At 44.6% G+C, this 71460-nt stretch overlaps 3 protein-coding genes and 1 long non-coding RNA gene across 12 annotated transcripts in view; 2 read left to right on the top strand and 2 right to left on the bottom strand.

The window, feature by feature from the left end:
* The first annotated feature begins 18340 nt into the window (after positions 1–18340).
* KCNE2 (potassium voltage-gated channel subfamily E regulatory subunit 2) lies at positions 18341–20923 on the top strand. The gene is made up of 2 exons (XM_007063606.3): positions 18341–18505; positions 20125–20923. The coding sequence occupies exon 2, from the start codon at positions 20137–20139 to the stop codon at positions 20512–20514; it is 378 nt and encodes a 125-aa protein (XP_007063668.2). The 5' UTR covers positions 18341–18505; positions 20125–20136; the 3' UTR covers positions 20515–20923.
* A 5237-nt stretch (positions 20924–26160) lies between these two features.
* SMIM11 (small integral membrane protein 11) lies at positions 26161–41292 on the top strand. Of its 8 annotated transcripts, none has more exons than XM_027834863.3 (6): positions 26190–26229; positions 27342–27404; positions 27860–27958; positions 31414–31525; positions 36915–37095; positions 41105–41292. In XM_027834863.3, exons 4-5 carry the CDS (start codon positions 31505–31507, stop codon positions 37080–37082), a joined length of 189 nt encoding a protein of 62 aa, XP_027690664.1. In that variant the 5' UTR covers positions 26190–26229; positions 27342–27404; positions 27860–27958; positions 31414–31504; the 3' UTR covers positions 37083–37095; positions 41105–41292. The 8 variants fall into 8 exon arrangements, with proteins under 8 accessions (XP_027690665.1, XP_007054674.1, XP_027690664.1 ...); XM_027834865.3 differs by having other exon boundaries at positions 27860–27982; XM_043538262.1 differs by lacking the exon at positions 27860–27958 and adding an exon at positions 30784–30876 and having other exon boundaries at positions 26210–26229.
* Positions 41293–48116: 6824 nt separating this feature from the next.
* C1H21orf140 (chromosome 1 C21orf140 homolog) lies at positions 48117–48863 on the bottom strand. The gene has a single exon (XM_007054624.4). The coding sequence runs from the start codon at positions 48861–48863 to the stop codon at positions 48117–48119; it is 747 nt and encodes a 248-aa protein (XP_007054686.1).
* Positions 48864–70202: 21339 nt separating this feature from the next.
* LOC114022636 overlaps positions 70203–71460 on the bottom strand; it is a 20500-nt gene continuing 19242 nt past the window's right edge. For both annotated transcript variants that reach the window (XR_003566660.3, XR_006287955.1), the window contains one exon: positions 70203–71460. This exon is cut by the window's right edge and continues 115 nt beyond it. This is a non-coding gene — a long non-coding RNA (uncharacterized LOC114022636).

Genomic DNA, 71460 nt, shown 5'->3' with positions numbered 1-71460 from the left:
CTAAGGCAAATGAAATATTTTTAAGCACGACCACTGTATTGGCACAGTTTATGCACTACGTCTGCACGTCAAACTCCAATTTGTACCAGATGCAAAGAGAGAGAGATTTACCATAAATGCCCCAAACTGTGCAAATTCCTATGTCTTTGTGTTTCCTTAACCTCAACCTCCATTCCACACAACCTCACCTCAACTATGTTTCTTGGAACAACATTGCATTTTGGTCAGTTTGTTCTTGGCTTTGTTTGACTTTGGGGCAGTGTGTATTATAATGCTGGAGAAAGAATCCAGTATGGTAATACAAGTATGCGCATATACAGCAGGAACAGTTTCCATTACAGCCCCTTGCTTTTACACGCTCCTAACTTTCCAAAACATTCACCTTTGGAGATGAAGTTTTCCATGCCTGGTTTCTGCCTGAAGGTTAATTTGCAAGTGTGTGTGTGTGTGTGTAAGCTTTAGCAAAAGCCTGTTAGTCACTTTCTCATTGTGGGAGAGTGGAAAAACCCCCACACCCAACAACCCCTGCCCCCCTTAAAAAAATAAATTCCAATCACACTTTTCTGAACAGGACTACAGTAGAGCTGCTGATGTATAGCACTGACAGGCACAATAGGAGTAGCCCCAGAGGATAGGCGTTAGGGCTTCTATCCGGTAACCAATTCTGTGAGGCTCCCTGTACCTACACAGACCCAGGTGGGGCTCTGTTTGTGCGGAACAGCATGCAGGTTTGGGGCTTAGATGTCCAATGTCCTGACCGCTGGCCATTAGACAGCCAACTTCTGTCATTTGGGCCTACACTGAATGGTTCAGCCTCAGGGATTCGCTTCAAACATGCTGGCTTGTCACAGCCTGCTGAAGGCTGCTATGCTGGCTGGGCATTGCAGGAGTGCAGTATGCACGGAATATGCTTCCAATACAGCCCTGTGCTGGTGCTGGGGAAGGAGAGATGAAATAGAGCTCTGTGCCGGCTAAAGGTTCTCCCACACCAGAGGAATCCTCATAGCCTGGTTAGGGCAACTTTAAGTCCCTTTTACTGCTGTAGCAGCATAAAGTGGACCTAGCAAGGGCCAGGATATTGCCTTGAACTTGTCATTATAACCGATGCCGAACCCCTATAGGAATATGTCACAAAGTGGGCATTCCTGGTTGATTCACATATCTGAGCTCTTCCTACTTTCCGAAGGAGGCAATGGAAAGTGCCACTATCAGGAAGAACACGGTAGAGGATCAGCCTTTGAGGGTCAGGTAAGAATTCTACTCATCATCTAATCCTGAAAAACTCCAAAATAAGAAAGCGGAATAAGAAGTGCTGTGCTATTCTACTGTGTCCATGGCTCCTCCTCTCTATGCCTTTACATCCACTCACTGCTATACTGCAGTGAGACTTCTCCAAAGTTCCCAGCGTTTATGAGACTTCAAGAAGAGTGATACGCAATAATTCTCTCCCAGCTACTAGGCAGACAGGCAGCAACCTGTGGAGTTGTACAGAAATTTGTAATCCATATAAAACCAATCACTTTATAGCTTTTACTTTATTTATTTAGCTGTACTTCATCAAAACCCTGGCTCCAAACACCCCCAAATGTGGAATCAGAATCCAGATTAAAATTTTGCAGCTGGCTGCTATCAGTATAATGGAGAATTCAATACCCCAGATCTGAGCATCTCCCCACTGGGAAGTATCTGACATTTGGAAACAGATCTGAATGGTGTAGTTTGGGGCCCTCGTTGGTTACAGGTTAAGATGCTGAATGCCATCTCTTGGTAACTCAGATGGGGAGTACCTTCCTACCTGGAAGCTGTAAGGGTTTTGGTGGGAAATGGTGCATTTTATAAGGACATTTTAAAGAAGCGGGGGGCAGCAATTGAGTAACAACAGGCAGATGTAAACAGCTTATATGGGTGAGTTGTAGTACAGCATGCTTTAAAAATGTGTTGCATTCCCTTCTAGTAGCTGGTCTCCACAGAGGATAAGAGCCTACTACTGCTACCAGCTAATGGTGTTACTTTCTCAGTTTAGTGATAGAGTTCTGCTCTATGATGTTGGCTTCAAGCCCTGCTAATGACAGCTGGTGCAGGTTATTACCCTTCAGCAGCAAACTGGATTGCTCATGGGGCTGCTCATGAGAGAGAGCACACACCTTTTATCTCGATTTCACCTGGTCAAAACTAGCCCCCAGTCACATATAATCCAAGGCTGTTACCATCTGATGGCTTTGCTGTGGCTTACGGGACAGGATGTTAAAATGTGCTTGCTGGTCTAAGCTTCATTCCACATGGTGAAGGACGGGGAGCTGATCTGTAATAATTTACGGATACTGCATGTGAACTGGTGACTGGGATAGTCGCTGTATGGCTATACTGGGTTACTGGAATGTTTACTGTATGTAGATGTTGGTTTAGTTTAATAGCAGGGCTGCTAGGAAAATAGCAGAAAGGCAGCACAATGACTCCAGGTTAGCAACCTTTCAGTTCGTGTGTGTGTGTGTGTGTGTAGGGGAGGAGGATCATTAAGGGACAGTGCCAGAGCTGTTAGCTGGGAAGATGCTACTTCCAAGCTCCAGCCAAGTTACAAGAGTTGGTATGCCAGTGCATGGAGCCAACAGAGTCAAAGACCATTATACAGTTAAAAAGGTACACTCTGTCCCCAGGTCTCATAGTCGTAGGGCGCTGTTCATGGGGAACAGACTGACACAGACACCCGGTAGGGTAGGGTTTGACGAAGTCAAGTCTCCCTAAGCTTCCAGAGGGATGTTGAGCTGTGGTGAGACAGATGTGCATGTAGCTGTTTTATTGCTTTAAAATCTATTTTCTCTTATTTCAGGTTTCAGAGTAGCAGCTGTGTTAGTCTGTATCCGCAAAAAGAAAAGGAGTACTTGTGGCACCTTAGAGACTAACCAATTTATTAGAGCATAAGCTTTCGTGGGCTACAGCCCACTTCATCGGATGCATAGAATGGAACATATAGTAAGAAGATACAGATATACACATACAGAGAAGTTGGAAGTTACCATACAAACTGTGAGAGGCTAATTAGTTAAGATGAGCTATTATCAGCAGGAAAAAAAAACTTTTGTAGTGATAATCAAGATGGCCCATTTAGACAGTTGACAAGAAGGTCTGAGGATACTTAACTTAGGGAAATAGATTCAATATGTGTAATGACCCAGCCACTCCCAGTCTCTATTCAATCCCAAGTTAATGGTATCTAGTTTGCATATTAATTCAAGCTCAGCAGTTTCTCGTTGGAGTCTGTTTTAGCTCATCTTAACTAATTAGCCTCTCACAGTTTGTATGGCAACTTCCAATTTATCTGTATGTATATATATATCTTCTTACTATATGTTCCATTCTATGCATCCGATGAAGTGGGCTGTAGCCCACGAAAGCTTATGCTCTAATAAATTTGTTGGTCTCTAAGGTGCCAGAAGTACTCCTGTTCTGTTTTCTCTTATGTTTTGCTTTGTCCCTGCTGTTAAGATTAGACAGGGCTTTGGTCTCCGACTCCCAAGATGTGCAGATGCCAAACCCTGTCAGGCCTGCTGAGTAATCACGGTTGGTGCACAGGGGGCTGTAGGCCAGGGCCTGGTCTAAGAGTGAGAGAATTGTGGGATTCCACCCTAGGAAAGGTAAGAGCACCAGGTCTGATACCTGTAGAGGTGCACTCAGAGAAACCTGGAAAGGGGCCAGAGGTGCAGCTCCCCCGTGGAACCAGGGCATTTAAGCCAGTCTGGATGGCATCTGAGATTAAGAAAATGGCATAAAGAAAGGAAGAACAAATAAGACTGTGGGACACAGAGCGATTGAATTGATTCACACCACTGTCCCAGGCAGGTAGAGTTTACATTTAAAGGTGCAAGGACACAGCAAACACAATCATAACATCACCTGACTTTGAAACGAGCAGTCTGAGCCAGTGGATAGAACACTGGACTGATGCTAAAGACTGGACTAGTACTCTAGTCTGAGCTCTGCTGCTGGCCTGTTGGGCAACCGTTGGCAAATTGCTCTGTGCCTCAGTTTCCCCCTTTTGTAAAATGGAGATAATGATACATACCGTCCGTGTGAAGTGCTTTGAGAGCCAGGCATGAAAAGCAGTCTTATTTCATAGTGATATATACCATACTTTCAACCCCCAGGCCTGAATTTTCACCTGTGCTTCGTTTTACCCTAAGTGCAAGTGCTCCGACTCTAACCATCGGTATTCTCACTACAATGCCTGACCCTTTGTTTGGTTTGGTTGCAGACTGAGGTCATGACTATTTTCCTGGTAGCTCTAAACATAACTACGGGTCAAATCAATGCTGTGCAAAGGTTTATACGTGTGTGTATTGAGATGTGTTACCAATGAGAATCACCGTCATTGGTAGATTTAAGTAATGCAGTACAGCACTGTGGGGACACCATGTGGTCATTCTGAAAATGGCAACTGACATATATTACTGTTGCCTGTTTTATCCCTCATTTGCTATATATAGATTCAGGGTAAACACTGCAGCTGAATCATGTTTATGTAGCTATGACCTGATAAAATGATGCACCAACATGAGGGGCAGTCTAGTTATCTGTTCAATCCACTTTCTAAAGCATTACGGTCAGTCACATTTTTGATACAGATCAGCTCACAGAGAAGAAAAATATTTACCTATTTCTCTGCACTTTGATTCCTGATAAATATGAGCTAGATACGCCAGGCCAAATTCAGTGGTGAATCTAAGCGAATGTAATTTTTAACTTTTTCTGGCTCCCTGATCATGTAAATTACACCAACTTAGGGTCAGGCAGATACTCTTTGACTTTCTCTAGGATCTCCTGGACTCTCTCCCACATACCAATATGTAATTTACACATCACTTCTCAGTTTGGAACACGGAGTCTAACTAAACAGTTAGACACATGGGGCCAGACTCACTACTGCCCTGCATCTTGTGTAGTCAGTTACTCCAGTGCACAACGGGTGTAATACTATACCAAGGAGGGGGTAAACCTTGATTAACTCAGTCGGTGTAAACCCTGGCTTGCCTTTGTCTGCTGTTGAAGTCAGCACTGGTGCAACTACACTGATTGCTGACTCAAGGCTATTCCCGAGTGTGTACAAGGTCTCTGAATCATTTAAACTTGTCCCTTTGTGTCCACTGTTCTGCGATTCTCTATGTATCTCCGTCAGCCTTTGGTGGCGTTTAGTGGTACATGTTTGAAAATGCCCTGCTCTCTAGAACAGGGGTACAAGCAGTATATTTTATATTTCCTTGACATCCTAAATCTGGACTGAATTCATCATGACCCTGAACATGATGCTAATCTTCAGACACAATTGTGCATGGTTATTTAAAACCACTTTGTGGTCTTACAGTCACTTGAGTAGAGCTGAAGACTCCTTGAAATCCACTAGGGCCTTGGCTCTGGCAATCTAATTAACCTGGAAGGAGCTCAGATGCTGTGCTGATGGGCACCAGTCAAAACTGTACAATGGAGATGGAAGTGAGCTGCAAAGTTTTGTGTTGGTTGAAAGTTTCCTCAGGTTAATGGGACATTTAGTTCAGCCTACTGTAGGATAGTTCCAGCCACAAAATTTGGCTTACAGTCAGGTCTTCACTTCCACAAAGTTTGGGGGTGTTCAGGTGTGGGGCTTCTGCACTTTGTTTGCGGTTCAGCTACATATTATGTGATATTAGTGATCAATTAAAAAACCCTCAGCAGGTAACTGTCCTTTATTCAGGGCAAGGCCTAGGTTTTATGGAGCCCCCTGCAAAGTCAGGTGGGGAATCTCAGAAAAACTTTCTTAACCCACATAGCACATTAGGGAGAGGAGGGTTTGTCAGCTCAAGAGTGAGGGATTTATATGGGTCTTCACATGGAAGGGTGAGGTTCCAAATCAGTATTTCAAGGTGACAGTGAGAGGGTATGTGGGGTCAGTAGAGGAGGTATAAGTACTTGTCTGGGGCTTGGGAGACCCAGGTTCAATGCCCTGCTTTGTAGACTCCCTGTGTGACTTGGGTCAAGTCAGGTAGGCCTGGTTTACAGGGCAAGTTATTCTGGGGTAGCTATTCCCGATTAACACCTTGTGTGGATGCTCTTCATCCACTTTGGAAGTTAATTCAGAATAAGAGCATCCATACATAGAGTTAATCAGGAATAGTTAATCAGTTTTAACTTCACTCCATACCTTATTCCAGATTAACTTTCACAAGTAGACAAGGCTTTAATCTCTTTTTGTCTCAGTTCCCCATCTATCAAATGGGGATTACAGCACTTTCCTACCTCACGGGGTGGCGTGGGGATGAATACATTGAAGATATGTCAATAGGGGCCATATAAGTACCGTAGATTGCAGGAGATAGTGTAGACAGAGCACAGCCACAAAATATATGGGGCCTGCTGTGATCACATGATTTGAGCCAGCCCTGCTCTCTTAATCAGGGGAGGTTCTCTATCACTATGAAGGAATGCATCAGTGTCCTTCAGAAGCAATGTGATTACCCTTCCCACGAGTGCTATCATCTCTGGGATGCTGCACGGTACAGGGCATGTTGTTCTAACGTTGCTAGATAAAATTCCTTACGAAGTTCCAAGTTACTCAAAAACCTCACACCAAATGAAACGTGTGTGGAAGACTCCAGCTTCTTTAGAGCTATATGAACAAAACTGTATCTTTATTTACTTTCAGCAAACATCTACTTAAAAGATAGAGCTTTTAACATCCATTACATTTGCCAAATGGTTCAGTTAAAAAGGGTGTAAAACAAGAATAGTTAGGTAATTAAAATACCAAACTCCCTTAAACTCCCTTAAAAACCCCAGCCATAAATCTGTCATTGCAGCAAGAATAAGGAAAACGAACTACCCCGTATAAAGTCAACCCATTGCTTCTTTCTCCATAGCCCTTTTTTCAGCTCTTTCCTCCTTAGGTCTCAAGATTGATCAGCATTTTAACTGGGAACAAAATGGATGACTCCTTTCCCTCTTTCAAACAGCCATTTGGGGACACCACGAAGCTCTCTAAGCCTGACTTGGGCTGCTGGACGGATGTCTGGGGATGGGAGAGAGGGAAGAAAATTAACCGCTTTCAATAAAACCTATTCTCCTGACGTCCTTGTAAAGCTATAGTCTCAGTCAGGTCCTTCAAGTATGAAATGGTAATTAGAATAGTGTTGCCAGATGGGTTTTGTGGGCCCTGCATCATCTATGGTGTTCAAAACACTCATATAAAGTCCTTCCAGAAATCAGTTTTCAGGCTGTGAGAAACAAATGTTTCTCTAAAAGAGATTAAATCAGTTTCCTCTTCACTGGCAGCACTCCAAGGACCTAGTGATTTTTATATCTCATCAGGCTCTTAAGTGTCTTCATCATTTATCATTATGTTTAGCTAGTGTTCCTAGGAAAGTAGTCTGCTTTGTGACACGTGTGCCCATCTGCAAAGCCAAATTCTCCTGTATTCGTCTATGCCAAACGCAGATAATATCAATCACATGAATTTTACATTGACATAAATGGGAAGTGTGAGTGCTCGGCAGCTCTACAGCTTTGGCCCGGCTGCTCAGAAGATTGCAACATGATCTGTTTTTCCTCTGCTTGACCAAGATGGAAACTTTTCTGCACTGGAGATGAGACTCCTGAAGGCTAGAGATGGGCTAAGGAGACCACGTTTTCGATTTGGTTTGCAAAGGCTTCTCATTCAAGTTTTCGTTTGGCAAATCCAAAACCAAAGCTAGGGCTGCTTCCAATCCAAGCCTTTTTAAAATTCAAGCTGCAAATGTTTTCAAATTTGGATTTAGCAGTTTGGGTTTTTGGACCACCAGTAGTAAGCTGCATGGAAACACTACCCATTATAACTCCTTGCATGGATCAGAGATGGATTCAAGCTACAATCATTAGATCTAGATCACAATTATACAGATCCCAATATTCAGGAGTATTGGAGCTGGGGATTTGGTTCAGCTTGTTATATAGATACATATATGGCCCAGATCTGGATTCAGATTCCAACGATTACCTGAGTTCAGGGGAGTTTGGCTCAGAAGCTTAGATCAGGCTCATGACTAGCAAGGATATTAAATTACATCACTAGAACAAACTCTTAACGAAGGGTCATTGCCCTGTAGGGCTGAGGACTTATCCACCATAGCAACTGCTGAGGGCTGATTAACCCTTTCCAGGATGTCCAAGGTAAGATCTATTATTTTAAAAATGTCTTCAGATTCAAAAACATGGAAATATCTTATTGTTCAACATTTACAATGGATTATATTCAGCACTGTGTGAGGGGCAGCTCATAGTGTATGTACTATTCAGTCCCACTGAAACCCTATTTTGAGGGCTTAAGTAGTGCATTAGTCTGATACACCAGCTGTGCACAGGGGTGAATGTCACAGAGTAAACAGAGACCTGGACAGATAAACGAAACATACAAAGTCTTTGTGGACCAGTGTTAAAAAGCAATTCCATCTCCCACTGAGGAAACAGACTTGGTACTGAGGAGTCAATGAGAGCTTGGAGAGAACAGGTTTGAGTCCTGGTCCTTTTCAAAATGTAAGAAATCTTTAACTTTTTAATGAAAGCAAACATCTACTGGGAGACTTTCTCAGCCAGGGGATAGTATAAAAATATGCCATAAATAAGGGAATTGATGGAACAAGTGCGTGAGTATCAAATTTAGAATGTGGAGTTAGCTCTCAACATTGCCTTTTAAACACCAGTTTGCTGATGCTTCTGGTGGTTACTTAAGACATGTTTCACTGCCTATGTGCTTAGCATGAAAGGATAACATCTAAAAGCCGATGGATAAAGGTTCTCCAGCAGGTGGCGCATCCACTTGAGAAGTTGTTCTGACGAGTGTTTGCAGATGCAGCGACTGGTATCACTCCTGGAAATGATATTTTACAGTAGCTTGGGGAATAGGAGCAAACATTCACCGGTTGCATTAGGTTTACAGTTTATCTTGGCCAAGCTGTATTTGAATTGGTTTATAGGCTTGCCTCTCTCACCACCCCGAAAACAAATACAAAATCCCAACATCTAACAGGCTTATTTAAATGGGTTTATGAGCCCACTTACAAAAAGGCACTTTAAAAACATACTAAATGGGGACATTTTGTGGAGTAAATCTGATGGGATGCAGAACTTAAATAGCATGAAAAGCAAAGCTCATTGAAGTGTTTTATTTGGAATTTTTTTCAGTCTCATTTCAAGAGAGAGATTTAATTTTTTAAAAAAAATCTATCACTCTTATATTGCACTGCTTCCTGCTTTAAAGAACCCCAGGTGAAGCCACGCTAAATTACTTTGTTCTCAAGGCATCTACGGAAGAAGAGGAGGAGGAAGAGAGACAGAATAGTCAGATTCCACCCTAACCTTTCTAATGTGTGTGGGACACAACGGCCAAATTTTAGCTAAAGATTGGTAATGTTGTCTGTTACAACTGTTCTGAGATATGAACCTGGTGCAGGGCCGGATTAACCTTTTGTGGGGCCCCCATTGAGGCAATGGAGCATGGCGCGGGGAGGTCAGTCCCCAGACCGAGGGGCCAGCTAGGGGCATGGCATGGCAGGGGTGGCCCTGCTCTACCCAGCCCAGGGCGAGGGCACTATTTACAAACCGGCAGTTGCCAGACGCACAATGGCCCTGTGAAGCCAGCATGCCCCTTCCCCTCGGGGGGCGAGCCCATGCCACGCCACAGAGCCCCCTGCCCAACACCACCCCGACTCCCTATGACTAGAGCCCCCCCTGGACCCACTATGCACAGTGCCCCCCCCACCAGAAGTGCACAGCGCCCCGCACAACACCACCCCTGCCCAGCACTCCCCTGCCCACAGCCCCATCACAACTTCCCAGCACCCCCCACAGAACCCCCACTCCCTATTGCCTCAACACACACAGATCTTCCCCACCCCCTCACAGCCCAGAACCTCCCCCTCAGACTCCCCAGAGACCCACTCCCCCATGCCCTGCCTCCCGGCTGCACTCGCTGGCCCTGCCGGGAGGTGATTGTATCTGCTGGACTGAGCCGGCAGCACAGCCAGGGCTGGTCCCGAGGCCGGGAATTGCTCTGTCCCTTCCAAAGTGGTGCGATCAGCCAGGCCAAGGCCTGCCCCAGCCAGGCTCCCTCAAGATGCACTTGCCGGGAGGGGCCCAGTCAGGCCCCCCACACTGTTCACCTCCGCAGGCTGAGAAAAGGAGAAGATTGCCTCCTTCCTTTGGTCCAAGTTTACAGAAGAGCTAGGATTTGGGTCTGGTATACAGACTAGTCCATGTACCACGTCCTTTGCTGAATGCATCTGATGAAGTGAGCTGTAGCTCACGAAAGCTTATGCTCAAATAAATTGGTTAGTCTCTAAGGTGCCACAAGTACTCCTTTTCTTTTTTCGAATACAGTCTAACACGGCTGCTACTCTGAAACCTGTCCTTTGGGATGTGGTTTGAAGGTTAGGGACAATATCTAGGCCTGCAGCCAGCTCGTGCTGTGAGCAGATTGTGCTAGCTGGCAGAAGCAGAGGCCGGCAAACTGCTCCTTCTCAGAGGAGCTGCGAAAGCACCCAGCAGGGTATAGCAGGTAGTGGCCTGCCCTCAGCTATGTTAATAAGCCATTCTTGGGCCACACACATAGCCTGCTCTGCCACTCTCCCTCCCCTCTGTATGGCTATGTTGGGGAGGACAGTATTTTGCACTAAAACTTTGACATGTAGTGCAACTATTCATGGGTGAAGCTCATTAGCTTCAGCTTGGATACATATCTCAACAGTCTGACCAGTATGCAAACCTTTTTGATCTGGAAATCTCACCCAGTCAGGCTCTTGCATGAGATTTCCAGGTTCAAATGAGATTGGAAGTGCCATCAGAGTAGCCTTTCTGATGATGGGTAGGCAGGAAGTAAGTTGTGATTACTGTTACCCGTTGGACATATATTGTGCATACAGCTAGCCTGGGCTAAAACGTTGTGAGAGTTACCCCTCCAACACAAAACACAATATGGCTCTTTCTGATTCAGGGGTGAAGGGTCAGCTCGGTTCTTAGCAGCTAGAGGCCAGATTCTGCCTGGCCCTTGTGTGGATGCCTAGTGAGATGAGGATGGAGGTTGTAAGGAGCCTTGTGACCTCCCCAGCACAGATTATAAATGGGCCAGGGAGAATTGCTATCCCTGTACTTTGGGAAGTGAAGTCAACCCCCCTCTGCAAGCCTGAGAACCACTTAAAGCCAACTCAGTTCTCAAAATAGGGCTCAAGCGGTGCCCAGACCTCATGCTGGGCTAGCCCTTTGCACAGGCTGAGTATTGCCTGGCATGTCAAAGTATTTCCGAGTTCATTTTTTAAATTCAAATGTAAACACTCATTTTTGTGTAGCGAAAGCTAGAGTGGTACGTTTTTAGGAATGACCTGAACAAGTTGTGGGCACAGTCCAGGAGTATGGGGCTGGATGGAAGAAGGCACAACTTTACTCCCAAGACTGTCATTTCCCCTCCCTCCCCCTAATAATCTTGCTTTGCTTGGATTGGTTTCATTCATACTGGAAGGTAAAAGTCATTGGTTCTGTAGAGAGACCTGTGTTTTCCAACAACACTCCATGAAGACACTGGGAAAACAAGCACACCATGTGTACAGTGTGTGCTAACTGGGGCAACAGTTTTGTTCTTCATCGGACCCTAATGAATCTACGCTACTGAATCTGTCTGTTTCACTGCCCCAGCTGTGTTACTGAAACTGTTACTTAGTAATGGCAGGTTGACTGTGGGAAATCATGGTTATACTGTGGGCAGGGCCAAATTCAAACGGTTCGAGTGTGCACAAGCATGTGTATGCACATTTCCAATTGCCTACTGCTCCCCTAGAGATAACTGAAGTGTAGCTTCCAATTCGAAAAGCAGGTCCGTCCTAAGCTATCACAAGTAAAGAGCCTGCTTCCATTATTTACAAACATCATTTAATTTCATTCCAACATACTTAAACAAGGCACCGGCTTCAGGCCCCAGTGAATACACCACAGTTTCAATGCAACAGACACACTTTAATGACTTTGAAGCCCAGGTGAAAATGCATTTTCACCTGGATCAGAGAACGTTTGTTGGCCCTCACATTGTTCTGTTCTGCGGGGAATGTATCTACTTTCTCTTCCGTGTCCCTGTTTCCCGCTGAGAGAGCTTTCTCTACAGCCATGATGCTGTGACTAAATCAGGCCCTGATCAAGCAATCGGCTCTTCATTGCAGGACCCTCGAGTCCACTTGGCATGCCATTGAAGGCAATAGAATTCCCCAGTGGGCAGGGGCTTACCTGTGTGAATATAGTTGTGGGATTGGGGCCTTCATAGACATATTCATTTAGATCCAAATTCTCCAAGGTATGTAGGTGCCTAACATTGTTTTCACTTGAAGTTAGGTACCTAAATGTCTTGAAGGCTCTGGGTGATCAACCTCACTTTTGTTGTGATGTCTGACTTGTGAATCAGCAGGGTCCTGCTCCTACAAGTTCTGCAATTCTTGTGTGGTTTCTTGTCAGCCTTAGCCCTAGCTGACTTTAGTGCAGATTGGAGTCATTCAGCACCTTGCAGGATAGAGTCCTAAATGCTGACAAGGCAAATTATTTGCCTCCTTGTCTGCGTGTTTAAACACACAGTTGAGGGAGAGCTTGGAACAGCAAGGTCATTTGATTTTAAAAAAGAATGTACAGAAAAGTTTAACATTTGTGCAAGGGTCCCCCCAGGACTGAACATTTCCCAGCATGGTGATTAAACCTATAAAGCCTTTCATTAAATGAATGCACTTGGACAAAAGCTACTAATGCAAAACCCCCAAATGATTTAAAGATTTTTTTTTTTTTAATTTCGAAGCATAGTTTAGGGGAAAGCTCAGAAGTCAGAGCTACTCTTCTGCTAAAAGTAAAATAAAGAGCAAGACCCATGGAGAGAAAGATGTTATGCTCTGTACGCATGAAAACCACTGTTCTCAGCAGCTTTTGCTAGGAATGGCTGTGGGTTGTTGCTCTGGCACAGCTGTTGCTGTTGTGTCTTGGACTGCCCTTCAGTGGTTCCAATCACTCCTGGAAGATAGAAGCTAGTCAGGGTTTCTACATCTCCAGCGAGGCATGTGACATATGGTGTGCCTAGAAGGATCTGTTCTATCTCCCCTGTTGTTCAACTCGACAAGATCATTTTGAACTACAGCGCAGGTTATCAGTGTGCTGAGGACGCGCCTCTGGGTTTGTTTTGATCTGGGAACTCAGCAAGCTCGGCGGGTGCCATGGAGAATGTTTGGACAATGTTTCCAGCAGGGCTATCCCATTCTCAGTCCTGAGGAGACAGAAGAATTGCAGGTGATCAGTAGGAGGCTGTGACACGTTCTCAGGGCATCCAGAACTGTAGGTCACCCTCCTACCCTTCTGCCTTAGCAGTAGAAGGCTTTGTTGGTGCTAAATTGTGTGACCTGCCACCCTTAGCCAGCCAAGCAAACACCCGAGAACTCTATAAGTCCTAACTTTGCCTTGGTGTACTTCGGTTCCTGAACTCTCCAGAAGCCTCTCCCTGCAGCATCCAGCGCCTGTCATGCGACGCTCACAGAAATGACCAAGCTTGCTGTCTGCAAAGAGACGGAACACACCCCAGCCTGTTGGCTCAGCTGGGGACACCTTCCTCCCTCTCATATAACAGCCCGGTGATGAATTTCTCATAAAAACAAGAATGAGTTTATTACTAAAGAACAGAGATGGAAGTGATACGAAGCAGCGATGATAGCAACAGAAAATGGTTACAAACAAAACAAAAGTATAATCATGTTCTTAGTGACTAAAACTTAGCTCTACAGGCTTATCCTTGACTAAGATGAGCAACCTTTCAGTGTCACTCACCCGACATGGCTGGGGATCCACCCTCCACCACAGAACACAAAGGGTGCTGACCTCTTTGTCCCCTCAGCGATGGATAAGGCTATGTTTATGTCACGGAGGTCATGGAAGTCACGGAAGATAGTGTCCTTTGTGTTGGTTACACAATACTTGATTCACAACAGACACCAAGGCAGACCAGTAACATTCCTTTGTCTGGGGAAGACTTGTTTATCCGCCCTGCTTGGTTATATGGTTGTAAACACTTTTTTAGTCTACACATACAACTTTTTAATTAATTGCCATACAGACATCATGCAACACCAGTGATGACCTGTGTGACATAAGTTTTCATTTGATAGCTTACGAGACTTCTTTACAGATAAATATCATGAGAGTAATGTGTTAGGTGTAGTGAGTTTGTCAGGCCTGATGGGAGTTGCTGTTACATGGCAATGAACCCTTTGCCAGTGGGCACTGAGGGGCTCATGGGGTCACAGAGGTCTTTGTCTTTGTGTCACTGCTTATCAAAGGGTGGGTAGTCAGTGACGTTAACTCCAGTCTCTCAAGGTTACTTGAAGGCATGTGCTGGACCAAATAAAATGGGTTGCGTTTGCTTTTTCATGTGAATACTTTGTGCAGGCTACACCCTTATTTATCCCAGATAGCCAGCACAGCAACAAAACATACTGCCATGGCAACAGTGCGCAGTTACTGTAATTACTTCCATGCCATCCTGTGCAGCTTGAGTTGAAAAGAACAGCACATCCATTCACTGGACAGAGCAAGATTGCACCACAGCCACCTTGCATTCTCTATGTCAGCTGCATACAAAGCACCAGACTGAGATCAATGTTGCCCCTGCTGGTTTTTAAACACTTTAGGATATAGGATCTGTTTGTATTCTAGACTGTCCCCTTCAGACTTGCCCTGGTGGGTATTTGCACTCTCACCCCAGCTACCTTTAGGGATTCTCCATGCACCATGGCTTAGACTGGGAGATGATTGAGCTGCAAGTGTGTGTGTGCATGTGTAGAACTCACTGCCCTTCTCAGTCCATCCCGCCACACTTTTAAGTAATCACTGAAAATATCTCTGTGTCCAAGGTGTTTTATTATGATCACTGATGGCCCTGTTAGGTAGAACTTTCCCATTTCCTCTCTTCCTAGAAGTCCTCCCTCCATTTGTTTATGTGACTTTTATTGTTTTAGAACAGGTAGTAAATATTGTACAGAATCCTGAGCACCTCACGGGTGGGGCACTTTATACATACAACTATTAAGATATTTAGAGACAGGCCTTCCCCAGCACTCCAAATCCAAACACTCCTGACCTTTGGGGGCATTCAAAGCCCAGACACAGACCTAGATCAAAAGGACCTCTCTCTAAAGTGGGCTGTATTAGAAAGCCAGATCCAAATTGTATGGCTCAGGCCATCTCTAATAATGTTGTTATTCAGCTCCATGTTATCTATCTAGCTAATCACAGAAAAAAGAATGACTGGCTAGCTCAGGATTTGGCAGTGTTTCACGGTGACTTTCCTCTCAACTACAAGTTGTTGGGCTTGGATGCAGGAGCCGCGGACAGAGCTGGATGGAGGCAGAGACACCACACGTCCTTCTGTAGGCCACCCACCACTTGGAGTCATGTGATTTCCTCTGTATCTCAGCTTTGATTATTTTTTTTAGTAAGTTTCTAGTCCTCATGGTTGTGAAGAAGACATTGAAAATGTGACCTAAGCATAACCGATATAGTGACATCTGCTTGAGTCTGCCAACAGCCTGAACCAGTAGCTCTGAGAAGGGTGAACTTCCCTGTGCTTCTCACTAGAGTGGGAACTCCAACACCCAGCACGCTGGCATGGCTCCACAACAGCCACCCCAGCAGATACACCTTGGCTGCAGAGTAAATAAAGGGACCCACTTGCTGCCATCCCTGCCCATCCGCTGGGGAAAAGGGACCCCTGTTGTTGTCCCTGCTGCACCCAAGGGAAGAAGAGCCCCTTGCTGACGTCCTTGGTGGAAGAAGAGGGATCATGCTGCTGTTCTTGCCTCTCTTAAAAAGAGAAGGGGGGTAGGAGGTTCCCTTGCCACTGCTACTCCAGTTGGGGACTCCACAGGGGCCCCTCTGTCATGGTATCCCTATGGCCCTGGATTGCCCTAATTCAGCCCTGGTCCCAGGGTGAAAGGCTACAGCCTGTGTTATGCAGGAGGTCAGATTAGATGTCCATGGTTGTCCCTGTGGTGCACAACAGAGAGAATCCTGTTGCCATCTACCTACTACTTGTGAGCTCTAAGGCAATGCACACAGGAAGCAGCAAAATGGAAGCAGTAGCCGTAAAGGCTGCTGGGAGCCCACCAGCACTAGGACGTGTTCATGCAAGGAGAGTCATCCATCAGAAGCAATGGCAATAGCCATGGCAATGTCGGCAGCCTGGCACTAACTTCAGTGGAGCTTCGCCAGGGGCCAATGCTTTTTTTAATACCAACAGCATTCATTTGCATGCTCTGAGCAGGCTGATCATATGGTACTAGACTACTTGTGCTTCTGTCTAGCTCCTCACAGGTTGGTGTGTTGGAAAACCTATTTTCTCTGGGAATCGCTTAGGGGCAAAACGCCTTGTAAAATGGCAATGCTCTTTTGGGGAGGAACTGTCCCTTACTAGGTATTTGCACGTGCCTAGTCCAATGTTCTGAGCTGGGGCCAATGCATCTTTCTCCTGGCCACAGACCATTACAAACCTTCACAACAAAGAGGTCTCGGCCCCATTGGAGTAAATCGCTGCTATGTCTAAGGTGTGACGTAAGGGCTTTTCAGCTCGGTTTCTGCACGGTGCTTGTTCAGAAGCAAAGTTAATGTGCAATTCACTTTTTAAAAAATGAGTTTCATCCTCTCGCCTCTACCAGTGGTCTCCCTCCAGGTCAGGGTCGAGGCCATGTTAAAGAGACCAGCATGGAGAGGCTTGCCCAACTTCTGCCTTTGAATTTCAACCAGTAATTCCTTGACATCTTTCATGAGCTTTCCTTTGGAATATAAATCATTGCAAACAGGAAGTGTAAGGAGGGGTAGAGGACTTCAGGAGGAGCTATCTGGTAGACATCAGAGTAGGAAGCTGATGAGAGGTGAAGGTGTCTGCACTTGAAAAAAACAAAAATCCCCCAAAATTAAATTAAAATGAGGGTGGCTGTAGGCCGTGGTCAGATAGGTGCTGCCATGGGCTCAACATGCCAAACGGGTGCTGTGGCTCTGGGAGGAGATCCACTGCAAGAAAACTGGATGTGGCCAGAAGACCTTCATGCTTGAGGAGCCCATCTCCTGCAGTGTGAGCTCCAAAAGGAGGCTGGATGGCCAATAAAAGGAAGGTGCACCATCTGAAGCACCTAGGGAAAAGGCAAAGGAAATGGCAAGGCTGGGGCAGAGGAACTGGGAAGCTACCCAAGGGAGGAATCACAGAATTGTAGGACTGGAAGGGATCTTGAGAGGTCTTCTAGTCCAGTCCACTGCATTCAAGGCAGGACTAAATATTATCTAAACCATCCCTGATGGGTGTTTGTCTAACCTGCTCTTAAAAATCTTCAATGATGGAGATTCCACAACCTCCCTAGGCAATTTATTTCAGTGCTTAATTACCCTGACAGTTAGGAAGTTTTCTTAATGTCCAACCCAAACTGACCTTGCTGCAATTTAAGCCCATTGCTGCAATTTAAGCCCATTGCTTCTTGTCCTATTATCAGAGGTTAACGAGAACAATTTTTCTCCCTCCTCCTTGTAACAATCTTTTATGTGCTTGAAAACTGTTATCAGGTCCCTCCTCAGTCTTCTCTTCTCCAGACTAAACAAACCCAGTTTTTTCAATCTTCCCTCATAGGTTGTGTTTTCTAGACCTTTAATAATTTTTGTTGCTCTTCTCTGGACTTTCTCCAATTTGTCCACATCTTTCCTGAAATGTGGCATCCAGAACTGGACACAATACTCCAGTTGAGGTCTTATCAGCACGGAGTAGAGTGGAAGAATTATTTCTCATGTCTTGCTTACAACTCTCCTGCTAATACACCCCAAAATGATGTTTGAAAAGAGTAAGAGCTGGAAGGATTGGGGCGGGGGGAAGTGAGGAGAGGGAAGGTACTTATAGTCATGACTTGAGGAGGGAAGGAAGGAAAATAGAAAATTCTACTCTTCGGGTGACAGTACACCAGCTGTGCAGAAAAGGTCTTTTACTGTGTCTCTATGCAGTATTCAGCACATCACGCTGAAGTTATTCAAGGGGCCTTTTTTTCATTTTTTAAAAAACACATCTTGACCCTTTGCCTATAATGTGGAATCATGGATCAATACAGAACAAGTGATGTCAATTTATAATCTTAAAAACCTTCATGGTGTTCTTTTAAACTTTATGGTATTACAGTAGTTACAAACTCAAAGGGTGTGGTACACTGTTAGCCACTAAGATTATGTTAGTTTTCAGCCAATATTTAACTTTCCAGTAAGATTAGATTTAACGGTTCATTTACTATAAACATAGAATCTAGAGTACAATGTGGTTATTTCACTGTCCAGTATATAGCTTAATCCAAGCTGCCAGTTTCTTGAAACTGAAGATTTTTCTCTTCCCTTCAAGATTATTGTAACATTAGCAAGTAAAGTTTTAAAATCTCAATTGTTGCTGTGAATTTCATTACACGAAGGCACAGAAGAGGTAAGTTTCTTTTATAATTCTTCATTTCCAATAGAAAAATCTTTTCCACAGGAAGTCATAAATAATAAACAAAATGGAATGTTCATGACAATTTTTAATTGTACTTATTTTCACAGAAAATTAATTAGGTCACCTTAATCTTACACAGTTGTGTGAATATGTGTGTTCACACACACACACACACACACACACATTCAAGGAAAAGATATGTGATAGTAGTAGGCCATTTAATTGAGCAGATGAAGACTTAACAAGATCCAGTGGCTGGACGATGAAGTTAGAAGAATTCAAATTGGAAATAGGATGAAAATTCTGATCAGAGAGGATAATTCCTCATTGCAGCAGCTTACCAAGGGATGTGGTAAATTCAGCATCACTTTAAATCTTTACATTGAGATTGAATTGGATACTCTAGCTTAGACACAACTCATTGGGCTTGATAGTTTTTATGCATGCAGTAGCAAAGAATAATATCCACTGAAGGAATTACTGGTTGAAATTCAAAGGCCTGTGTTATGCAGGAGGTCAGACTAGATTATCATAGTGGGCCTGCCCTTCATGTCTTAAATATCTGTGAAGTTGTGATCCAATCACAGCTTTTTATTTTATTTTAAACAAGAAAAAAAAACCACCCTAGGAAATAAACATTTTGTTTGAGCTTTTAGACAAAGAAAATCTAAAGTTACAATTCCCACCGCAATCCTGATACACCACAATGCGCCCAGAGAAATGCAGTAACGTGGCATACTGTGCAGTAGCATCAAATATTACATATACAACTATGGGCAAATCCTACCCCTGGCTAGAGGGTGACCTCTGGCCATGGAACTGGTGTGGTTCCAGTATGTAACAAGGGCAAAATTTGGAGGGGGCTGTGTAGGGGGCTGTATTTCCAGATGTTCCAGCAGCAAGAATGGGACAGGTGGGGGCACATATTCTGGGTTGGGACTGCAGAATCTGCTACTTCACACTCTTCCCATTCTCCCCCCACCCCACCTGGGGGTGCAAAGGCCACAGCGGGTACTGCAGGCACTGTGCATCAGTAGTCTCTGGGTAATAGCTCTGCAGCAACAGCTGCCTGAAGAGCAGGATTCCTTCCTCCTGTCCCTCATTCTGCCTGGCACTCAGCTAGCACTTTGGCGGGGGGGGCGGGCCTACATATTTGGATATTATGCTCTTACGAATGCATTTGTGTGTGTTGCGTATGGGCATGCCAGATTTTCATTTTTTTAGATGAAACAAGAAATGGATGGCTGAATTCTGTGTTGGTATACCTTGTGTAGCCCCATTGATTTGAATGGCACTGACCGGGCTGCTAGTCAATGCAGAATTTGACCATTCCTACTGAGCCAAATCCTAAGGGTCTTACTCAGCTTTTACTGAGTCCTAACTTAGACAACGCTCTTCAATTTGCCAGAGTACAGACTGAAACAGAACTTAACTAAAAACTGAGTAAAGACCCACTTGATCCCCTAAACACATGGTAAAATGCAGACACTTGGGACCAGATCCTCAGCTGGTCTAAACTGGCACTAAATTTTATGCTAGCTGAGGGAATTGACCCTGCAGTTGTTATAGTACAGAATTAAAAATATCTATATATTTGTTTTCAATGGCAGTGCATTGGAAATATGGTGGATTTACGAAACTTCACCCAGATATTGGAAGATGTTTTCAAAAACACATTTCTTAACTACATGAATAACTGGCGCCGGAACATGACAGCGGAACAAGATGCGCTGCAAGCGACAGTTGATGCAGAAAACTTTGATTACGTTATCTTGTACCTCATTGTAATGATTGGAATGTTCTCCTTCATTATTGTGGCAATCCTAGTGAGCACGGTGAAGTCAAAGAGGAGAGAGCACTCTAATGACCCGTATCACCAGTACATTGTTGATGATTGGGGTGAAAAATATAAGAGCCAGATTCTGAATCAAGACAACTTGAAGTGTACGATCCATGAAAACATCAGTGTAAGCGAGAAAACAACCCCTAGATTGCCTTGATTTCTTGGAGATCAAGGCGACCAAACCATAAAGCCACGTATGTAATGTACTGTTTTCACTAGGATTCTGAATTGCCATCATATTGTCTGATAAATAGCCAGAGATGTCTAGGTATAGATTGTTCCAGAGAAATTAAATCTACTGCTTCACTGTGAGATTTTTGGGTGAGGCTACTTAGTCGGCCATCCAAGAAAGAGAAGTATTCATACTCTAGTTTGATTTTCTATTCTGTTTGACATTAGACACAAAAATTGCCCCCAAACTATGGGCAGATTTAAAATCTGGATGTGGATCTGACTCTGAATATCCCAAATCGAAATAATGGACAAAACCAAATCCCCAGATCTGAAGACATGGGAACTTCAAGGTGCTCAAAATCCGGATCACGATCCAAACAGGGTAGCTGGAGCTCATCTCTTACAATATAATAAAATCTTGTAAAATAAATCTACACGTAAACTGTCTGAACAATATTGTATGGTGCTAGCCATAGGAGATAACCTAACCCTCCATCCATTCAGCATGAATAACATTGATTTTACATTGCAAATTCCCATTAGCTCTCAATTTGATATTCTTCCATATCCAAGACAAACATTTAAAATACAATAACTCAAAGAGTCCAGTTTTAATGCTACAGAACTCCAACCTCATCCTTTAAGCACCTGCGGGTTATCTGCACTGGGCACCACCCACCTTCCGGGGTTCCACCTTTGTGCCTGAAGTCTTTGGAGAACCAAATCTTTCTCATAAAGCCTGGTGCTCTCTAAAATGTATAACACATTCTTCCTTAGTTAGTTGTCTTAGTTAATCCCTCCTCTTTTTTATTGTCCAGTGGAGAAGGCTGGGAGATGGGAAACCTGCGTTATACCCACTTTTCAATGTTGTATGTGGCAGTCAGGACCCTGAGAACCAGTGAGGTCATGTGTGTGTGTGTGTGTGCGTGCGTGTGTTCACACATGGAGTGGTGTAAGGATCCCAAGCATCGGACCGTACTCCTGCCAGACACACAGGCAGGGGTGAAAGTAACTGAGGCCACTTACCGGTACGGGGTGGCTCTGGCCCCCGGAAGGGGTGGGGTCTCGGGTGGAAGGGCCAGGGCTGGGGGGGTTAGCGTCCCCCAGCCAACCCTTCCAGTCCGGCTGGCCCGCGCCACCCAGGGCTCCCATGTTGATTTAAAGGGCCCAGGGCTCTGGACGCCCGCTACGGCGTCCGGAGCCCCAGGCCCTTTTAAATCGCTGGCCCCAGGGCAGCTACTCCCTTTGCCCCCCCCCCCCCCCCGCCCGTCAGCGGCCAAAAGGGGCAGCAACATTCAAGTGCTGCAGGGTCCTTTGCCGCGGCAGTGCTTTAACATTGCTGCCCCTTCCCCCCCCTCGGTGGCCCTGCCGGTACGGACCCTACCAGCAGGGCCGCCGACAGGGGAAGCAAAAGGGGCAGGGACATTAAAGGGCTGCTGCGGCAATGCTTTACTGTGGGCTGGGTATGGGCCGGTGCGGGTTCTTACTGGTACGCAGTACCGGCCCCTACCAGCTCACTTTCACCCCCGCACACAGGTGCACTTTTTAGGTTTTCTTCCTGCATGGGAGGGGATAGGTGGGTGGGTTTCTGCTCAATGTGAACAGGTTTCTCGAGGCAGAAACTACGTCTTCTCCTATGTTAGTAAATCCTCACCAGGCTGGTGCTCAAACAATAACTATAGGTGGAGCTGGTAGCACCACCTATCATTAAGGCACATAGGAAAAGGGGGTGGGAGCTGGGTGCAGATGGATAGGAGCAGACAGGGAGGAGGCAAGAGCTGAAATGGGGACCAGGAGCAATGGGGTGAATAGGAGAAGGGCAGGAACTGGGTGGGTGGGTGGATGGGAGCAATGAGAGGGGGAGATACGGTGGTGTTGGGATGGATAGGAGCAGAGAGGGACAGAAACAGGCTGAGGGCACAGGTGCATATCTGGGTTTGTAATCACTATAACGCATTGCCCTCCAGAGCTTGGAATAGAACCCAGGAGTCCAGAGTCTCTACATTTCTCTGCCATCAGCAAATAGCTATCCTGCTAATAGCTGGACCGCACAGAATATAACACTCTATTAGTGCTACCAGTTATTCCATTAGCTCAAGTGGTCGAGGGCTCTTGTGTGGATCTAAAAGTCCCAACCCTGCTGATGAGTGATGTGAGGGTCACTATGATTCTACCATGATGGGATTTCTGGTTCCTCAATTTGTTTTATAAAAAAAATAGGAAAATACATTAAAAATAGTACATGAAACGAATGTGAAGGCTGCAAAGTCAAGCACCCAGAAGTTAGGAAATACCAGAATTCAGATTGCCTGAGCAACATTAATTCAGCTCCAAGTGTGTATGTGTTATGATACAGTCTTTAATTACATAATCACATACTATTTTTTCCACATGACCCCTGCTTCATTCAGTGCACAGAATGGACCTGCTCTGGGATGAATTAGGGTTGTGTAGTGGGTGAGGCTGTTGTGTGCAGCAGGGCCTGCCCCTCATGCTGGGCTACTTAAACCAGACTTTTCACAAGTGGGCATTAAATGTGTGTTCCTCATTTTTGGCTGCCAGGCTTGAAACCCTGAGGACAGATGTGCAGAAGTGCAGAATGCTCACAGCTCCACCTGAAGTCAATGGGAGCTCTGCTTTGAACATATAAAGTGCTACAGAATGCTAAGTACTTTGAAAACTCAGTCCCTACATGTCTCAAGTTAGGCCTCCAAACTTCATTAGTTTCAGCACCTACAGGTCTTCCCTTTGCGAGTTTGTTACCCATGGGATTCAGTGACAAAACAGCCTTCTGAAAACTACACAAGAACGCATTTAGTAGGAACAATGCATTTAGAAAAAAAAGGATTTTAAAACAACAGTTTTCATGCATGTCTGTCTGTCCTAAAATTTTACACTGTCCTGATGGTAAACTAGTCAGACCTAACTTCTTTGGACACCCCAGCGGGTGCCTGCATAATTGTCTGGTTCCCCCATCTCTTGACCCTTTAAAAACATTTACGGTCCTCTTTATCTCCTGTGTTTCATGGCTTTGGCCCTGCTCAGTTTTGTAAGTTGGTACCAGGAGGTAGAACCTTCACAGCTGATAGTTTAGGCGTTATCTCTCAACAACATTTATGTGGCAGGGGTGACCACTGTTTCCCTGCCTGCTTGTTTTTCCTGGCAGCCCTGTTCACCCAGGATAGTCATATAGTAAACATCTCAATAACCAAGCCAACATACAGTATTCATAAATTACTACAGAGCAGTTCCAAATTCATCATAATAACATATATCCCAAGATGTAATACCTCAGGGAAGTGCAGGCCATGGGCAAGACTCCATTTAAAGTCACTCTGAAACATGATTTTTAATGGAATGGATCCTTTATTTCATAGAAGGTTTCAGTGCTGAACATAATATGGTCATAGTGAGGGACTTAGGCTCAGATCCTCAAAGACTTTTAGCTAAATACACTTGAGAATGTGGGCTTTAAAATGCTTCCTGTGCAGCCTCCTCTAAATAAATTATGCAGCCTGAAGCTTCACCAGGATTTTCCTGGCAACAAACACTGGATCAATACATCCCACCATGTTAGTAATATCATGTAAAAAAATTTTCCGTGATTTCTAAAGGGCTAGATTCTGACCCAGACCACACACCTGGGCAGGAGGGTCAGAACCCTCTTCGCTACCTGAGTTATAGGCTACCTGGGCATTGGGTGTGGGTAGCCAGGGATGTGGGGCACTGCATGCCTGTTTCTTTCTCCCTACCCCAAGTAGGTGGTGGGAAGTGAGAGGAGCTGAGGCACCGGGTTGGGGATAATAATTTACGGCTGGTAAAAGCTAGAAGCAAATGACTACCCTTTGGAGCAAGGAGGGGACTGAGGCTCCCAGCACCACAGTTCATTCTCTGCATGACTCCTGAGGTGCTGCAGCAACAGGTCCCCCTTACTATGGCCTGTGACACTAAGACACAAAATAGTTAGGACCAAATTCTGCTCAGGCACACCAGTGTAAGGCCACAGTAACTTCATGTACTTCACTGATTTACATAGGTGAGACTGTGAGCAGAATTTGTCCCTAAACTTTTGCCTGTGCTTTGGTCTGTGAGCTGAGCATGGTTTCATTGCACACGCATGGAAAAGGATAACCACAGGACATGAAAATCTCTTGAGAAATTCACAGTTTAGGCATTAATTTTTCCATCACTAGAAAGTCCTGTTCTATTTCTATCCAGGTTACTTTGCTTAAGGCCTTCTGTTTCCATTTAGCTGCCATTTTACAGTGAGCAGCTATGTGTGTTTGGAATCACAAAAATACATCAGAGTCCAGCAGGGGTGAACTAGAAAGACAATACTTGTGCTATTCAAGGAATGCTGTCAGGTTGAAAATCATGTATTGAAAATAATAATAATATATAAATATAAATAAGACATAATATGTCATGTAGGGCTACATGGCAAACCAACACCATTTGCTATTCAAACCGAAGGAGTGTTGCGGTTTTTTTGCATGTAATTCATTTAGGTTGGACATTGAAACTATAGAGATTATCTGCCTTGCAGAGACGTTGCATGAACTCTTCAAACATGGAGGGACAAATGCACTATCTGGGTCAGATCCTCAGCTACTGTAAGGTGACTTTAGCTTTATTGCTCCTCAGCTGTATTGACTTCACTGGAGTTGTGCCGATTTACACTTGCTAAGCTTCTGGCCCCCATTTACTTAAACCAATAACATGTATAAAATTGTATCAGAGCAATTCTTTGAAAACATTCTTTAAAAAGAAGCAAACTGCCCACATTTCCTGGTTTCCTGTGTTCCTTGTCATGGTATCTTAGGACCTTGTTAGAACAGAAAACAGGCAGTGCATAATTGGGTGACTCTCTCTGGCTCCCATTAGCCCCAGGCTAGGAGAGATGATCGAGCAGCTAGAACACTAGACTAGGATTCAGAAAACTTGGTTCTGTTCCCTGCTCACCCACAGTCTTCTTTTGTGAGCTTGGGCAAATTAATCTGTCCTATGCTTCAGTTCCCCACGTATAAAGTGGGAATAGCACTTCCCTACCTTGGAGGGATGTTTGTAAGGATGATGTCTGTTAATGAGTAAGAGGTCCTCAGACATAAAAGTGGTGGGGACCATAGAAGTATCTAGATCACTATGGGGGGGGGGAGGAGGGGTTCCTTGTCTTGTGTTTCAGGGACAGATAGGGTGATGAGATGGGTATAGCACTTCAACCTGAACTACCAGGTACAGGTTAGTTCCAAAGCAGATCTTAGTTAAGATTGTCTGCAGCTAATGGTCAAACTGCCATAGTGTATAGGGTTTAAAGGTCAGCTAGCACAGATTCGTGTCAAAAGCATGTATCTACCTTACACAGACGGTGCATACGCACCTATGAATGTGGGATGTTGTGGGTACTTTAACTCTGGATTTCTTCTTTTCAACACCTGTAGAACAAGCTCTCCACGTGTTCTACCAGGCGTCATTCTAAAAGGACAAATTCCACATTATCACTGTTAATAATATACATGGTGTTAAGTGTGCCAAAACGTGCACTGTGCACGTTTGTTTTATGGAGGTAGAGCGGAAAAGAGGGTTAACAGCTAGATAGCACTGTGGCATGCTGGGAGCTGTAGTTTGCCAGCTGTAAGACTTCTGGTATTTGTAGTTTGTTTCCACTTCCCCTCTGAGTGTAATGGTTGCCTGCTGCAAGGTACTGTATCCGTTTGTTCTCTTTGGGGAGGTCTTATTTTTAAAATGAATCCGTGATCTAGGGGTATCTGTAAGAGCTAGACTTTCAGCACAAAATGCAAACTTTAAACAAAGTGAGTTTCAGATAAAGTTGCGTTTCTGGGCCTGGTTCCCTGTTGGTTTGCATCTTGTGTTGGCATTGCTTTCAGTTCAGAATAGAAACACCCTACATGCATGTGCAAGGCAGTTCAAAATTAGGCTCTCTGTCTTTTTCTGGGCTATGTCCATTTCCCCAATCCATCTCAGCAACTTTATTGGACGCTTGTTGGACATTTTGAGCCCCACATTTTGTAAGGAACCCCACCCCCGCTCATTAAAGTGGTTTGATATGATTTTCAAATTCAGTAAAAACATATTTGACTGCATGTGAGCATCCCCTGGAGTACTAGAACCCAAGCACTGATGCAGAGCTTTTGGGTATGAGAACCTGAAAATAAAATTGGTACTGGGCTAGTCGATTTCACTTATGTGTAGTTTCTCTGTCTCAGCTGAGTGAAGTAAATGAATAGCAGAAAGAGAGTGAAAATTACTGTGTTGAAAAAATTATTTCCGTTTCCTGAGCTGTGTGTGCAGTTCAGGTACAGCGTAGGTGACAGCTGGGAGAGGACTTCCATTGGGAAGTGACTTGTTTGGGGGTGAAGAGTTGGGGGGGGCGGGGAGCAGAGGTAGCAGGGCCCAAGTAACAATGGCAGGGGAAGGCAGCACAATCAAGCAGTGAATGGGTAGGAGACAAGCACTGGGGCGTGGTGGGTAGCTGTTAACTGGCAGCAGGAAAGCCAGGCAGGGTGCCGAGGGGTGCAAGGCAAGTGGGAAGGAATGGATATTGGGGGGTGATAGGAGGGAGGCATGCAGGTGGAAGAAGCAGCAGCAGTATGATGGTTGGCTGGTAGTGAGTGCAGCGGTGGTGGTGGCATTGCAGAAATCCCTCTGATCTAAAAGCAGTCTGGCATGTGACTAAAGTGGTGTGCTTGGACCTGGGGGTTAACAATCTGAGGTGCTGCAGGCATTTGTAATATGATTTTAAATCTGACACTGTCCCTTTAAATTTCCCGTTGCTCCACGTTTAATTTCCAGAGTATGGAGTATGTGAGGCTCTGTTGGAGGGGCTGTTAATACATCTGCTCTCTACAACTCCAGGTATGAAGAACTTGGTGGTATTGTATATTTTTGTTATTCATTTAACTCACTGCTCTCAGCTACACTGGTTTGAACCCAGAGTAACTTCGCTGGCCTCAGTTGAGCGACTGTTGACATATGCCAGCATAGCCTATAGTAGAATCTGGGCCACTATGTTTGAGCTATAAAAGTATCTGGATCCGCCTGGCCCTGAATGATTTCATCCTGTATCACATGTGCTGTTGGGTTTTGAAGAATTGTGGGAGTGGCAGTCTAGGGTCAGATTCTCTTCTGCCGTGTCACACACCGGCTTTTGGTCTGGCTTTGTAGAGCCACGCTGGGGTATCTTGGTCCCATTCTCAGAGAGCCCAGCCTGACACACAGTGTAGCATCAGCAAGTGAAGCCCTGTGATTGTTTCTCTGCGTAATGGCATGCTGTAACATGTATCGATGGTCTCTTTAAATATGTGAACGAGGGGAAGCCAGTGAGATCAGCAAGATGGGGAGAGATGGTCGGCAGAAGAAAACGTGGTTTCTGTCCAAATGGAAGGAGGATACACATTCTTTTAGCGCAGGTTAGAGTCTGCCATCACCTTACAGTAGGTGCAATCAAATAAATTCTATTTTGCCCTTGTATGCTGCCTTTCGTCTCATAGCGCTTTATACACGTTAATTAAGGCTCACAACACCCCTGCCAGGTAGAACAGTATTATGAGCCCCTTTTCACTGCTCGGTAAACAAAGGTATCAGTAGTCCACAGGAGTTTTCCAGCCAACATCGCATAAGAGGCCTCATTCCCCACTACCTTGCACTGTGTCTAGTCACTTACAGCTGTGCACAGCTGATGCAAGACTGAGTGAGTGGAGGATTATGGTTTGGGAGCAGAGGTAGAGAGGAAGGCTGATCCAGTGGTTAAAACAGCAGCCTAGGCCTTGAGAGTCCTGGGTTCACTTCCCTGCTCTCTACTTTGTCATTGTGCCTCAGTTTCCCCATCCATAAAATTAGGATAATGGCACTGCTCTGCCTTACAGAGGTGTTGTGAGGATAAACATGTTAAAGATTGTGAGGTGCTACTATGGTGGTGGTCATTTTACGCACATTTGCGCGGGGTAGATGACTATGCGATGTGCAAGTCAGTGGTGAATTGAGCCCTGGAAGTCTGTGCCTATGCTCAGAGTAGAGCTCAGGTCACCTGTCACTCAGTCGCTCACGTGACTTAACCACAAGATCTCCTTGGAAGTCGTGACGGCGAGTGAAGGTGACCTCCTTTGCACTGAGCTGGGTCTCCTTTCCATTACCCTTGTATTTATTAAGAGAATATACATTTTCAGGGGAACAAATAACAGCCGAGTGTAGATGTTTTTAAACTCCTATCTTTGCCTTATCTGCCTTTGAAAAAGCAAACATGAAACTTAGGATTGTTTATTTGCCTGCCTCCCTTTAAGATAGCATAACCTTGAGAGTACAATGTGTGAGCTTTTTTGTTTTTAAACCAGTGATGTCAATGCTAATAAATGTTTCTATTAAACTATGAAGAATCAATCCTGCCTTTCATACATACACATCCAGGCTTTTTTCTTCTGCCAAGATTTACCAGGCCTGGGTCAAGATAAGCAGGAGAACCCAAGAGGTCTAAAGCAGGATTAAGTGGGGCTACTGGAGGTTGGGGACATCAGAGCGTGGGTATGCAACACTGATATATAAAGGTGGCTTCCAAGCCAGTTCACAACAGTGAGTAAAGCTGATACTGTAAGTAGGAGAGATGGTAGGAGCTCTCACAGAGAGTTCTGATTCTTAATTAAAATCCCACAGTACACAAAAAAGGGCCTGATTTTATTCCCACTTACCCTATTTGTGACTTCAGTGGAGTTACCCCTGATTTACACCAGTGTGTGGAGAATCAGGCCTACATCTCTATAGACTTTATGCATTACAAAAGCATTATGTGGCATAATTTGATAATTCACCAATCTCCTCCCCCTCCAACCACCATCCCCCCGAAACACCAAAAGAAAAACTAATTCCCTCAATAGCCAGTCATAACCAAATCTTTGCTTCCTGATTGACTCATTAGAGGTGACTACAGGTTTTGAACCTCTAAACACATCCCCTCTTCAGAGTATTTTTTCAGGAACATTCTAAAATTGAGCTGTTATACTTAAAGCAATTCATGGTCATGATGGAGATCTGTCTGATTAAAAGGATTCTGGCCAACACTTTCAGAGCTGGATACCTCCCTGTAGGCGCCTTAATCCTACAGGTGCCTAAAAATTGAGTCACCCAGGTTTGAATCCAAACCATGTATTGAGAATTCTGCTCCCACAACTGATTTCAGTGTCAAGACCTAGTATCCCAAGGGATAAAGATCCCAAGGGCTGATAAATCTCATGGTCATTACAATTTTGAAGTAAATATCTGCTTAATATTCCTTTTTGCAGGAAGTAAACCACTAGTGGCTTGTTAGATCACACCTGCTATAATGCTTTGGCAAAAGTAGAAGTTATGAAGAGAATGCCACAAATGTCAGTTCCCATAAGGCTTATAGATAGTCACAGACGGGCTAGTCCATTCAGTGCCCAAGGAATGAGTACTTCTCTATGATTGAAGACGCTATGAGAGGAAAGGTTTCAGAGTAGCAGCCGTGTTAGTCTGTATCCGCAAAAAAAGAAGGAGGACTTGTGGCACCTTAAAGACTAACCAATTTATTTGAGCATAAGCTTTCGTGAGCTACAGCCCACTTCATCGGATGCATGCATGCTGTAGCTCACGAAAGCTTATGCTCAAATAAATTTGTTAGTCTCTCAGGTGCCACAAGTACTCCTTTTCTTTATGAGAGGAAAGTAGCTCATCAGCTCATGCACACAGGATAGACCAAGTTCAAGGGGCCATTCTCTTCCTTCTTTTTCACGCATGGATTCATTAAGCCATTTGCACCATTACAAATGCTTCCCTGTAGGTAGGTTATGCTTTTGTGCCACTTTGTACGAGTTACGCTCCTCAGATATTGGGCCTAATTAAAACTGCATTTCCTGATAAAAAATGAATGAAAGAAGGGCTCAGACATAGCAAACAAACGCATTTTCCCCAAGAGCCTGAGCTGTACTGCAGGCAGTCTGGGGTCTGTCTTATGGGCACACAGCTCCCTGCCCATGGTGAGATAGTTAAGTGCTGCAAGAGCCTTAAGACCACTCACTTGACTCTTCTGTCTTACTCAGAGGAGGATCAGAAAAGCAGAGCTATACGAACAATAGCAATAAGCCCACCATAACTGCAAGTGGCTAAGATGTGGTCCCCATTCTGCAGATCACACAGTGAGTCTGTTGTTATGTAAACATGGGGCACACATAGGGAAACAGCTCAGGGATAAGTAGAACATGTGCAGAATCTCATCCATATGCAGCTGCCTTATGGCCACTTGAGGCTCCTCAAGCATTCCTCAGCTGGAGATCTCAGTGCCAGAAGCTACAGCAAGCGCCCTAGGGGATCACTGACAGTGAGTTTGACTTTCAGCTGTTTTATTGTGTTTGTCGTGGGAGGACTTATGTACAGTGTTTTTTTCAAAATCCAGAAGCATATTTTCACTTCCCCCAGATGATGCTAAAAACAAGAGCAATCGTAGCACTGGGGATTCAAGCTCTGAGCAGGGCCTGTGGGATTAAAACCACAGCCTTGGTTTTGGTGGGCTTGTTTTCCTAAAACACCTAATGGGGATACTCCATTTGCACACATGTCATGCTTCTCAAATGAGCCAGCATTGCATTTATAGTTGAACAGCTGCAGGGATTTGCTGTGTCTGGAAGGGCTGGGCCTCCACCATACAAACACATGACACCTGTTCCAGGCCTGTCAACCTTCAGCTCTGTGTAAGGCTCCCAATGGCCGTTGTGCGTGTCACTCAACCAGCTACAAAATAATCCGCTCCCTGCGAGGTGGTTACTGAACGTTCTGAGAGTATCGTAGCAGTAGGCTCGGTGTGCTTGTCAAATGCAGAGAGATTGGCTCATTTCTTTCTTTATTTTTATTTCCTCAGATGACTCCGCCTCCACCAGTTTCTTATAAATCTGACAAACGTTGCTGGGCTTAGACTGTGGTGCGATCCGTGACATCGTCAGAGATCCAAGATGGTGGAATTTAATTGGCGGGTGAGGAGACTTTTGTTGTTAAAGCATGGGGTGGGGATGTTAAAGAGGAGGGTGTTAAGCTAGAGCTGGGGATGTTGTGTCGGAGTGTGTGTCTTTGTTTGGAGTAAACGCCATGTTCAGGTTTAAGGGGATTAAGTGCAGCTCTCTCCCCATGGAATCTGGAGACTTAATAATATATATCCTACCATATATATATTCAGTGCCTTGCAAGTTGACTTTGCTGTGTGCCTGTGAGTGAGGACTTTGCTGTGGGCCTCAGAGTACTATAGGCAGATCTGTCTTGCTTCTTCATACACACACTCCACATGGCATTTGGCTCTGCTTATCTTCCTTTCTGTCTAGTCCCCTTTCAAGGCTATGCTGTAGCGCAGTTGCTGTGTTGTCTATACCATTCATCCCCATGTTGCTGCGTGGTATCCCTGGTACAGATGTACCACTTAGTCAGCAGCACACCAGACACAATGACTTTCTTGAGTTGGGGAAGGTTTTAATTAAATGCACGAGCAGCTTCTTGGTATTTTGGTCCTGTCTGGATGGGAAGTAAGAAATCACCTGAGGTTATAGCCAACCGGCATTTGGGGCATATGAGAATATTGGCTTTGCTAGTGCACCTAGAGATATGCATAAGGGCATCCTAACCCCCCTTAGCAGGTGTACAGTGCTCTGCTCTTTCAGGAATAATGAGCTGCCAGAGAGTTGTCATTTACTTTATTCTATTCTTATCTTCATTTGAGTAACATAGGGGCGGGGGAAAGCAGCTCCAATAAATCTTATAGTTTTATTTGGCTTGGAGACTCCTCATCGACATAACTCACCAGCAACCACACAACAGAACCACTAACCCAGGAACCTATCCTTGCAACAAAGCCCGTTGCCAACTGTGTCCACATATCTATTGAGGGGACACCATCATAGGGCCTAATCACATCAGCCACACTATCAGAGGCTCGTTCACCTGCACATCTACCAATGTGTTATATGCCATCATGTGCCAGCAATGCCCCTCTGCCATGTACATTGGCCAAACCGGACAGTCTCTACATAAAAGAATAAATGGACACAAATCAGACGTCAAGAATTATAACATTCAAAAACCAGTCGGAGAACACTTCAATCTCTTTGGTCACTCAATTAAAAGACCTAAAAGTGGCAATTCTTCAACAAAAAAACTTCAAAAACAGACTCCAACGAGAGACTGCTGAATTGGAATTAATTTGCAAACTGGATACAATTAACTTAGGCTTGAATAAAGACTGGGAGTGGATGGGTCATTACACAAAGTAAAACTATTTCCCCATGTTTATCCTCCCGCCCCCGACTGTTCCTCAGATGTTCTTGTCAACTGCTGGAAATGGCCCACCTTGATTATCACAACAAAAGGTTCATCCCCCAACCCCCCCCCCCCCCCGCTCTCCTGCTGGTAATAGCTCATCTTACCTGATCACTCATGCTCAAATAAATTGGTTAGTCTCTAAGATGCCACAAGTACTCCTTTTCTTTTTGCGAATACAGACTAACACGGCTGCTACTCTGAAACTCTCATTACAGGGTGTATGGTAACACCCATTGTTTCATGTTCTCTGTGTATATAAATCTCCCCACTGTATTTTCCATCGAATGCATCCGATGAAGTGAGCTGTAGCTCACGAAAGCTTATGCTCAAATAAACTTGTTAGTCTCCAAGGTGCCACAAGTCCTCCTTTTCTTTTATTTGTAAAGCTGTAACTTATCCTCTTTTAAATTCCTCCTTAAAACCTACCCCTGCTGTGATGCCTACCAGTCACTCCTGATTAGCATTGGCTAGGTAATAGGTCAGCTGGGACTTAAATTTTTCCACTCAGTTCTGTTTGCTTGCCCCATATTCCCATCCACCCCACCATGTTTGTCCATTTTGTCTATCTTATGAGTCCTTTCCAATACCTTGGCTGTAAATTCAACGGGGCAGGGAGTATTTTCTCATCTCTGGTGTTACTCCATTCATTCCTGGTGCAACAGGTTACACCATGAATGACTTTGGCTTATGAACTGATACAGGGATAGCTCCACACACGCATATAGATACTCCCTGCCACCTTGTGTACTAAGAGTTTTCATGTGTAAATGATATTAATCAAAGCAGCAGTGCTACCAACAAGCCTTGTAGCTGTCCTTCCTGAGATTACATAGATATGGTTGAAAGACAGCACAACCCCTACAAATTGTGATGAAATTCTTTGCAAAATTAGGACCATGGGCTGCAGCTGTAGATGGACCTAGTATAATTTCGTATAAAGTCTGTGCAATGTGGACAAATCAGCACTCTTAAACTTGAGCATTTCCTGATATCTATATTTTAAATTGACAACTGTAATGGAGTGATAACATAGGGGGTTTTATTTGCATTATGTATTCTAATATTGGCGAAACTGAGTTACAGCATACTAGTAGTTGTAGTAAGTGAAAGGTTCGACTATCAAGTTACTTTGCACTGCTTTCAGGTGGGGAATTAGGCCAGCTGGCTCTTTGAAACAGCATGCGGCGAAATTCTAGCATCTACAGTGCATTTCTGATACTGAAAGCTCCATTATGCGTTGCCCGATCCTCTGCCAGTGTGTTTTCAAGTTCTTTGTTATGCAGTTTTTGCACTTAGATTTTCCACACACATCTCTTATAGTATCAAATCTTTATAATGTGGAAAAGTTTGTGTAGCATCACGAACCCCAAGCATTCAAAATCATGAGTCAGGCCACAAAACCGCCCCCATGAGATTTAGTATATAAATAAATGTGGGGTCTTATTTGCTTTCCGGCTTTTGAGCTTTTAGGGGGTCACTTTTTCAAGCCGTCTTCTGTAGCCATGACGGCTAGAATGTTCTAAATGACAGCTGAGACCTGATTCCAGGAGCTGGCGCTTTAAGTAAAACACCAACTAGTGCGAGCCTCATGATAAAATTGTGGGAATTGGTAACGCTAAGTCATATGGATGAATATTAACAAAAATTAGGCCTCAGAAGTGCAAATATGTGCCTAAAGCTGAGCATATGCGTAACCTTTGCAGGATCCTGGCCTTGGTTTGGTTTCCTCTGAAGAATTTAATATTGGTCAATATCAGAGACATTAGCAAATATCTTCTATCCTGAATTGAGCAGAGATCCTCCCACCCACCTATGCTCTGCTTACATTAGAAAAACTACCCATTTACTGAGAACGTGGGTAATTTTAATAATTTTATTACAATAATGTTAAAATAAAAGAAATGGTACAGAGTTTAAGTGAAGAAGTTTCTGGTTATCAGGGAATAAGGTACAGATTACTAAAGGGTGCGGAACATAGTTTCCCTTTGTCTGCACTTGCAATTAATTTCCGCACGCATAGCTAACAACCGTTCTCGGCTTTTTCAGTGTAGGCAGGACCCCAGCGAACCCTTCACACCACACTGTAATGGATATTTATCACCTCATTAATTTGTGAGGGTGACTAGAGCTTGGTTAAGAATGAATAACAAATAGTTTATTGACAGGTTTCAGAGTAGCAGCTGTGTTAGTCTGTATTTGCAAAAAGAAAAGGAGTACTTGTGGCACCTTAGAGACTAACAAATTTATTAGAGTATAAGCTTTCGTGAGCTACAGCTCACTTCATCAGTTTATTCTGCAAGTTTTTCTGTGTGCAAATTGTCTGCAAACAGATGTGTTTTCTCAGATTCAGCCATTACTCAGAATGATTGGCCAGATAGCTTTTGTGGCTGATGTGTGGCCTGAAGCTTATTCACAAGCAGCACATTGTGAAATATTCATTATGAAATGTCTGAGCTCTTTTGGCTGGACACAGTGGTCACTGCAACCTGGGGAAGCAACTCAACACAAAAATTGGGGATGAGCCAGTTGGATTTTTTTGTCCATGCAGAACTCTGTATTTTACTCACAGAAAAGCAGTTAACCAAAAAAAAATCTGTATGGAACACAGGGATTCCACAGATCAGCATTTATTACCCATCCCTGGGCGACAAAAACAGCCTTATCCCAGGGAACCTACAACTTCCTGTTTCTGGATCAGCTGCTTTTATGGCCCCTCCCTGGAGCTCTGTGTGGGCCAGAGATGGAATGAATTCGGGTTATCTGGTCTCTGCACCCAGTCACATGGTGTATTTCTGTGCCCTGAATGGATGACATGCTTTTTTTCAATATGCAGCACTCCCTTTTTGGACTTTGACGTCTGCACAGATATTCACAAAAACCATAGTCATTCCTCCCTCCCTCCTTCCCCTCTCCTCCCCCTTGAGAGAAAGGAATACACATCTCCTTGTGTCTGGATGACTGTCTCAACAGATCACCTTTATAGATGGATGTTACACAGAGCCTGGCAGCCACTGCTACATGCCTTCAAGATCATGGCTTTGAGTGAACAAGAGCCAATTACAGCCCTTGCAAACCCCCAGTATTAGTGGGGTCTGGTCACCATCCAAGACAGTGTCTTTATTTCAGAGTAAGATGGTGTCTGTGATTCATCAGTCATTGGCTTACAGCTCCTAAGCTACAATTCTTGACTCAGCTCCGGCTCTTTTGGTCTCGTACATGAATACCTTGTGCAATTCCTTGTTTTGTTTCCATCCTGCAATTGCAACAAACCAGTACATAAAAATCTTGGTCTAGAGCCAGTATTACCATTGCTTGATGAGCTCATCTCTGATATTATTCTGTAGCTACCTGATGTCAGGTCCAGGTAAGATGGTCATCAGCATGGTTAGCAGGCTGCCATGTAAGAGGCTGTAAGAGGAGCACATTTGGGCTGTTGTGTAACTCAAGCAATGCAGTGCCAGGAGGAGTTTTGATATTTAACGGTTCTAGAGTTATCATCCATCGTAATCCCCCTTTTCCGGCTGATGATTCTTCAGAAACCTGGGGTGAATTCCTGACTCCATTGAAGTCAATGGCAAAACTGAGTACATAAACTTCTAGGAAGGCCAAAAATCTTCAGCAGTGCCCAGGAAAGCAACTTTGATCATGCCTAATGTCTGAGACAAGTATAGGAATCAGGTGAATCCTCACAATTACCCCTCAAAGTTTGCTTTCCGCAAATCTCTTGCAACATTCACTTAAAATTTGCCCTTTAAGCAAACCATCTTGCCAGTAAACTAATTCACGGAAAAGCAAACCTAGAAGGAGGTGTGAATACGGGCAAAGCGAATTCATTTACAAATTGAGATGAATTGAGGGAAATATTTTTCAGTCTGCACCTGAACTCTGATCCAGATGGCCGAAGAAAGCATGCACTGCATTGCCATAGCATGAACAAAGTCTTGAATAATACAGCTTCCATAGGGAAGGTGTATAGTATGCCATAGATGTCTTTAAATGTCACAGTTGCTCAAGTGTTGTAGAAACTCTGTTGAAATATATTGTTTTCTATTTCAGGCTTTGGAGAATTTTCCACTGCTGATGTACATTTTGGCAGCTAAAACATTAATTCTTTGCTTGGCATTTGCTGGAGCAAAACTATACCAGAGTAAAAAACTTGAACAAAAAATGAAAAAAGAACATGAGGCAAAGCTGAAAAAGGAAGCAGAGAAGAAGGAAGATTGAAGAATCTTACAAGGTATAGAATTACTGGCTCAATTGGTGTGTGATAACAGCAGGAGGGCAGTATACTGTTATAGCTCATTATGATGTTTTGGTTCTGATCTAGCTGGATTCAAGTGTTGTCTTGCTCATCACCACTTATCCTATAGTCAAACAAAAATATTTCCTGTGGTACTTCAGCACATGCATGTACGCTAAGTGATTCAGTCCTCTACCACTGACACAATGATCACCAGAAAAGTCACATTGTCGTGCATGACCTTTAAGAGATCTTTGTATGAGATTCTCTTTCAACTATGTACCTACCTAAGCTTTTAGACCATGCTCAGCGCCTGTGGGATCTGAGCACCAGAAGACAAGTTTAAATTGGGCTCAACACAGGGGTAACTGGATGAGCTAATGGTCCTTTCTGACCTTTAAAAAAAATCTAAGACTTTAAAGAAAACTCAAATCTCTCACATAGTTTAAGTATGTTACAGGACGAAAGTGCTTTAGCTGGAAGAGCAAAACCATATCGCAAGGAGTTCTCCGAGTTGGATATATCGTGCAAGTTTCACTATACAATAGGCTATGCACTTCACTGGTATAAATTGGCCCCATTTTGGGAGCTGTGAGCAGTGCTCGGTGCTTAAAGGTGTTGCATACCCTTGCCTCTGACTGGCTTGAGAGAGAGCTGAGCACGCTCAGCATCTGATCGCGCCCATAGCATGGAGAAGTATAGTCGTGCCAGTATAATGTACACCATCTGGGATGTGGTGCCAAGAAGAGTGTTGTCTTCTGCTCTAATCACTAGACTGCAGAGGGGATCAAGAGACAGGGGTGCTATTCTCTGCTCTGCCACTTGTTCGCTATGTGACTTTGGACAAGTCACTGTCTTGCTCTGTGCCTTAGTTTCTGTATCAGTAAAATGGGGATAATATGACTTCCATAGCGCTTTACTTCTTTACATTTACAAAGTGGTGTTATTAGCAGAACTCCTGTTGCATTTTTAAATTAAGCTTCACCCCACGTAAGAAATCAATTTCGATTTTTAAAAGTGTTAGCAATTTGGGCCCAAGTCCTGTCACCATTATTCTTCTTCCAAAACTCCTTCTTGGGTGAATGGGAGTTATGCATAAAAGCTGGTGGCAGAATATGGCCCTAAGAATAAGTTGTGAGAATGCAGTGGCTGTCTATATGCCAAGTTGCTTCACCACTTTAGGTGCAGCTTCAGCTGTGATTTTAAACTGACTTAGTTAACTGGTGCACAAGGCTCCATAGACACTCCTATTTCAGTTTAAACCAGACTTATTGCAGTTTGGCCCAAGCTGATTAGGAACAGGTTTAAGGCAAATGGAAATACATTCTATTCTTAAACCCGAAATAAGAATTTCCTCACAGGAGTTTGCAATGATTTAACTAAACCTGATCAACTAAACTGGTGCAAGCTGTAGACAAGGCCTAAGGAAAACAGCAAAGGGCAGATAGAAAAGTTTCCATGAGACACATTCATTCAGTATGATTCTGCATGTGAATCTAAACACCAAAATGGCAGCTGTCACTGTAGCAGACAGGGAGACTTCCTGTGTTCCAAATATCCAGTCAACAGCATGGCAGCATCACGCCATGCACCACAGGGAGGATCATTGTTAGCTGAGACAGGAAGATACACAGGAAAATGTTTTGAATTTCTTCCGTGTATCGTCCTTTGATTTGGCGTCTGGGAAGCACTAATTTATGAACTAGAAAGATAGGGAAGAGCTATTCTCTTTCTCGATCATGTTTCAGTGACTGTTTTATTAAAATTCTACTAGGCTAGGGATAAGGTTTCAAAAATAAATATCCAGGGCTGGTGTATATGTGGGAGGAGAAATCCTCTCCCACCATTCAAGCCAGTGGGACACAGCACTAGGGAGGTGTGGGAAAGTCTGGCTGTCACTGTGGCCTGAATTTGCAAGGGAACATGGTTTCCTGCCTAAGGGCTATACCCTGACCCTCCATTAGCTAGTGTTCAGACTATGGTCAGTAGCACTTCGCTACTTTTACAACAGCAGCAAAACCTGCCCTGCCTGTGTGCCGTCGCTGGCCCGCCCAGTAGAATTCGGGCCCGAAGCATTCTTGGCACAAAAGTTATACCTGCCAGTGTTGGAGATTTTCCCCCCAAAAGGCATAATTTGGTGCTGATGCGTTTTCTGATTTATATTGCCTGTCATCTTACACTGTGAACACTGGAGCAGGGAGCAGGTCCTCCTCTTGGCACTGTACAGCAGTGAGAATGTTTTGCATGTTTAACAAGTAATAAAAATTCTGCTGGAGAGAGAGAGAGGCTAAACCAAAGTAGTTGCATCCCTGCTCCTGCCTGGCGTCCGGTTTCATGTGGAGCCCTTCCCTGATGTTACCCTCTGAGAGAGCCATGCTGCCATGAAGCATGGGGAGGTCCAGGGAGTACTGAGGAGATGGGCCTCCACAAGAATACCTTGGCTATCCAAAGATGGCCCCAAATCCTCAGGATCTCCTCACAGCTATTGGGACACTCATGAACTGGAGGATCAATTTCTTCTTCGTTTACATGGGGAATGGTGGCAGCGGAAGGAACCTTCCAACCCAAAGGATGTTCTAACACAAGAACATCAGAATGGCCATACTAGGTCAGACCAATGGTCCCTCTAGCCCAGTATCCTGTCTTCTGACAGTGGCTGGTGCCAGATGCTTCAGAGAACAGAACAGGGTAGTAGTTACTGAGTGATCCATCCCGTTTTCTAGTGCCAGCTTCTGGCAGTCAGGGGCTTAGGGACACTCAGAGCATGGGGTTGCGTCCCTGACCATCTTGGCTAATGGCCATTGATGGACCTATCCTCCATGAACTGATCTTAATTCTTTTTTTGAACGTAGTTATCCTTTTAGCCTTCACAACCTCCCCTGGCAATGAGTTCCACAGGTTGACAGTGTGTTTTGTGAAAAGTACTTCCAAATGTTAGTGTTAAACCTGCTGTCTATTAATTTCATTGGGTGACGCCTGGTGCTTGTGTTACGTGAAGGGGTAAATAACACTTCCCTATTCACTTTCTCCACATCGCTTTGTGCAATCCACATAGTGTTAAGGCTGCAGAGCTTTGTGTTTGGCCATGGCTTTCCACATGGGAAAGCTGATCTAGAACAGTGGTTTTCAACCTATTTGGGCTCAGCACACATTTGTAAATGTTTATGGCCTGTCACAACCCAGTAAATACTCTGAGGGTGGAGGGTCTGGGGCAGAGCTGTAACTAGGCATTTTAGTGCCCAGGGCAAGCAAGCATATTTACGCCCCCTACCAGAGATGACGTGTTGGGAGGTCACGTGCCTCCCCAGATATTTGGTTTCCCCCCCTCTCGCCCCCTCCCCCCCCCCGCCCCAACCCAGACAGCCTCGTGGTTTTTTGAGGTTCATTGGGGGTGGATTTGGTGTGCCATCCCTGAGCCCTGCTGCGTGGGGTTGACTCCACCGAGCCCCACCTGGCATTACTGGCCTAAGCCAGCCCTGGGCAGCTGCCCCTCTTGCCCTGCCCTGATTCTGACCCTTCCCTGCGGTGGTTTCAGGTGGATCCTGCCTGGCACTCATCCCACAGTGGCAGCTTCTGTGCTGTGGAGCTGACTGGGCTTGGCTCTTGCGTATGGGCATTGCAAACTCCGGAGCTGTAGCACCACTCAGGTTTGGCCCCGCTCCCCTGACTGGACCAACTTTTGTGTGAGTGGAGTTGTGACCTGGCTCATGGGTTGCAGTGCCACTCACTCAAATTTGGCCTACCCATACTCCCCTCGTCATGACAGTTGGGCCAAACCTGAGTGGCGCTGGGACCCCAGAGGTTGCAGTGCCTGGAACAGGGAGGCGAGCCCAGCCAGCCTTGTGGGACAGGAGCCACAGGAGCTGCCATGTGACCCTTTGAAACATTCTGGTGACCCAATTTTGGGGCCCAACCCACAGGTTGAGAAACCCTGATTTAGACCATATGTTGTAAGCATAGCACATTTGCTGTTCTCACTAATTTAATCATTGTTTTTTCTCTGCAGATTTCCTGACATTTCCTGCTCATGTGGATACCTTTCCCGGGAGGGTGAAGACTTCCCTTAGATGGAACAATGTGTCAAAGAAATAAACCGTCCCCGAGCAGCATTCGCTTAAACTGCATATTGACTTTTTATACATGTAATAAGAATATCCATCCTCTATTTATACAATAAAGGTTCCACAGTAGGAATGGGCTGGGTTTCTGCTTACCAGAAATGCTGCACTTAAGTCAGGTGCTGTAAAAGAGGCTGTTCTTAAAATCAGCTGTGGAGTGCAGAAAGACAATCACTTCTAACTAGGAAATCCATCACAGGTGCTACAAGCTGGTGGAGATAGCAGGAGGCAGATAATAGAAAGCCCCAGACTCTCCTTGCTCCTTTCTCAAGGCAACCAGCACCAGCTGCGGAGGAGAGCATAGGGCATGCCTAGTCCCGCCCCTGGACCCAGAATAACCAATCCAGGGTGTAAGCTGTTAGGGACAATATCCGTGTGTCTTCCTAGATCTACCCTACATGCAGCGCCTAGTGCACACAGTGCTGTACTGTAATAATAATAATAATTAATAGCACAAATCAAACCAGAACTATTAAAACTTGGCAATTTCTGCTCTTCTGAGGAGTTGGAGGTCTCTCTTGCATTATTTTGCTACGCAGAGAACACTTAGAGATGCCAATAGTTACAGCTGCCTCAGTATTTCCATTATAAAGGGTCATTTGTCAGTGGCTTATAACTTCTCAAAGTTTCACCTTTGTGTCTGATATTTGAGGGAAAAATCAGGCCTGTGGCTCTGAGGTCACGTTTCGGGCCTCTGTGTAGTGTAAGAGGTGACCAAACAGTGGCTCACTGCCACCCTCTTTCTGCGACTGCAGAATTGTGGTATCTGGTGAAATCAAACAAGCAATTCTAGCTTTTGGAGACTGTGTAGAAATTGTGGGCATTGATTTGTTAACTGCTCATGTAACAGGTGCAGCTCTGGGGCAAGATACCTGGTGGGTTTCAGTAGCACAGAATTACATAGTCTACTATTAACTGTGATTTTTTATAAAAACTTAGCAGTCTAGCTAGCTACTTCAGTAATAGTCTCTGACAAATCCATGTTTTGTAAAACTTATACATCTACCAGGGACAGAAACTGAGAAGGTGTGGAAAGGTGAAAGCATCTGCGGTGGTACAGAACTCCTGCGTCTTGCACCGTGAGTCTCCAATAGTTTTCAGCTGACAAGCCTGTCCATGGAATATTTAGGTACTGCCTGGGGCCATCATGTGGCAACCACAGTGAATTGCAACAGTTTCCATATCTGCCTCTGGATCATGTGCATGTATGAACATGGAGTGTAGTCTCCTTTAATGACTCCACGGCATTCAGTTCCATTCTGCTACACCGTCGGGGGGAATAGCACACACACAAATGATATTTAATCGAACTGTAAGGCCCAACCCTTCAGAGAAAGCACATGGAAGTCCACTGGCTTCAAGAGGATGTCATGCTTTGTCAGGTAATGACTGAATGTATCAGAGCTGATATGCCAACATATCTGGGCCATATCTTCATGATCTTCCCTGATTTTTAGAGTGCTGTAGCTAAAATGACCCCCACTCTAGGAAGTGGCATACATGGGTGCAGTCCAAGAGCAGATTTTTAAACACGCTTAGGATAGCAATCATTTGACTGTGTTGGAGTGTGGGTCTCTACCCTGAACCATGATTATGTAACAAAATGGCACCTCCTCCCTCAAAACAGTTGCCCCCAGTGCAGAGTCAGCAAAACATGGGCCTACTTTAAAAAAAAAAAAAGGGGGGGGGGAGAAAACTTGCTTAGTGCACAAAACAACTGAGGCTGGCATTAGAATTTGTGGGGCCCCAACCTGTCAATGGTCACCTGTGCAAATTGGTGAGGATTTTTACAGGTGACCACAGACCCAAACCCTTGGATCTTAGAACAATGAAAAAGCATTCAGTTTCCTTACAAGAAGACTTCTAATAGAAGTAAAAAAGAATCACCTCTGTAAAATCAGGATGGTAAATACCTTACAGGGTAATTAGATTCAAAACCTAGAGAATCCCTCTAGGCAAAACCTTAAGTTACAAAAAAGACACACAGGAATATTCATTCTATTCAGCACAGCTATTTTCTCAGCCATTTAAAGAAATTATAATCTAACACATACCTAGCTAGATTACTTACTAAGTTCTAAGATAGGTTTCAGAGTAACAGCCGTGTTAGTCTGTATTCGCAAAAAGAAAAGGAGTACTTGTGGCACCTTAGAGACTAACCAATTTATTTGAGCATAAGCTTTCGTGAGCTACAGCTCACTTCATTGGATCCGATGAAGTGAGCTGTAGCTCACGAAAGCTTATGCTCAAATAAATTGGTTAGTCTCTAAGGTGCCACAAGTACTCCTTTTCTTTTTAAGTTCTAAGACTCCGTTCCTGTTCTGTCCCCGGCAAAAGCATCACAGAGACAGACACAGACCCTTTGTTTTTCCCCCTCCTCCCAGCTTTTGAAAGTATCTTGTCTCCTCATTGGTCATTTTGGTCAGGTGCCAGCAAGGTTACCTTTAGCTTCTTAACCCTTTACAGGTGAGAGGATTTTTCCTCTGGTCAGGAGGGATTTTAAAGGGGTTTACCCTTTCCTTTATATTTATGACAACCTCCTACAAAAAATCTAGTGCTGTCCTATTGCTGGAGAAAACTGGAAATGTATTTCTGTTTCTTATGTTTGCATGTAGGTTACATCACTCTCACTTGTTCTTAACATAAAAGAGCTTAAACCCAGGCAGACTATCCAGGAGCTAGATTCTAATGCCCAAAAGTAAGTGTGTAAAACAAAATGGGCTTAAAATTAATAGGTAAAAATGTGAGCCACTCCCCTTTCTCCCAATTCTGCCCTAATGCCCTACTAAACTTCCATGCATGAAGTACTTGGGCATATTGTTAAACAAAGGACTAGGAAATTTGGTATTGATCTAGTCATTGCATGCCTGCTCCATGAACTGGAGCAAATAAAGTTTTCATTGAGAGGCTGCTCCTTGAAAAAGTGTTTCCACTTCAGAACCAATTAGCCAGTGAGATAGTATGTAATTTCAAGCTATTTGCATTCCTGCTTGCCTTGGGCACCTGCTATGGCTCTTTCATCAGTATTAGAATTCGCATCCGCCTCTCATCTGACCTCTAACCTTTATTCAGAGTTACTTGAATTACTTTATCCTACTTGTGCAGTTTAATCATGCAAATAGAGATGGGGACAGGAATTAAGATATATGCTTTGATAATAGGTAATGATCAAATATATTGGACTATACAGTACTACAAGGGCTGGTACTAGTGAGACTATACTGAAATCACAGCAACTTAAAACCATACAAAAAATTTATTACACTCATCCATGCTAGTTTAAATGCCCTCTGCTAGGAATTGGGTGCATGTTATTTGTTAATATCCTATCATTAAAAACGGTTAGTCATAGAAAATGCTTGTCATTCTAAATTACCAGCCCAGTCAGAACTATATTATTATGTATTATTTTTATTACTGTACTGCCTAGGGAGCTCTAGTCATGTACCAGGACCCCATTGTGCTAGGTGCTGTCCCAAAGAGCTATATTAGCTATGTGGTTTTTCATCATCTTAAAGGATTGCAACATCCTGTAGAGAATAGGTTGCAATTTCCCTCAGTTGTGCAAAAGAACTTAAGGTGGATGTGACAGGTTGGGTCACAGAGATCCCCTTGGGACTGTCACCTGATGTGCTGAAACTACCTCTTAGCCCGTTTTCTCTGATGGCCTGGGACTCCAGAACGCTGTCTTGTTGAACCAGACACACTAGCCTGCTGCAACACAGACCCAGGGTCTGACCCACACCCCCAAAGCTGCAGACTTAACTGAAAACAGCTCAGCAAGCACTCCTGTCTCCAGCACCCAGACACTCCCAATGGGATCCTAACCCCAGATAAATCTGTTTTACTCTGTATAAAGCTTATACAGGGTAAACTCATAAATTGTCTGCTCTCTATAACACTGATAGAGAGATATGCACAGCTGTTTGCTCCCCCAGGTATTAATCTCTTACTCTGGGTTCATTAATAAACAAAAGTGATTTTATTAAGTATAAAAAGTAGGATTTAAGTGGTTTCAAGTAATAAAGGCAGAACAAAGTAAGTCACCAAGCAAAATAAAGCAAAAACACGCAAGTCTAAGCCTAATACATTAAGAAACTGAATACAGGTAAATCTTACCCTCAGAGATGTTCCAGTAAGCTTCTTTCACAGACTAGACTCCTTCCCAATCCTTTCCCCGGTACAGTTCTTGTTAGTTCCAGCTCAGGTGGTAACTAGAGGTTTTCTCATGTCTGCAGCCCCCTTTGTTCTGTTCCACCCCCTTTTATAGCTTTGGCACAAGGTGTGAATCTTTTGTCTCTCTGGATCCCCACCCCTCCTTCTAAATGGAAAAGCACCAGGTTTAAGATGGATTCCAGTTCAGGTGACATGATCACATGTCTCTGTAAGACCTTATTCTTCATTACCCACAGTTTGGCTCACACGTCCACAGGAAGGCTTGCAGGTAAATAAACCGTCTACAACCAATTGTCCTAGTCAATGGGAGCCATCGAGATTCTAAACCACAATTAATGGCCCACACTTTGCATCATTACAGTAGGACCCCAGAGTTATATTTCATATTCCTAGTTTCAGATACAAGAATGATACATTCATACAAATAGGATGAACACACTCAGTAGATTATAAGCTTTGTAATGATACCTTACAAGAGACCTTTTGCATGAAGCATATTCCAGTTACATTATGTTCACGCTCATTAGCATATTTCTATAAAACATATGGGGTGCAATGTCACAGTGGATAAGCTCCTGCCTGTGTTAAACTTTTAAAAGTTACGGTGTTACTATGACACAAATCGCTTGAGTAGGAAGGTCTTATTTCTGAGACTGATGACAATAATGAAGAATCTCATGCGATAGGGGAAGATTCTCTCTTGCTTATAAAGGGCCTTTACTCACACTGAGTAGTGCCTGACTCTGCAGCTAGTCCCATTGACTTCAGGGGGGACGGCTCAATGCGAGTAAAAGGTGTCTTAATCTGTCCCTAAAGAAAAACACAACTATGCAAAGGGGAGGCACATAAGCTCAGTAGGGAGTTGCTGTGTTGGTGAAGCAATCCAGCACTTTGTTTTGTTCTTGTGTTTGGTTCAGATTCTGATCTTATTTCTGCCATAGTAAATCCAGAGTAATGCAATGGATTTATTCTGGATTTACCCTGGGCTAACCCAGATCAGATAGTTTTATTCTTGTGTATAGTGTAGTATTATTGTTTAAAGGTCAAGAAAGACATTCCAAAAATGTGCTGTATATCATCCAGTTTGTTAATGAAATAATGAATACTGTGCTGGCTATGCAATTATTGTCCTTCATCACTCAAAAGACACACTGGGCCAGATTCTCTTCTCAGGGTGTTTTCACACCAACTTAACTCCACTGACTTGAGATGAACTACTTCTCATTCACACCAGTGCAAAATCAGAGTCAGGCCCATGGTATTGGAACAATAGAAGCTTTTCCTCTCATACCTTTTCTACTCCTTCAGTAACATATACTCATACTTGGGCCATTCCCATTTACAGCATTTAGCGTGTCACTGTCACTTCCCCTTCCACCCTCCCACCCCCAAAAAGAGCATCAATTTATAGTAATTGAACACAAAGCTGAGAAAAGACACACTTTGAAGCATATATTCACACGTTACTAGAAAATATACTGTAGGGAAATGATACTGCTCTGACTCCACCCTCATCCCCCAGGGAATGGACTAGATTTCCTAATTAAGTAATTTACTTTTCCACCTCTAATTTCTATAATATATTATGTAGTTTCCACACATGGAAAAAGTACTATGGATTTTCAGTGCATCAATCAAGCCATTAGAATAAAAATGGCAAGCATCATGAGATCCAAATGTTTTCTTTAAGTTTTGAAGTTCTGTCATTTTCTGTGTAAGAGGCACGTGGGAGAAGTATACAAAATAATGAATGGTGTAAAGAGGGCAAATCATGCACACTTATTTATAACAACAAGGGAACATTCAGTGAAATGGAAAAGGCAACACCAGTTAATTTTGATATGAAGAAATACTCCTTTAAACAAGTTGTACTTAACCCATGCAACTCATTGCCACAAGATATTGAGTCTGAGAGCTTAGTAGGATTCAAAAAAGGATTAATCATTTAAATGGATAAAAAAAGCACATAGTTACATTAGGTTGAGTGCAATATTTTATCTGAAGGGATATAAACCAATCACTGATTGACAGGGTTAGAAACAAACTTTCCTCCTTGGCAGGTTATTGCATAATTTACCTCTATGGGGTTTCTTGTATCTTCCTCTGAAACATCTGGTGCTGCCCAATATCAGATAACTAGTCTGAAGTGGTATGCCAATACCTATGTTTTATGTTAAAGACAACAGTAACTTGAATTCCTCTGGCTTGTTTTCCCTGTTAAGCATAAAAGACAATGGCATCTATGATTTCCACCTCAGATGTGCTTTACTCATTAGTAGATCTCCCAAGTGGGTCAGAGATGGGCCTGAGCTGCAAAATTCATATACAGATCAGGACCCAACTCAAACTCTGGGGTTTGATTTGGTGAAGGAAAGAAAAAAGCCATAAAATTCAGACCCGGATCAGCATCTGAACTTGTCCCAAAAATCAAGCTGTTTGGATTCTGGGTTTTGGTTTGGGCCCATCTCTGTGATTAAGGGAATTAAGTCTATCCATCCCAACACTTATACACCATTTACCACCCTAGTCCTGGACCACATAAAGAGATTAAAATTCAGATTAACATGATGTTTGTTATTAAGATCATTGTTGATGTTTCTGTTTTAGGGTGGCCTCTAAGGAGGGAAGTGGCTCAACAGAGCTGGTACACTGCCTAATTGGTCGTTTATTTTATTTAGTTTATTTTTAAATCAAAGAGCATTTGATGTTTGCAGGAGGAAACCTTCAAGCAAATGTATCAAGGTAGTAATTTTCCCATCTCCGCACTTTGTTAGTCGCCACCTTCCATTTGCTTGGAGTCATCTTTTCTAGTCCTTTCTCAACCAAGTCACTGAAAAGTATACACCTGTAGGAGTAAGTTCTCTCAATGGACCTCAGACAAAACTCCTTTCTGTTGTTGATAATAAACCACTTCAAAGAAGACCACGCTACATCCATAGGGTGGAGATAGTTGTAGGGCAGAGGCACAGAGAGAAGCTCATGGCCATTGGCTTTAGCAATTTGAGGGCAGCACTCAATGCTGGACATGTAAATGACTGATGGGACCTGCGGGTGAGTTATCTCCTCCTGAGCGGTGGGTTCTTTTGTCTGCCTTTTCTCTCTCACTACGATGATGCATTTCCCATAGAACGTGTTCAGAGAATCGCAGAATTCCTGAAAGATGTCTTCATGCTGCTTCATGGGCAGTTCATTTCTTAGCAATATTCTGTATCTCCAAGGCACCCAGCCTTGACTGCTTGCAGCATGAACGAGTGTCCATGTTGGCCAATTCAGGCTGTCTTCCTGCAGTATCTTTTCCCCTGTTATGAGAGATTCTGAAATATTAGTTTCTCCTAAGAAGATGGTGTTGAGACCATTAAACTGCAGAGTCCTCAGTGCTTTTAAATACTTCAGGCACTGCTTCCTCGCAGCAGTGTCAAAGGAGCTCCTGTGGATGATGTGCTTTAAAAGAGGATTTACAAAGTGATACATGTTGCTTTCCCTGGGTTGCTTTGAAGTTCACAGAAGGTTCTGATGATACAGGGTAGGAAAGCGATGATCTCATAATGGCTTTCATTACACTGGTGTTATTCAGTAGCATCATAACAGACAGTGCACGGCGCTAGTATTTTCAGACGGCTGATCAAAATTCAGAACGATCTCAGGAAATAATAGCTCTGTCGCGCTAGTTAAACTCCAGTTGTGCAGCAAGCTGTAAAGGACTTTGTCATCAGGATGTTTTTCAATTTGAAAATCATCCCCCTCGCCTCACCTACCTCCCCGTGTTTATTAACATAACCTGTCCCAGCTTAGTGTGGTATCTGCCCCCTGTGGTGGTAACTAGGCTACACAGAGGTTGATGAGCCTGTTACAAACCTTGGCTAGGGTAGGTCTTTTAGCTCAAGCCATACGGGCAGGTCTGGATTACAATCTAGAGGTCCAAGGTTTGATCTTCACTGTCAGTGGTCAACCAGGGAGGTGGCGTTACAACAAGAGAGTGATGGCTGAATTTGGGAAAGAGAAGGTTTTGGAAGGGGGTGTTAACACAGCCACTGGTGGAACACCCCGGCCAAAGTGGCAGTAAGAGTTCTCTGGCCTGCCCCCGATGCTGTTGGAAGGCAGGGCAATTAGAAGGCTGCTAGGAGTGGGATTAACCAGGGGGATTTAGATGCCTAACTGCCACTTTAGACGATACGTCCAATATTTAGAAGCCACTGGCATTCACAATCCCCCTGCTCAGCTGCCACCTAACCCTGTCAGTGCTTAAGGCTCTGTCTCAACCCAAAAAAGCCGCCCACAGCTACGAGTCTCAGAGCCAAGCTTAATTGACTTGGGCTCATGTTATGGGGCTAAAAATAGCTAGATAGATGCCCTGGCTTGGGCTGGAGCTTGGGCTCTGAGACCCGGTGAGGGGGGAAGGTCTCAGAGACAAGGCTCCAGCCCGAACCTAAACGTCTACACAGCTAGTTTTATTCACATAGTGTGAGCCTGAGTCAACTGACCCAGGCCCTGAGACTCGCTGTCGAAGGTTTGGGTCTTTTTGCTGTATAGACGTATCCTAAGTTTCCACTATTAAAGTGCCTGTGGTGTCTAAATTTCAGTGGCTGGGCATGCACACAGCTGCCTAAATCCTGACACTACCCAGCAGCGTGGTGCTAACTCATGCCTAAGCCCCAGAGATATTCACAAACTAGGGATCCATCCTGCCAACACCTAAGTCCTCCTTGTGAAACTAGCCTTGCTGTCACCCAAGGAAACAAGGCAAAGGGGGGAATGACGGGAGGGAGAAACTAAGGCTAGTTTGGGGATGGAAGTCATGTGGGGATGGCATGTTGGTGGATCTCCTTCATCTTCCTCACTCCTGAAGACTGGCGTGTATGTGGTTGGGGGAACGGGATGAAGAAAGTTTTTGCGTGGGGGACTGAAAATGGGTGAGGTATATTTCAAGACTTAATTTCTTACCAACTTTCCCCCCACCTTTAGAGGTACACACAGGTTGTTTCTTCTATAAAAATCTGGAAGTGCTAACCTCAGGATTGCTCAACCCTTACCTGTATCTACTTGCCAGGCACTAAACTCTGGCAGATTATTAGTTTTCTAGGCTGGATTACACAATTAAATTCTCTGGCACAAACTCTTCAGTCTCTGAATATTGCGTACATGTCTCTGAACAGAGCATAGCCTACGACCCACAGGATCACTTCCGTAACATTCCTCTCCTTGCCACCTCAATTCCCCAGGTGGACATTTACTGCCTTTTTTTCATGAACCAGCTGGTGAGAATTCTGTGAGTCCAAAATACATGTGAAGGGAGGGCAGGAATGCCATCTCCAGTGACTAATGCAGCTGACCCATTGCCCGAGTTTTGAAGCTGGCTCTGCTTGCTAAGGATAATGAGTGATCCTGCCATTCGCTGTAGCCTTGTTACATAGAGAATGCAAGACTAGCAATTTGGAGATGCAGCCTGTCTGCAGCTCCCTCAGCTGAAAAATGATGGAAGGTGTAGATCATGCATACCTGGGAAAATGTTGGATGAACCTACAATACATATCCATCATATGGGAATAGATCACAAGTCAATACTTAAGTATATTTATTAGCAGAGTGTAGGCTTTCAGTGTTAGGCCCCAATCTTACATAGACATACCTGGGGTTAACTCTACACACTAATAGGGTTACCAGGTGTCCATGTTGGATCACATTAAAGAAGTTCTGTATTAAAATCACAAATGAGTTTGATTCCCCATAGTTTAAATTCCAGGGTATTATTAATTAAGAGGTCTCTTGGTTTTTGGTACTGTTTCTCTCCCTCTGTGTGTGAAACTTGCAAGCTGCTAATTGTGTTAGTACATTCTAAGACAGAGTCTGTTCTCAAAGCAATTCACAGAGAGAGAGACTCAAAGCAATACTCTAACAACAGAAACAGCACCCAGAGACTCCCCGCCCTTTTGTTGTATTAACAATTGTGATTAAAATAGAGCTAGAGGATGTATGTGGATGGATGCTTGGTGTGGATAATAACTGAATGATCAGGGAGGTGCCAACCTAAGAATCCAGTGTCCATCGGCTGAAGAAGGCGTCAAGCGGAAATAACCAGAGGACCCCCGGAGGGCAGACTGGAATCCACCCAACAGCCTCAAGAATGGGAGAACCAAAGAACAAGATAACATCTAGCAGCACGGAGCCGTGGAGCCGTCAGGAATGTGCTATCTGCTGATTGATTCAGCAACAGCATGATGAAGCAATTCCCATAGACTGGCATAGGAAGAAATTCCTATAAAAATAGACTCTAAAAAGTGAGAACTTTGGGGTCTGATTCTGCAAACCAACTTCCAGGAGCATCAGATGAGCATCTGACAAGGCCCTGCTCCCTCCTCATGTCCAGGCCACCTGGCCAGTGGCTTGGCATGAGCAACTCTAAGGCTGGTAACTATGATAACAACCTTGCAGAACCTGTGTGTGTGTGTTTGTATGAATGAATGTGTGAATAAATATGAGATTGAATGGAATGTTATAGCTATAACTAACTGCTTACTATGATTCTTTCTGTATTCACAATAAATGTGGTATTTTGCCTTTTTTCCCTTTAATAAGATCCTGCTGGTTTTTAATTTATTGGTATGACATCCGGTTTTCGACCGGAACAGCCGGTCAAAAAGGGATCCTGGTGGCTCTGATCAGCACCGCTGACTGGGCCGTTGCATGTCCAGTTGGTGGCACCGTCGCACCACGCAGTGAGGCTGGCAGGCTCCCTGCTAGCTGCCCTGGCACGTGGCTCCCAGGTCAGGAAGTAGCTGGCATGTCTGGCTCCTAGCCTTAGGGGCTGCCCCGCCCCGCACTTGCAGGTGCAGATCCTGTTGGCTGGGTCAGGGCAGGGGAGGAACTAGCGCGAGCGTGACTCGCGAGTGCTCAGCAGGCGGCTGTTGAGAGGTCACGTGGGGCCCCCTGCTGCCCAGCCCTCTTCTCCTCGCCCTCCTCGTGTGGCTGGGCTCAAGCTGCGGCACATGCCCTGTGGCAAACCACGGTCTGCCTGTCACCCCATCACCGGCACCCAGGAGTTCGAGGTACAGGAACTCCTTACTTAAAGTCATCCCAGTTAACGTTGTTTCGTTGTTATGTTGCTGATCAATTAGGGAACATGCTCATTTAAAGTTGCCCAATGCTCCCTTCTAACGTTGTTTGGCGGCTGCCTGCTTTGTCCACTGCTTGCAGGAAGAGCAGCCTGTTGGAGCTAGCTGGTGGGGGCTTGGAACCAGGGTGGACCCGGCAGCCCCCCCCATCAGCTCCCTGCTCCCCTAAGCTCCCTGTGTGGCAGCCACCCAGCAGGCTACCAATTGCCGGCAGTTCAGCTGTCCCTCCCCCCACTGCCATGTGCTGCTCCTGCCCTCTGCCTTGGAGCTGCTCCAGGGAGCCTCCTGCTTGCTGTGCAGGGGAAGGGGAGGCGGGAGGAGGGAAGAAGGGGGCTAGTTCCTCCCCTGCTCCTGCCTTCCACTCCTGTACCCCATCTCTATGGAGCGGGGGAGGGCAGGGACGGGGACAACACGACAGGGCTCAGGACGGAGGGGGCTTGCTGGCAGCAGCTGTGGTCTCAGCTTGCTGATCTGCTTAAAAAGGCAATGTACTTAGAGTGGCGTCAGCTTACTTAAAGGGGCAATGCACATCTCTCTTTCTCGCTCACACACAGAGTGTGTGTCTCTCTGTCTGCCATGCTGTCTCCCCTCCCTCCATTCGTGCTGCCTTGTAGAGTGTGAGGCTACATTAACAACAATGTGTTAACCCTTGAGGGCTCAGCCAAGTGCTAGTTCATCTTTTAGCAGTAAGGCATTCCCAGGGAAATATCCCACCCTCTGACTCCTCCACCTCAACCAAGCTTCACAATCATCATTGCTGTGTACAGTATTCAATTGTTTGTTTAACACTTATACTCTATGTGTGTGTGTGTGTGTATATATATATAATCTTTTGTCTGGTGAAAAAAATTTCCCTGGAACCTAACTCCCACACCCCTTTACATTAATTCTTATGGAGAAATTGGATTCGCTTAACATCGTTTCGCTTAAAGTCACATTTTTCAGGAACATAACTACAACGTTAAGTGAGGAGTTACTGTATATGTATCCCTGTCTCTGAATGCTGGGAATAGGGCTACACCCCCATCGCCCTGACTGCATCCCTCCCCATCCCAGCCCCCCTGTGCACCCATCCCCCTCACTGCATCCCTCCCTCGTCCCATCCTGTCCTGCCCCCCCCACCTACCCATCCCAGCCATGTACCCCTTACAGCACTCTCCCACCCATCCTCTCCACCTCCCAGAGCTGCCATCCCCATGTCCCTCAGCCCCCACAGCGCTGCACCCCATTCACCTCCATTCACTATTGCACTCCCGTTATGTCCCTATACACCCCGTGCCCCCCATATCCTCATGCATCTGTAACCTCCTGCCTCTCCCTGCATCCCCATCCACCCCACATACCCCCCCACACTGCCCCCTCTCATCCCCACCCTGCTCTCGTCCTTGGCCTCTTTCTCTCCCCATCCTCTCTCTTCCACCGCTCTCCCCCCATCTTTTCCCCTCCAGCCCACCCTCCTCCCTTCTTGGCCAGGTGGTTTAGGCAGCCCCTGGCAAAGTGTATGAAAAAGTGGCTCTGTGTAGGCAAGTGTGTGTATGCACTCATTGTATGTGTGTAAGAGACTGAGTGTCTTTGAGTAGGGAGGTGTGTGTATTTCCACATGTGTGTATATCTGTGTGAATAAAATTTGCAGCCTAACTCTTTGACTTTTATTCCTTTTGCTGGCTTGCACACACAAAAATTGATGACATAAAATATGCGTGTATTCATTTCATAACAAGTTTTTAAAAGAGACAGGAACTCTAAAGGAAATTCATTATTTCTTAAAAAGTGAATGTTGTTGACTAGTAACTGCAGAAAAGCCAATGTATCATACATTTCTCCCCACCTTTGTCTAGCTACATTATAAACTCTTTGTTGCAGAATCTCTCTTTTTATGTGTATGTTCAGCAGCTACCATCCTGGAGCCCTGATCTTACTTGGGGTCTCTAGACACTAAACAACAGTTGTAATATTAAATAATGTGGAAGTATATGTGTTAGTGCATGCTAGATGTGTACACACAAATACACATGTATATCTGAATGTAGGTGTTGGGAGTCAGTTTCTACAGATTTATTTATATAAGTATCTGGACCAGTGTGCATTTATGTGGTTGTGCTCTATAGATTAGTATTTGGGCTTCAGGAGTGGGCCTTTAATGGACCCACTGCAGCTGTGATAATGTGTGGTCCTAATTCCACACATAAAATTACAGTAACTTTAGTGAACAAAAAACATGGATCTGGTTACAAAAAATGGGAATGGGGAGGGAAAGAATCATGAAAACCTTTGTGAAATTTCATTGTTTTAAAAATTACCCTTTTTGACTATTTTGCTGCCAGCTCTAGTGTCCTGTAACAAATAAAACCTGAACTTAGCATAATACAGACAAACCTCTCAATAACGCACCCCGCAATAATGCAAATTCGGATATAATGCAATCATAAGTTGGCTCCCCCTTAAGGCCGTAATATTGTTCGCGTTTTGTCAGAATACTTTCTTTATGGATTTATAAATAAACCGCATTCTTATAGTCTTATAGGATAAAGTGACTCGTGGCCATTGCAGGCCCATTGCACTTACTTCTCAGGTTGTACATGTGTATGGTGTTTGCCTATTAACTTGTTATTAATTTCCTATATTTTAAAAAATATTTTACTGTTATGGATAGGCCAGTTCACAAATGCAAGTTGTTTTCTGCCCAAGAGAAACTGTGCACCCTGGATCAATTAAAGAAGGGCAAACAAAAAATTCAGCTTGCTAGAGATCTAGGAATTAGCAAGTCCACTCTGTGACGGTGGAAAAAAGAAGAAAAGTTCTGTAGCCTACCCTGCATTCTTGAAGAGGAAACTGGTTTACAGCGTAAAAAGGTCAAGTTTGTTAATGACAAAAGCCTAGATTCAGCCTTGTACCAATGGTTTGCCCAGGCTCGCTCAGAAGGAGTTCCCATTTCTGGCCCTATTCTGAAAGCTCAAGCAGAGAAATTTGATCACCTTATCAATGGAAATGAATTCAAATTTAAGGTGAGTAATGGCTGGCTGGACAGATTCAAGAAAAGGCACACTATAAGCAAAGTTCATGTGTCTGGGGAAATCCACTCAGCTGATAAAGAGGCTGCCAATTCCTACCCAATTGAGCTTAAAAAATTGCTGGAGGAAAGTTGCTACACAGCCGATCAAGTTTACAACTGCAACGAGACTGGTTTATGCTTTAAAATGTTACCCGATCACACCCTCGCAACCAGGACTGATAGTCACAAAAGAGAAGGTTTTAAGCAGAGGAAGGACGGAGTCACTCTCTTGTTTTGCATCAACAAGTCTAGCAGCCACAAAGTCAGACCTCGGATGATCGGAAAAGTGAGGTCTCCCAGATGTTTTCATCATGTTAATATGAAGGCCCTTCCCTTTGAATACATCAACAGCAAGAACGCATGGGTGAACAGCTCCATATTTGAAGACTAGTTCCATAAAATGTTTGTGCCAGCCATTAGGGCTCATTTGTGAAAACTCAAGCATGAGCAAAAAGCTCTCCTACTGCTGGATAATTGCCCTGCCCACCCCGCAGCGGAAAATCTTGTCAGCCATGATGGCAAGATTAAAGTCTCTTATCTCCCAAAGAACACTAAGTCAGAAATCCAGCCACTGGACGAAGGCATCATATTGGTATTCAAGCAAAACTATTGTTGCAAAATGATCAAGTGGATGGTAGTGGATAACAACTCCTCCGTCGACACATCACTGGCATCACTCATCTTGAAAGAAGTCTGTCACCTCGGCTGGAAAGCCTGGGATGCTATCTCTGCATGTTGCATTGAACGATGCTGGATAAAGGGTCTTGGTCCAGCTTTTCTGTCATCTACACATGATGATGGTAATGATGACGAGCCTGAATTTACAAGATTCATTGAAGATGACGTACATTTAGCTGAAGAAGCACTCAGAGAATATGAGCACAGTCATCATGATATCCTCAACTGGTTTTCAGCAGATGACATCTGCCCCATATATGAACACATCTCATATGACAAAATTGTTGCAAATGTCAGCAGGAAGAATGAAGCTGCACCACCAGAGCCCGAAACCAGTGGCTCTAATGACAACAATGACAATGATGGCAACTCAACTCCCCCACCAAAAGTGTCCGAGGCAGTAAAGCACCTAGAAGCCAGTTTGAAGTGGCTGGAAACTCAAGACGTAGACAGCGTCAAAATCCTCCAACTCAGAAGCATTCTTGACTTTGCTAGAAGCCAACAGTCCGTGGCAAATAAGCAGACCACACTAGATAGCTTTTTTAAGAAGTGATGAAATTTAAAATTATGGAGTCATGCAACCAGATTGACTTTGCACTCTGCGCAATGATTAGTATAGTCGATTTCACATGTTTCTTTCATTTACATGTAATTAAATTACGACTTTTGTGTTTAAAACAAGCTGGGATAACCATTGTTTTTTTTACAAAACTTAAATTGACCAGCTTGAAATAGTAAATTTTTGTAACCCCGCTATAAAGCGACCCTGCATTTATCGCAATCGAATATTTTGGACTCCAATTATCGCGTTATAGCAGGGTTTCACTGTACATCTGTCAAAACAATAAATATGCCTGTCTGGGCCTTGCAGTGAAAATGAGCACGTGAGAGAGGGTGGGGGAGAGCAAGTGATGAAGGGAGCGGGGATGGAGTGAGCAGGGAACAGGGCTTTGGGAAGGGGTGGGGAAGGGGCGGGGCATTGGGCAGGGCAGTGGGCGGGACAAGGGTGTTAGGTTTTCTGGAATTAGAAAGTTGGCAACCCTACGCACTATGAGTAGTCCCACTGATGCCAATGGGAGCTGCTGGATGCTCAGCACTTTTCAAAAGAAGCTCAGTTATTGAGGAGCCATATGGATTGAGGAACCTAACTCTGAGCTCCCAATCTGACAATCTTGTCATTAGGCCTAGCTCCTCAATGTCTGTAGATTGATTACAATGGGAGTTAGGTGCCTAAATACCTTTCAGGATCTGGGCCTTACTATCTATATAACTACGAGAAAATCTCATATTTTAATTTCTGTACACATCTAATGTGATCAATGCCCCCCTAGTGATCTGTGTTCAAATTATTGCTAGTGGCTCAGAAATTTCATTACAAAAGTTTGCATTGCTTTTTCCTCTGAATACATTTTCCATGTGGAAAGCACTAAGAATATGCCTTTCCTTGCAGGGACGGCTTACCAAATCTTGCGGAGGGGGGATCCAGCTGCTTTACATTCTTGTGTTTACACACACAGGTTCATCTATGTTACTGTTTCTTTTAAGTTACTTCTGAATTTTAAATAATCATCAATAGAGAATTTTGGCATAAGAGGAATAATATTGTCCAGATAGGCCCCCAAGCACAAAAGTAAAGTAGGGAGCCACCTTCCACAGTGTTGCAGTTTTTTGCCCTCCTTTCCCCATGCCATACTCTCCCCTCTAACCTCCACCTCTGATGGCTCCGCCCCGTTCTTACCAACCTTCCCAGTCTAATCTCTGGTGGCTGTCTCACATGCCTTACCTGCCCTGCTCAGCATCTATGTACGCTTCTGCTATAGGTTGGCAAGAGGTTGCTACTTGCTACTGACCTGGGTGGGAGCTTGTGTTGCCCCTGGTGCTGCTTCCACGGCCAGAGCCACCCTGGCAGTTTCAGAGGAACAGAAGTTCTGAAGGCAGACCGATGAGCTGGTGATGGCTCTGAAGGTGTTACCAATCACTTTCCCCACTTCCTGGCAGCAGTGGGGATTTCTTACAATGAGGTCAGGGATTTGGCAATTCTCTCCACTCCTGTGGGTCTTTTGTTCTCCCTTCTATCCCTATCCATGAAGCTTCTTACTTGCCTCCATTTGCTGGCATAAAGGAGATGGGGGGGCTGGGGGTAAACATTTTCCCCCTGTGGAACCAGTGACCCCAGGTATCCTGAAATGACAAGTCCCCAAGCTCTTGTGGAGCACGAGTTACACCTGTGGTTGGTGTCAGTGTTCAACTAGTGCCAAGTGCGATTTCTACATCTTACAGAAGAGTTCCAGAAACATAATTACAACCTTGTAATGTACATTGACAACAACACCAGCAGTGTTTGATGTAAATATCTCTTTGCTCTCTGCCCTTCAGAAGCCTTGGCAGTGTGAAGTGAACTGAAATGATGAACCAGATTCTCACTTCACTTTAAAAGACGCTGAACTGCACTGATATGTCAGTGAAGTTACATCTGTATAAAACTGGTGTGAGATGAGAAATAGGCCTGCCGTGGCCTGCATTACATTGAAAGGCACGTTTCCCCCTTTAGTAGAGTCTTCAGAACATTTTAGAACCTATATGTCTCTTCACCCCCCATGATAACTGGAAAAGGTGAATATCTGTTTTATTTAAGAATTTGGCTGCTGGAGAAAGCCTTTTGCGCTACACTTTTCATTTTGAGGGGGACAGCAATCATACAATGCTACCAAGTATACTTTTGTCCTAGACTGAAGCATGCTACCACTATAACTACTACAACACAATAGGACTGTGGATCCTTTGTGCCTCTTAAAATCAGGTGCCATAGGTCTCATGTTGGGCGCAAAAGCTGAGGCATCCAAAGTGAACACTCCTGAAAATGTTGGCCTGATTGCATGGCCCGTAATTTAGCATCAATCTTGTTTTCACAGTTATGCTCCAGCGAAGACCAGGAGTGGGTGAAGGAGCCTGATATGAAATAAAAAATGAAAAATTCAATCGTTTAATAAATCAGTAGCTAATTACTTTCCAGCCTGTCTTTCCTCTTCAATATTTATCTATGCAGTGGCCAGATTCCACTGACATTCTCACTGATGTCCTGTGAAAATGTCATGACATTTTTGGAACGTCAGGAGACACAGGAGACATGTACCCGCCCGACATACCTGTCATGGACTGCAAGAGTGAGCGAAGCAATTAAATTGCAACAATTACAAAAAATACTAAAGCTAATGCTAGCGACTGATTTATACTGAAACAACAGGGTTTATACTATTTACTAACCTTAGTCATAGTAGCCATTTAAGGGCCAGATTCTTATTACACTCACTTAGCTGTCTGTTCCAGACACATTTTCTGGCATTTAAAAAGAACCTTATTCACAAACCAAGCATCTCAATATCATTTTCCAAACATCTTAGAGGCAGCATGGATAAATCACTGGGTGGGATTCATGAGACCTGGGGTCTATTCCCCCAGCTCTGCCACTGAGCTGCTCCCCATGCCGCCCTTTCCCCTTTAGTCTGATTTAGGGTGTACTCATAATATTAATTTAATGTATCAATTTAATTTTATTTTAACTTAATTTAATTAATCAATAATAATAATTAATTATTAATCTTAATTAGTATGGGTTTTAGGCTCACCAGTCTGTTTGATCAGAAGATAAAAGTTCTTGTCCCAAATCAGGCTCCACAGAATTTACAAAGGACCCTCGGGGGTATGACAGGAAGCTCACACTGAGACAGATATAGCCTTAAAGACTTTTTATTAAAATCAATAAAAGTAAGTAAATGGTAAAATACCCAGAGTTACAAAGTTACAATTGCATTACTGCTATTCAAAAGATACATATGATAATATAGTATTATATGTAACAAAGCTTTGGTTAATATACTCACATCCTTCCTTGATAACCTGGTGGTAAGAGAGACAGGACCAGCCTTGCAGTTCAGGTTTCTCAATTCTTGAGTGAGGGATGCAGTGCTTAGAAAAACTAATGCTAAGAGCTATTAAAGCGAACTTAGGGTTTACTTGACTAACTTAAACTTAAAATCAAAACCTAATAAACAAACTAAGAATAAAACTTAGGGAAACCAAGCTTAGCCTAGTTCCTTTGAAACTTAAAGTTTAAGAAGAACAAGTATAGCCTACTAATAGTAGTAGTCATAGTAGATTGATAGACTAGAATAAAATAAAATAGAAAGAGTGAGTGAAAGTAAGTAAGACAGAGTAAGTGAGAAAATGGAGTACTCTAGCGAGGTGGGTTACCTCTTTTATAGGGCAAGTGCCGGAAATCCTTCCTCCTATGCCCAAATTTCATTCCTCCTCCACAAAATGTTAGGGTATGCTTACCCCATAGGCTAGTATGTATGTGCGTATTGATGACATGTACCTATGCACATATGTTTCCTTGTGGCGTACCTGTTAAGTCTGTGGGTACAAATTGGAGAAAAAAAAAACATGCCATTCTCCGTTGTCTATTGGTCTAGATAAAAGGCTAGATAAGTGGGTACTTATCTATTTAGGTAACAAGATATAGATCAACTTTGCTTTCTGAGTAAAAGGTCTTTATATAGATATGCTAACTTTGCCTTAGGTTAACATACAGGATATGGCCTGTAGGTCTCTTGCATTACAGTCAAACTTACTTTAATATAAATCTATAAACCTATTACAATAAACCAAATACTTAAACTATAAGAAAAGATATATATATATACAAGCAAGCAGGTTAGTCCTATAGGCTACACCCCTTTCACCTTTTGTCTACTTAGATTGTAAGCTCCTGGAGGCAGGGGCTGTCCATCACTTTGTATTTGTACGCTGCCTTCCACAAAGAGGCCCTGATCTCAGCTAGGGTCTCTAGGTGACACTGTAAAACAAATAATAAATAACAGTCTTAACATTTGTCTAAGATCTACTGAAAATGTTCAAATGAAGGTGTCCAAAGGTAAACACCTAAAGAAGTGGCCTGATTTTCAGAGGTGCTAAGCAACTGCAGTTCCCACCTAATAAGCTGAGACCAATGGAAACAGCAAGTACTTAGAACATAAGAACAGCCATACTGGGTCAGACGAATATATCCATCTAGCCCAGTATCCTGTCTTCCGACAGCAGCCAATGCCAGGTACCCCAGAGGGAATGAACAGAACAGACAATCATTAGTGATCCATCCCCTGTTGCCCATTCCCAGCTTCTGGCAAACAGAGGCTAGGGACACTCAGAGCATGATGTTCTATCCAGACCATCCTGGCTAATAGCTATTGATGGGCCTATCCTCCATGAACTTACATAGTTTTTTTTAATCCTGTTACAGTTTTGGCTTTCACAACGTCCTCTGGCAACAATTTCCACAGGTTCACTGTGCACTGTGTGAAGAAGTATTTCCTTTTGTTTGTTTTAAACCTGCTGTCTATTAATTCCATTGGGTGACCCCTAATTCTTGTGTTATGAGAAGGAATAAATAACACTTCCTTATTCACTTTCTCCACACCATTCACGATTTTATAGCCCTTTATCATATCCCCTCTTAGTTATCTTTTTTCAAGAAGAACAGTCCCAATCTTTTTAATTTCTCCTCATATGGAAGCCGTTCCATACCTTTCATTATTTTTGTTGCCCTTCCCTGTACTTTTCCCAATTCTAATATATCTTTTTTGAGATGGGGTGTCTACAGCTGCATGCAGTATTTAAGATGTGGGCGTACCATTGATTTATATAGTGTCATTATGGTATTTTCTGTCTTATTATCTATTCCTTTCCTAATGAGTCCCAACATTCTGTTCACTTTTTTGGCTGCAGCTGCACATTGAGTGGATGTTTTCAGAGACCTATCCGCAATGACTCCAAGATCTCTTTCTTTAGCAATTTTTGACCCCATCATTTTGTATGTGTAGTTGGGATTCTGTTTTCCAATGTGCATTACTTTGCATTTATCAACACGGAATTTCAATCTGCCATTTTGTTGCCCAGTCACCCTGTTTAGTGCAATCCCTTTGTAACTCTTTGCAGTCTACTTAGTACCTATAAAGAGCAGGCTGCTTCTTTAAATGCCTAAAGGGAGTTAAGTTCTCAAGTTTGAAAAATATGGCCCAGGTGAAGAGAAGATAAAGCTCCTGCACTTATCTCAAATGGTCCAATGTTCATCTTCAACATAGAAAGTACAAAGATGGGGGGAAGAGGTGGGATGGGGCTGGGCCTCAGGGGAAGGGGCGGTGCAAAGGCAAGGTCTTGAGGGATGGAGTGGTGTGGGGGCAGGGACTGAAGGGGAAGGGACGACACAGGGGGCAGGGCCATGGTTCAGGCACCGGTGGCCCCCCCACTTTTAGGAAGCTTCCGCCGCTCTTGTAGGTAGTTCCATTTACTGTGTGTGGAGTCAGGAACTGCTCAGCCTAGGAAAAGATATCAGAACTTTCTCCACAGTTTGTCTATGAAAATGAATAAGCAGATGTGAATTAACATACCAAAAAAAAAATAATAAAAATCAAAGACGCTACATAGAACAAACAAAGAGATGGAAATGAAGATTTCTCATAACACATAGATGTAAATATCCACAAATATACCATAATAGCTATCAAACCTATCTTTCTGCCTATATGTTCATATGGCGTGAAGTTCCTACAAGGCCTATGCCCCACTTAAGTTTGTCCTCTACACAGGGATGAATTTCACCTCCTGAGGGCAAGTTTAACAGAGTCCTTAGTGGAAATGGGCCCAGGCCAAAGCCCAAGATGTGAATATTTCTGAATATTGGAGAAGTTCAGATCTGGATTTAAAGTCTGTGACTCAAAGCCCCTCTCAATTACTTACTTTGGGGAAATTTCAGAATTTCCTGTGGAATGGGAATTCTTGGTTCCAACCAGCTCTATTCCTTACTTGTATCATCCATGTCTTCTCCTATTAGAAACAATCCCGCAAGGCCATGAATATTGGCTAACCACTCAGGCCAAATGGGCAACACTGGTATCAAAAGCAGGATAACATTTCCAAGGAGAGTAATTGGGAGGTGGCATTCCTGTTGAACTAAAATGGAACAAATAACGGAGGTGCTCACAGAAATCAAAGGTAACCAAAAGGACTTAAAGCAGGAGTTGAAGACTTTACAAAATAAATTAAAACAAGACCTAAAACAAGAGCTGGCAATGTCTCAAAAAGGAATTAAACTACATCTGCTGGTTTCCCAGAAAAGACTGAGAGAAGATGACCTGCAGTCGGAGATAAAATCTTTGCCAGGGCAGAAGCTACATAGTGTCTGGCCATTTTTGGAAACCCAACTACAAAATTCCCAGGCTGGATTGGCAAGATGGATCAATGAGTAACCTGACCCATTATGAACCAAAAGGTTTTCCAGAAAAGAGAAGAGCCCAGAAAATCTTTGGTCATCTTTGAACTTGTTAACAGAGATAAGCTGTGGACTCTGATAGATGGGATGAAAACCAAGGCAGCCAGTTCTCTGAGACTCCAGCAAACGGTCCCAGGCAATTGGGAAGGATGTCATGGTAGACAGCATGAAAAGCAGCACAGAGACGAGAAACAGGAAGGATGAAGAAAGAAAGAAAGAAAGAAAGAAAGAAAGAAAGAAAGAAAGAAAGAATGAGAGCCTGATGAGAGGAGATCACTTAACCCCCCCAAGGTGTGGCAGCTTCTGCCCCAGGTTGGGCTGTAGAGCAATGGCTGCTGTGCAATTTTAACTGAAAACCATTTTGTTTTGTCATATTTTCTTCTGAGTTTGAGAAAAGGAAGGAATCAGAAAGTGTCATATGAGTATCAGCTGCATTTATGCCTCAAATTCTTAGAGTTTCAGCTGTATCAGGTTCTCTTTTTTTGCAGCATGCTGCAGAGAGTTAGGCTGGTTGGGGGAGGGATTGCTCAGTGGTTTGAGCATTGGCCTACTAAACCCAGGGTTGTGAGTTCAATCCTTGAGGGGGCCATTTAGGATCTGTGGCAAAAATTGGGGATTGGTCCTGCCTTGAGTAGAGCGTTGGACTAGATGACCTCCTGAGAGCCCTTCCAACCCTGATATTCTATGATTCAGTGGATAGGGAGCTAGCCCTTAGAGAGTTGGGTTCTATTGCCCCAGATGGACTTCTTATATGACCTCATGCCAGTGCCCTAGGGACAGAGTTTCAAAAGTTTTTAGGCATCTAGTGGGGTTTACAAAGCACCTAATCTCCTTGGTGCTTTTGAAAATCCCACTAGGTGCCTAAATACCTTTGAAAAACTGGCCTTTAGTTTCTCTGTGCCTCAGTGTCCCATCTGTACAATGGGGATAACAGCCCTGCTCTACCTCACAGAGGGGCTGTGAGGAGAAATAGGTTAGACATTCTGAGGCGCTCAGATACTATGGTGATGGGGCCACATAAATACTACAGGTACAGTGGGAACCTCTCTATACCACTGTTAGCCCTTCCCTTCGTTTTGGCCCCTTCTTTTCACCTATGCCCCTCAAATCTACCTCTTTTGTGAATGTAACCTTGGCTCAGAGGGCTTGACTGTATTTCTTCTGAGTCCCCTGCATTCTCTCTTCAAAAACCTCCCACACCCTGCAGAGGGATTCCTGTTTTACAGGCTCATGTAACAACTTACAGATTCTAAATTTAATTACAAGCCCTTTCTTATCTTAATCACCCTGCCTCTGTTTGTAAATAAAATACTGACTCCCTGCCCTGGGGGCACCTCTCCTCTGCAGAACTCACATTCCACACAAATGCTGTGGTGCAGTTAAGAGCTCCGCCTGGGTACACACCTCCTGTACAAAACTTGGGGGTGGGGGGAGGAGCCCCCCCCCCCCCGCCTCCCTTAAATGGCTTTCCTGATCAGGCCTTGCTATGTGGCCTACTGCCTTGGGTGGTGGCTTCCATTGTTTTCAGCTATCTCACTGCATAAAGGGCCTTAATTTCTCCTTCTAGTTAGCCTGAAAGAAAGGTGCTTAGCACACTTATCAGCTTTCACCAGGCCTCTGATTCTCTATAGACAATCAAAGACTTAATGGCAACCATCTATACCTTTCAGCATAACAGCACCACCCATTTCAGCTCTGACTATGGTCCTGATGGAGTTTAAAATGATGACACCCTGAATGACCTATCCCAGATAGAAAGAAAATAAATAATGTAACAGTTCATTAATTATTTACATATTTGCAAAAAGAAAAGGAGTACTTGTGGCACCTTAGAGACTAACCAATTTATTTGAGCATGAGCTTTCGTGAGCTACAGCATCGGATGCAGTGAGCTGTAGCTCACGAAAGCTCATGCTCAAATAAATTGGTTAGTCTCTAAGGTGCCACAAGTACTCCTTTTCTTTTTGCGAATACAGACTAACACGGCTGTTACTCTGAAACCTATTTACATATTGTCTTTCTGTCAGGACATTTGACATCGCCAACACAAATCAGTGTTACCCCCCCCCCCCAACCAAATTTCAGACTGGAAATAAGGTATACATTTTCTAAAAGCTCTGCACTAGGAATTATTTGGGGGAAGTTCTATGGCCTGTGTTACACAGCAGGTCAGACTAGAAGCTCTCAATGGTCCCTTCTAGCCTTGAAATCCATGCACCTCCTTGGAGCTTTCCTTTTCCTGCCTGATCTCCTTTCATCCAAATGAGAGGGGCCATTTTTAATGGACTTCTGAAGAGTATCCATTGTTTCTGTTGAGTGGAATAGACTTTGCCCAGTCTGTTTTCATGGGGAATTCATCACTGTCACAACTCCTTGAGCCTCAGCTTCCACAGCTACATTGTCCGTTTCTGGGGACAGCCACACTGAGATTCAGGCTCACTGATACCTTCTCAAACGGCCCATGCCATAAAAGCAGCCCAGGAAGCAGGTCAGAGTTGGGAGCAGAGTCACAGAAGCAGCCCAGGGAGAGCAGATCCTGTGCTGGGAGCAGAGCTGCAGCCACAGAGCCAGGTGTGGTGAGCAACTGGGGCCAGCCAAGGGGGGACCCTGGGCAAAGGCCCAGCACAGAAAGACACCCCCAGCCAAGGGTCCTTGCAGGCCAGATTGGGAGGGGGATCTTAACCTGACGGGGGGCTGATGTTGGGAAGAAGGGTCACACCACCCAAAGCCCGGAGGTGTGTGGCCACCACCACAGCAAGTGTCCAACCCGCAGCATCCCTGCAGCATAGCCAGGGCCTGAGAAGGAGGCCTGGGGAAGAAAACTGTTGTAAATGTCCTGTTTTACCAATTCCTTTGGCTGGCCCAATTCCATATCTAGGTAGCTGACTTCCATTGTAGTCTGCAACCCTTTGAATTTCCTCTCCGGGGATTTTTTTTAGCTCCTTAAATCCTTGTATAGGATTTATTTGGGTCCTAAGACTACATCCAAAGTTAGCCCCTCTGGATCTGGCACGGCTCCACTCCCCAGTTCAGCTTGGGCCCCTGCTGTCTCCTTAGCTCGGCCCCACTCTGTCTGCCCCAGGCAATTCCAGCTCACATGGAGGACGGGACCCATACTGGCCTCCTGACTCCCTGATTAGCCTACCCGCCCCGTCATTCAGGCTGAGCTGGAGCATTGGCCTTTCCCCATTGTTCCTGGAGACTGTCAGTTTCAGGGTCCTGATTCCCCATCGACCCTTCCCCTTTTAGTACTGGGAGCTAGCCAACCAAAACACCCCCACTGAATGTTAGTAAGGGGGCAACAGTCCCCTTACAACTAGATGGCTGAGATATTTAAGTATGAAGTGTATAGTTACTGAGCACATGTTATGACATGTTCACTGTGATGTTAATATCTATGAGTGGAGGCGCTGATGGCAATAGAAGTTTTACTTGATTAAGGACTAGAAGACGTGACGCTCCAAATTTCTGTCAAGAGGAAGAGCTGCCAAGAGCTCCTGCCTGCAGTGGCCCTGATATACCTCAGAAGTCTCAATTTTTTTTCTCACCTTTAAAATGTGGAATGTTCTTGGTGTTTGGTTTTAAATAGTATCCTGTGAAAACTGCAACTCAATCACTGTAGTGTTGTGTTTAAGAGATTTCTGGGAAGTAACTAGCCTTTAAACAGAAGTGAAAGTGACCTGAAACTGTTAGTTTCACTCTGTTTTAAAGTCAATTTCTAGTCTATTATTTGTAAGGCTGAGAGTCTGTCAGGGAGGTCACAAATACCGTGACTTTCCATGACCTCCTTGACTTCTGCAGTGGCCGGTGCTGGCTCAGGGGCTGCCTGAGCCGGGCAGCCCCTGGGCCAGCAGCAGCAGTTTGGGTGTGTGGGAGGGGGCTGGGGCAGGGGGTTGGGGAGTGTGGCGGGGGGGGGGGGCACTTACCTTGGGGTGGGAGGCTCCCTGGCTCCCACTGGCATGGACCCCCTGCAGCTCCTAGTGGCAGAGGGTGTGCTGCCCACGCCCGCAGGCCCCGCCCCCACAGCTCCCGGTTCCTGGCCAATGGGAGCTGCGGCAGCCGGCGCTTGTGGCGGGAGCCGCAAAGCCCCTGCCTTGGCCCCTGCCTCTGCTGCCTAGGAGCTGCAGGGATGCGGAGCCAGGTAGGAAGCCCCTGCCAGCCTCGCCAACCCCCCCACTCTCTTCCCCAGTACCAGCCAGGATCCCGGGCCACACACCACAACCAGGCTCCCCCTCCCCCAGCACCCGCAGTGCCCCCAGACTGCCCCCCCTCACAGAGCAATCGCGGCCACCCGCCCAAGTTTTAGTCAGGGTGGATATTTTTAGTAAAAGTCCTGAACAGATCACGGGCCTGTGAATTTTTGGCTCATGACCTGTCCATGACTTTTACTAAAAATAGCTGTGACTGAAACGCAGCTTTAATTATCTGTAATAGGGCAACACTGCTAGACCCCCCCCCCGCCCCGGGTAGGTGCAGTATAAACTCATAGGGCCTTGCCCTACTAGGATGTTTTCAAAGTTAAATGATCTATTCCAAGCTTTGTGAACTGCAAAAAGGTGATAGAAAGTAATCCAGATTTTTCTACAATTGTTTCAATTGTTATACTCAAGAATTAGCAACAAAGTAAGAATATACATTAAAATTTTAACCTAACAAGTGTCCATTAAGTGATTTGACACAAGATGTCAGAACATGTTAATATTAGACCTGAGTGCATCTAATATTTAATTTTCTTTCTTTATATAGGAATTATATAAAGTGTGTTCCAGTCAGCCAATTTCTAAATTATTATCTGAAAAAAATGCTAGCGTTTTCAGGTACCTAAGTAGCCCCTGGAATCACGGTTAAAGTTGTCCCCTCCCCCCCAAATCTGAAATGGCACCCCCGGCCTGATCAGAAGCTAAGTTATATGGACGGTGGGATCCCCTATTGCAAACACAAGGGGTAGGCTACGGGATTGGCTGTCAAACTGTATGTGCACTAGAGGCAAAAATGCCTTGAGAAAAGCTATTGGACAGTGAGAGAAGCAGTTGTGAGTGTGGCCATGGGTGCAGAGAGATAGAGGGACTGCACTGATGGAAGGGGGCAAACCTGGAAATTGTGAGCAAGGAAACTGCCTGCTTTTGTTAGTTTCTGCATGTTCATGGAAACAGGCCTTGGCGTACACTCTTTTTTAAAAAACAGGCTTGCACCAAAGAAATATCATTCATTTCTTCTCCTAACTGAAACAGCCCTGCAAGGCCATAAATACTGGCTAGCTTCTCGGGCCAAAGGGGCAACAATATGTATAGTAGGTATTTCGGAGGCATTTAAGGCTGTGATCCTCCCCCTCTCTCACTGAAAAATGTCCAGGAGGGATAGGCTGACTCGGCAAACCCCACTGCAGTTGAAGTGTGTGGCATTTCGGAGGGACTATCCCTTAGTGGAGGAGGCCAGGGCTTTGTGGCCCAGCAGAGGTGGCCATGGGCATTTGCCCTCCAACATCATGAAGGCTGTGGTTCTTAGGGCATCTATCCAATCTAGTTACTGCTTGCTCAGCTACCCTCCTTTCCAGGGCAAATGTCAGACAGTGTTAATATTAGATGTGAGTGCATCTAAAGCCGTCATGCATTCTGCTGCCACTGGAACACCATCTGTGTTTGTACCCTACTTCCTGCTTGCCACAAGGAAGCAGGAGTGGAGGATTCCTGTGAGCTTCTGCTGGCTGGGCTAGTATTAAATGCAGAGGGAATTCTCAAATGAAATTCCACTGGAATTGTTGCGGGAAGTGCCACAGTGCCTGATAACAGCCCTTCTGCTTCGCCACACCACCCCCTAGCCATAACTATTAACCTCATCCACAGCCCACTGAAGTCAACAAAGTGAATCCCATTGATGTGAATGGGCTTTCGACAGGAGCGCCAGAACCAGGGGGGCCATGTCCCCCCCCACACTTTTAAATGTGGGCAGGCCATGCCTGTCCACTTTTTAATATGGACGTAGTAGCCTAGGGCAGGTGCGGAGCGGCAGCAGCAGTGCTGATAAGGTGATCAGCTCCCACACTGCAAAATGTTGTCCCTGCTAGTCTTCCCGGTGTGTGTGGGGGAGGAGGGCTGAGGTGGGCCTTAGCTCCCTCTCGCCGTGGAGCTCCCCCACTCATCCTCTTCCCCCAAGGCCTCCCGACCCCTGGCCAGGCCAGAAGTTGAAGCCGGAGCCAGGCCATGGTAAGAGCCACCCAGGGAGCCTGGGTTGCTGTGGGAAGCCCCGGACCCTCCACCTGCCCTGGGCAGCACAGTCCAGGGGGTGGGGACATGGGCCAGGGGCTGCTCCCTGGGCAGCTCTGACCATGGCCCAGCTCTGGTTCCCAGCCTGGCCAGGAGGTGGGGCCTCAGGGGAAAGAGGAAGAGTAGGAGGTGGGGCCACAGTTCCAGCACCAGTAGCCCCTCCTATTTCTACACACAAAGGAGCTTCCTGGGGGATGGGAGGACCGTCCCCAGACCAGTTTGGAGAACACTCCTGCCAACAAAGCGCTGTTCATATTGGCACTTTTTGTTGGTAAAACTTATGTCATTTGGGGGTGGTTTTTTTTAACACCCCTGAATGACAAAAGTTTTGCTGACGAAGTGCCAGTGTAGACAAAGCCTAAGGAAAAAGAGGTAGGGTGAGGCAGCTGGAGATGGATTCTATTACAGCTTGTCTGGCTCATGGCACTGGCTTGGCCAGAATGGACTATGGCTTAATCTCTGCGTCTCTTTGCTCACCTAAGGACTTTCAGATGCTGTATGCCAGGTGACTAATAACCTGCTACCTTATTTTGAGAAGGCTCCCTGGTGTCACTGCAAATACTCCCTGAGAGCATTGCACCCTGAAGGGGTACAGTACAAGCCTCCCACAGGAGTCTGGTTTGTCTGGATTTGTTGCAGGGAGTCACCCAGAGAGAGAGTCAGGGATCGCTGTTGCTTAAGGACTAGTCTCAGAGCCTTGGGGATGATAGGCCTGCCCTAGTGGAACTGTGTAGGGCCCTGGGCCTGGCACATTAAAGGGCTCACTCCCAAGACACTGGTTACAGGTGGAGGCACAGACCAGACCCTGTGGATCCATAGCAGTCCTGCCTTAGACCACAGCATCATTTGCCAGAGACTGTTGACGGTCTTTATTTTTGTATAGCATACAGCCATGAAGAGGTGGTTGGTGCTAACCAAATAAATAAATAACGAACAATAATAATAATGCCAACACGGCTAGAAAAGCCACCAGCGCATGCAGTGGCAAGACAGGAGCATAAGGAGGGAGGCGTTTCATTCTTTTGAGAGACGCATTATAAAAACACATTAGAAAAGAGAATATAAAAGAGTCACACAAGTTTGGACTTGATTTCCAGTCACTTCTGCACAGGCCCAGCACTGGCATCACAAGGGCATTATGTTGCACTTCAGGATTGAGGAGGTGCTTTCACAGCTGCATGTGGGAAGCTTGCACCATACCGAGCTGTGCTATGTCCTGACACTAGACAGTGCTACCAGTATCTCACTTTTGTGAACAATAAAATCATCTTTTGATTCCTGTTCCTTCTTTAAAGAAGGCCCATCAATGCTCTTTCATACGTTTCTCAGAGCTGTTTCTTGGCTTGGTGTCTCAGGCTCATTGTTATTACTGTCAGTTTTTTGCCGTTCCCTAGTTTTGCTAGGGTCCACCATCACTTCGTCGCTAATCGTTACCGACGTGTCTTTGCTTTCTTTTCTCTGAAGTCCTCTTTCATTTCCCTGGCTGTTAAACTTCCCAGAATAGAGATAGTCAATGTAGTTTTCAGGCTTGTTGGAAACAATATTGCTGATCATCAGGGAGAAAAGGAGGAAGCCAAAAAATCCAACGATGATAAGGATGTAAAAAGAGGCCGTTATCTCCTCTTGCTCCTTCAAGGCC

Source organism: Chelonia mydas, chromosome 1 (genome assembly GCF_015237465.2).
Source record: "Chelonia mydas isolate rCheMyd1 chromosome 1, rCheMyd1.pri.v2, whole genome shotgun sequence".
Taxonomy (NCBI): Eukaryota; Metazoa; Chordata; order Testudines; family Cheloniidae; genus Chelonia; species Chelonia mydas.
Note: the sequence above shows the minus strand (reverse complement) of the source record. Positions and strands in the feature narration are given on the sequence as shown.

Bases quoted from the DNA above. Each gene is read 5' to 3' on its own strand.
- KCNE2 (XM_007063606.3), top strand. From the start codon at position 20,137: ATGGTGGATTTACGAAACTTCACCCAGATATTGGAAGATGTTTTCAAA.
- SMIM11 (XM_027834864.3), top strand. From the start codon at position 31,505: ATGGTGGAATTTAATTGGCGG. The intron at 31,526-36,914 runs GTGAGGAGACTT...TTTCTATTTCAG, and splicing joins TGGTGGAATTTAATTGGCGG to GCTTTGGAGAATTTTCCACT.
- C1H21orf140 (XM_007054624.4), bottom strand. From the start codon at position 48,863: ATGTATCACTTTGTAAATCCTCTTTTAAAGCACATCATCCACAGGAGC.